This window comes from Astyanax mexicanus, unplaced genomic scaffold (genome assembly GCF_023375975.1).
Source record: "Astyanax mexicanus isolate ESR-SI-001 unplaced genomic scaffold, AstMex3_surface scaffold_31, whole genome shotgun sequence".
NCBI classification, from domain to species: Eukaryota; Metazoa; Chordata; class Actinopteri; order Characiformes; family Acestrorhamphidae; genus Astyanax; species Astyanax mexicanus.
The window spans coordinates 3,921,803-3,993,891 of NW_026040041.1; the positions used below are offsets into that span (position 1 = coordinate 3,921,803).

The following is a 72,089-nucleotide window of genomic DNA, read 5'->3' on the forward strand; positions in this document are numbered from 1 at the left end:
CTTTGTAAAAGATATTGTAGCGTCTGAGAATCTAAAGAATTAAATCAGAGAAAATATATTTGGCGACAGGATATAGGAGGAAATATACACTCTAATTCTATAAATGAAGACTGGCACAGTTCCAGACGACTGTGTGATTTTTCAGAGTTGAGGATATTTTAACACAGACTCGGGTCTCTTTTGCTTGGGGCGTCCGGTTGGTTGTCTGGTGTTCGCTGGTGCGGATCACGGTGGGTGTGGAAGCTATCCTTTAAAAAAATCCTTTAAAATCACACTGGATCATCTGCCTCATATTTTTTGAGCGCAATGGCTTTTAAAATATAATTTTATTAAAGATATTTTTATTATATATTAAATTATGAATTATAAATTCAGTGATTAAAATAAATATTTTACAGTATACAATTAGCTCCGGACAGGATAATGCCAGGTTTTCTTTAAAGTAGGAGGCTAATTCTCTATTTACTCAGGAAATGAATGAATTACACTAGAACAGCAAATTCATGTTGTAGTAAAACTGGAGAAAATAAGTGATGGAAGGTCGTGTATATAAAATTACATTTAATATCATATTGTATATTTACATTTTTAATAAACAGCTGTATCTCCTTCAGTGTTGATCTGTGAGGTGTTTAATATAAACAGCGGGTGTTTGTGAACGCTCCCTTTAGTTCACGGTGGTTCAGTGAAGCGGCAGCTGCGAATATCAAACCAACTTCAGCCGGGGAATACGAGGCTGCGAATATCGAGCCAAACCAATCTGGAGCTGCGAATATCAAACCAACTTCAGCCTCGTGTAAAAAGCGGCGTTTTAGTGTCTCTCTTGACGCCGTAATAAGCGGCGTTTAATAATAAGATAATGAGCTCCACCTTCCAGTTTTGAAAGCCAATACATTTAAACTCTGTTCAGCCAATGCTCTGAGCTCTGAGCTCCTGAGCTCTTCAGACACAGTTTTTTATTACCAATTAACAATACCTTCTTTAGACATTCCCGCTGGTGCTCATGCCTTTTATTAGTCTAATATTTATGCTGTTCAATCTATTTTTTTTAAATAAACTCTAGGTTTAGGTGAAAGCAAAGTGCTGTGCAGCTTTCACACATGAAGAACCCTATTGTTGCAAAAACATCAGGGTTTCAATAAATGAATTTATTAATTTATTAAATTAGTTACAAATTATATTAGCTGATTCTTCTTCTTCTTATTATTATTATTATTATTATCATTATTATTATTATTATTATTATTATTATTATTATTATTATTATTATTATTATTATTATTATTATTATTATTATATGTAAATTATTCTTAATTTACTATGAATATTGTTATTGTTTTGTTGTTGTTTAAGCATAATATTATTAATATTAGTTTTTATGCTTCAGCAGATCCAGTATTTTTTCTATTTCCATAAGGAAACAAGGAATGTCATTTACAGACATAGACTTACAAGTTACATATTTATTATATTTATATTTATTCTTATATTATATTTACTTCAGTCGCTTAGAAGACCTCCATTAAGTTATTTTTTGAAGGGTTTAGGCCATAAACAAGAAGAGCAACATATGCACACCCCCTCTAATGCGCAACATGGGCCAAAAATGGGAATAAATTTTCTACGTAATTTCATGCAAGGCTGAGGGTTTCTATGATATATCTTAGTAATAAATAAAAAAATAATTCAGTCATTCAGTCCCAATTAACTTGTCTTTGATCATCATGATCATAGATTTTTCAGGGCAAATGAAAATAAAAAAAATCTAGGAAGTGAAATCCCATCATTTAGTTATTTATGATCCTGAATCTGGCTCTGAATCTATCCAATATCCAAACTCATTGTCAAGCCCCACGCACATTATGAGTGCTCATAATATTCTATTATTATGTAACATCAATTAGCTGATACACATACAGGCAGTACAATACACTGTATTTAATATAAACACACAAACTGACCAACAGCACCACAGCTAGCCTAACTCACTCCAGTCTAAATGCTGGACAGCCTGGATCATTAGCTTACTAAATAAAAAAAAAGTGCTGTTTAATTTTTCTTGACGCAGCTCAGAGAAAAAGTGAATCAGAACTTTCGCGCTGCGTGGGAAGATTGATTTCGTTCTTAAAATTCTTTAGGATTTGAACATTTTTAACATATTAGAGAGACACTTCTGTCAAAACATCCCTAAAAAGAGGCTATAGCGACGTTCCTGTGTATAGACACCTATTCAGGGTTTGTGGATGTCTTATCAAGTCTTACATTTATTTGACCAAAAAACAAGGCCTTCAAATCTTACTGTAAATCCTACTGTAAATGCTTTTTGCAATTTTCATAATTTTGTCTTTGGTGGTTAAAAATCTTTAATTTGCACCTTCAAACAGGGGCAAAGCAGCCTGGCACTGATTATTTATATATATACTGTATATATATATATATATATATATATATATATATATATATATATATATATATATATATATATTAAATATATTTATTTCCTTTTTTTTTTTTCATTTACCTTATTAATTCTATTTTCTTACTAAATGTTGTCAGTCCCTTTTAAATTGTAAATGCTCGGCTACAGTGGAAATGATGTATTCCCGAGTGAAAATAAAGGTTTATTGATTGAATGATTGATTGATTGGTAAGTTGAGCTATCCAGTGATCAAGAGTGTTCTTCGTGGAGTATAAATTTAGTCGCCATCCTTCTCTCTACCACCACCTCCGTGTCCGTTCCTTGAATATTCAGCTGTCGGGGTGTTTTTTAGTTTTCCCTGTGTTGATCTAGAGACAGTTTCGTTGGCACTAGTCTACAAAGTCCTGTACCAGATCTATGTATTCTCAATCATTCTATTATAGATTGAGGCAGACGACTTCAGCCCATGTTGATTTATCAAGTAAAAGGTAGCTTCTTAGTGCCATCTTGTGGTACAACACTGTATATCTTATAAACATTTAAACGTTTTCTTACATTTTATGATTACTACCAGTCCTGCTATTTAGATCCTTCAAATAATATAAATACTGATACAGTACCTGGCCAAATATTTAAGAGCTAATAAACCAAGAAACTCTTGAAATATAGCAGAATGTCCCTATTCGCTACCATTTACCAAACGTAGCCTAAAAAGAAACACTATTAATTAATAAAATTCATGCACAAGGGGCGTCCCTACTACTATTAATTTTATTTAAAATACATTGAACAGCATAAATATTAGACTAATAAAAGGCATGAGCACCAGCGGGAATGTCTGAAGAAGGTATATTGTAAATTTGTATTTAAAAACTGAAGAGCTCAGGTTCAGGAGCTCGGATCTGCAGTGAATTGCTTTAGACTGAGTCTCTCTGTAAGAGCATTGGCTGAACAGAGTTTAAATGTATTGGCTTTCAAAACTGGAAGGTGGAGCTCATTATCTTATTATTAAACGCCGCTTTTTACGCCGCTTATTACGGCGTCAAGAGAGACACTAAAACGTCGCTTTTTACACCGTCTCATTGCACTGAGACTGCGCTCCGTACGGCGCGCCAAAAGGGTAAAAAAACACCATGGGAAACGGCGTTTTCTGTGCTTTTAGCGGCGTTTTTAACGGCGTTGTGAACTCATACAGCGTATATTACGCCGTTCTTTTCGATACAAGGCGTCTCGTCCAGACGTTTTTTTGGCCCTTTTGGCGTTCCATAGAGCAGTCTAAATCCACCGTAGTACACAGCCGAGTCAGCTCATGAAATAACATTAGCATTAAAGGGGACATGAAACATTTCAGTTTGTACAAGTTTTCTAAGGGATTAAATATAATGAAATTTATTTGGGGGGGAATTTTTTATATAAAATGTTTACACACTAAATTATAATATATTTATGTTTGTTACGTTTGAGCTAGGGCGCCGCCATGTTGCCCGTGCAGCGCTGAAGTTAGAATGCTTACTGGGTACTTAGCTTCATCTAGTTAGTGTTAGCTAGTTAGCTAGCGTTGGCTAGCTATGGTAAGATAGCTAGCTAAGTAGCTAACGCTAGCTATGTTATCTTTAAATTGTCATTTTATCTAGACTTTCGGTAACGGTACCTCTCGCTGCTCTGCTGGGTGAGCGCGTTGTTCTCGTTCCGTGCGGCTACAGCTGCTGCTCTCATAGTAACGTTACCAGTCGGACGGTCTGCACATCTCAGCTGATCAGCTGAGGAAAAATAAAAAATGGAGGAAAAAAGCCTCGGACTGCAGCTTATTTATCCGGCGCTAATGCTCCTGACTCAAACCCCTCTCCTTCACACTGCGGTAAAGTTAGTATTATGTTTGACATTTGTGAGAGATTCGTAATTCCGGACTTCCTCCCGCTTAATCAAAACGGAGATTCATCACTGTAATTGTGTTTTTTTGCTATAATGAGGGAATAAAACAAACTACAACCACAGTTTTTACTGAAGATTGTATATTTTACATCATATTTAACAAAAATACAGCCGCAACGATAGCGCTCTCACCCCGCTTCTCTTCCCAACAGCGTGCTGCTCTCTTAGGGACCGTGGCACAATAACGGACCACAGCAAAAAACGGAAAAAACTATTAAACTGTCTCAAATGTGATTCCTTGATGGCAAAACTAACAGTAGGTTATACAAACATATATTACAAGCCTTAAAAAATAGTCAAATTATTTATTTTTTTATACAACTTTATTAGTCAAATAAATGCATTAAACTCAGTTATCAATAATTGTAATAGTCTCAAATCAACTTTGTCATGTACATATACATCATCCTTACATATTACAAAGCTTATTTTTAATAAGTCTGTTAATTTATTTTAAAATAGAATTTCCTTAAATGTTACAAGGCTTACTTTTTCAATTAATCAGTTCACTTATTTTATGTTAAATGAATGATCAAATAAATGCATTAAACTCAATCATCGTTAAAAGTAATCATTTCAAATCAACTTTATCATGTACAGATATATATTCCTTACATGTTACAAGGCTTATTTTTTTATTTAGTCGGTTTATATATTTTATATTAAATTAATTATCAAATAAATGCATTAAACTCAATCATCGTTAGTAGTAATAATTTCAATTCAACTTTATCATGTACACCTATATATTCCTTACATGTTACAAGACTTATGTTTTTTAATTAGTCGGTTTATATATTTTATATTAAAATAATTATTTAATATATAAATAATTTCGATGATTGAATATTATAATTCAATCATCGTTAAAAGTAATCATTGCAAATCAACTTTATCATGTACAGATATATATTCCTTACATGTTACAAGACTTATTTTTAATTAGTCGGTTTATTTATTTTATATTAAATTAATTATCAAATAAATTCATTAAACTCAATCATCGTTAGAAATAATCATTTCAAACCAACTTTGTCATGTACAGATATACATAAGGGTTGAAAATGAAAAGGTGCTGATGAGGTTACATTAAAATTCTAGCCAGGAGTGGATTTCCTAAGAGATTCTTGGCACCAAGATGATTCTTAGATGGTCAAGCAAGCTTCACACTGAGCAAAAATGAGATTTAGATTGCTTATTATTTAAATTCCGCTTCACTGACAACTGTTAAACTTATCAGATTTGTTAGAGTGAAAATACATCTTGTGAATTATAGTAAATACTTGAAGTGTTTCATGTCCCCTTTAAAACGCGGATCTTCGTTGATGAAAATGTCAGTTAATTTCATCTCGTTTAAATTTTTTTAATGACGGAAATTATTTGTCAACGAAATTAACGCCGTTTCTCAGCACCGTCCCAATTTCAGTAGAGGGTTCTGATTGGACAGTGATCACGTTTAATTTTGGCACGAATTCCGTGCTGCTCCTAGACAAAATGTAATCCTGTTCATTGTGATTTGCTTGTGAACATTTGCAGCACCACACAGTGGAATACAATGCAGATGAGCTGCATTTTTAGTGCAAATCTCACACGAATTCAGAGATTTTCTTTCCATTAAAGAGATCAAGTGCAGTGAAATGTAATCTAATAGTGGTTTTGAATTTCTTTTTGGCACATATTCTGCACATTACTGAGTGTTTGTGTCAACTGAGTTAGTTTTCTTTAGTTTTTTTGCATCTTTGTTTGTTAGACCTTGTTTGTCTTTTGTTTGTTTATACTCTTTGTTTTCGAGTCTTAGAGCCCTATCATACACCCTGCTAAATGCTCATTGTAATGCTTGTTGCTATCTTACACCCCGTCAACAGTCTATTTTCACGCCTTGCACCCTTGCTCCCGCATTATTAAAATACTGTTAGAGTTTAGGAATAAATTAAAGGCTGATGGGTGTGGTGGTCTGGAAGTGATGTTTGTTCAGGAATATTTCTGGCGTGTTTCTATGTTGGTGGTGGGAAACACAGGTGCGCTACTGACTGATTAAAACCCTGTCAACAGTCAACCAGAATTGGGTCACCGTGTGCAAAATACCACATATCATCACTTCTTTACCTTTATCAAAAAACACCTCACCCAGAATCTTCAGCAATCAACTGTAAAATATAATATACTTAAAAATCTACATAGTAGCTATAATGTATTATTAGTTATATTTATTTCTGACATTTATAAGGATTTATATTTATGTTCAGTTCATGGAATTAATAATTTGAACAGATCTATAAATGCTTTCTCATGGTAACAACCTAACAGCTGTTATAGCAATTCTTCTCTGTCCTTCTTTGGGCGGAATAAACTTTTGCAACTTGGGATGTCTGCAAAAGTGATGAAGATGTTCAGGTTTTATCTGAATCTCTGACTCTGTATGAGAAGGCCTCTTCAGCTAAAGTCAATTGGGACAAAACTGAGGCCTTGTGGGTAGGCCAAGACCTGGTGGGACATATGCCAAATTTGCCTGGGACCTTGAGGTGGGGCAGAGAGGGACTGAAAGTTTTGGGGGTTTTCTTAGGGACAGCAGACTTTCAGAGTAAGAATGTCTTCATCAGCTGTTTTATACCTACCATTACAAGAAGGTGGGCAAGGGCTTATAGACATTAAGTCCAGGATTATGGCTTTTCGTCTTCAGGCTGCCCAGAGACTGCTTTTTTTGTGGAGCACCAGCTTGGACTCATACTGCCTGTGCCCTTTTACAGCGGGCTGGAGGGATGGGTTTCGATAAGCATCTTTTCCTCATGTCTACACCGGAAGATGGTTTGGTGGGTCTTACACCTTTTTATAGATCGATGCTGGAGGCCTGGAAAGTGTTCTCTGATTTTAGGACTGCTGATACCCCGGCTGGTGTGTGGCTGCTGGAAGAGCCTTTGTTTTTTAACTCTTTAGATCTGGACGTTTGCTGGAACATCTGCAAGCAGAGGTGCAACGGAAGCTGCCAGCTGAGTACCGGAGTTTATTGGATGACCAGGCTGTCGTTGCTCAGTGGAGAGAGGGCTGCCAGTATGATTTTCCTGAACTGAATGTCAGTCCTGCTGTGGAGAGGGCTGAAGATGAGCAGTGTCTCCTGTCCTTCACCACTCCGGAGTTGAGCTTTTTTTCTTTGATTGGGAAGAAGGCGCTGTATCTGGTGTGTGTTAAGGTGTCTCAGGCACGCTTTCTGGATGGAGTTCGTGCTACTAGGTGGTCTGAGTTTTTTGGTGCCGGCTCCTCCCCTAAAGGCTGCTGGCGGGTCCAGTACAAGCGTCCAATTGATAAACGGACAGCTGACCTCCAGTGGAGGATTGTACATGGAGCAATAGCTACGAACAGACATCGGGTGCACCTCGATCCGAGTGTTAGTGAAGGTTGTCTCTTCTGTCTGTGTTTCACTTGTTCCTGCAGTGTCCGAAATATACTGTCCGTTTGGTGGCTGCATGGCTTAGGATGGAGTTTGCATATTACAGTCTCGTGGGTAGATTGCCAAATTTCATGTGCACATGGGGAATTAATGAAATTCTTTGCACAGTTGATGATGCAGGTCATTTGCAGCTGACCCTGTAATTGTTTTTCTTTTTCTTTTTTATTTATTTATTTTTTTGTTGTTGTTGTTTTTTTGTTTTTTTTTTGCTTTTGGTTTTCCTTATTTTTTATTTTCAGTGTGTTTTGGACACTTGGTGGTGTTTTTGGTGTAATTGTACATTTTTAATTTTGTGAATAAATAGGTGTTTTAAAATTCTCTCTCTTTCTTTCTCTCTCTTTCTCTCTTTCTCTCTCTCTCTCTCTCTCTCTCTCTCTCTCTCTCTTTCGCAGCGTGGAGCTGAATTCAGCGTGAGGCTATAAATAATATAAAACTCAGTTCAGTTAAATAAAAATAAGTAAGGACCTGTTAGTAAATATTGTCAAATATAAAGGATAGGTTCAGGTTTTGATGAGCTGTTTTCATGATTTGAAACTGTAACTTTTATTATTCTGCACACTCTCAGAAAGCCTGTGATTGTTTTAAATGAGTTTTTTTAATGAGTTTATATTTTATATATATATTTTTATTCATTTTAATTATTTTTATTCTTTTATTAATCAAATTATTGAATATATATATATATATATATATATATATATATATATATATATATATTTTTTTTTTTTTTTTCCCCATGATTCCCATGTTCTTAGTTTATTGATATAAAATTGATCATTTTTTATCATTCTTATCATTTTACTTTACTTTCACTACTAATTTTTTTCTTCATAAGATACAAATTCATTATTTATATATATATATACACATTTTTATGATCTTTTTCAAAGTGTCCTATTTTTCCTTTATGTATATATTTTATTCGTCTATAGTAAATGTCAGTTTTTATTTCTATTTTTTTTATATATTTTTAATCCCTTTTAAACTGTAAATGCTCAGCGGCATTGTAAATGAGGATCCCCCTCCAGTGTAAATAATCGATTGCTTGATTAATATTCAGTTTTGCAAACCCAGTTTTTACATAAACAATAAACAGAATAAAGAATAAAATAACTTTACTCTTCCCTTATTTAAACTGCTGGTGTATCTTCACAGAGTGACGCGCAGTCAGTTTATGCGCTCTTAAAATAGGAATGAACAGAAGTCAGCGTGCTCCTGCCTCTTAAAGGGGATGGATACAGACACACTGATTGGTTTATTTCACGTTACGCCCAAAACACACCCATGAATAATTAAGGGAATTAAAACACGCCTTTTTTATGGCGCCCTCACTATATCAAAGACACAGGACACGCCCCTAAATCTAGCTGCGCAAAGCGCAATTACCAAATGCGCTACAGATCACTAAAATAGGGTTTGTTTTGTAGTTTTTTTCTTTGTGGGGTTGTTTTTGTTATGGCTAATAAAACTGATTTGCTTTTGCATCCTGCATCAGAAATGGTACACCTAATCTCTAGTACAGTGATTATAATTGGGTTATTGTGAGATTAATAATCATAATACTAATACTACTACTACTACTACTACTCCTAATAATAATAATAATAATAATAATAATAATAATAATAATAATAATAATAATAATAATAATAATAATTTGGTACTAATTCTGTGATTAAATATGTGTTCATCATTATGTCATAAATGTAATATTACATTTAGTACAAAAAGTAAGTAGTTACTATAGTTTGTGCTTAAATTGTGAACACTGTATCAGAAGAGCTCAGCCCAGTTAGTCATGTTTATTCTGTGTTTTATTAAATACTAAATACTGATATCTGTAATTAAATTGTTTTCTCTCTTCAGCTCCACCTGATGTTCATATATTTGCAAAGAAATCTGTACGAGACTCGAGAAAGCTGATCCTGACCTGCCTGATCACGGGATTCTACCCCAAAGACGTGAAGATGAGTCTGAGGAAGTTCACCACTGAAATTCCTGATCATCTGATCACATCTTCTGGAGTCAGACCCAATGATGATGGAACCTACCAGCTGAGGAAGAGTGTGGAGATCAGTGGTGATGATCCAGGAGATTACAACTGTTACGTGTCTCACAGCTCCCTCACAGAACCAGAGATAAGGAAATGGGGTAATTATAACTGTGATTGGAGACACTTATTGTAGACTGTAACCATGAATTGCACTGCATTAGATTTGTGGCAGTAGTTTCTCAGTAAATGTGAAACACTGAGTTCACACTGGTACACGACGAGTCGCTGGTGTTGCACCACATTACTGCATATGTACAGGACATACAGAAAATTAAAATTACCTTACTCTCCTTCCCAAAAATTACAGAAAAAGTACAGAAAATAGGATTATAAATATAAAAGAATGGGAGAGACTTTATTTACAATTTACAACAGATAGACATATGTGAGACAGAAGACAATAGTGCAGTAGTGATGGGGGGGGGGTGGAGTGTGATTAAGGGGGAGTGACAGAACAAGTATAAACAGAACCCGTATAACAGCAGTGCAAATATAGAGGTATAATAGCTTAGGGCTGGTAAAGTGAATGAGTGTGTAAAGTTCTTAAAGTTCACAGTTTTAGGGGGAATTAAGGTGGGCATGTATCAGCGTCTCAGACCCCCATGTCTGTGATTGGTCTGAAGAATTTGCTCGGCCAATCAGCGTAGAATGGTGCTTTGCTGCTTCATAATTCATTTGCATACAATTGAAAAAATCTCAAATCTGTTGTCATTTGTTGCTTGATTTCATGTTGTGAAGACAAATCACACCCTCCCATAGGAAATGAATGGCAGATGGCACAATATCTACTGAAGTTTTACTCTTAAGTAAAAGTGTAATGGTTTAAAAGTACTGGATTCAAAACTACTTAAAATATAAAAGTAAAAGTTATATAAGGAGAAAAAATAAAGCCATTAAAAACAAAAGCTTAGGCAGTGCAACAGAGTCCCATAGTGCTTTTTTTGGAAAGTAATTTACATGTATTTGCATGCTGGTGAGGTTGAAAATGAAAAAGGAAAGTAGAAAATAAAGTTTTATTTTACCACTTAAAGCGCCGTCCACGCCAAACACTGAATCACAAAATGTCACTTTTCTATTGATTTTTACATTTTTTATTTTAATTTTAATTCTGTCAGACATGCAGCACATTGCAAGGACTGATAAATAAAAACGCTATAATTTCATTTAGATTTTATTTTTTACATTTATTATGCAGATCATCAAATATATATATATTTATTAATCTTTTTTTCTGTATATTCTGGGCGAGTCAATGCAATGGAATTTAGTTCTGCGTACACGTGTGTATTAAGAATGACAATAAAGGAAGTCTAAGCCTAATATATGAACCATGCTCAAATGCACAATTGAAATAAAAGTGATTTCATTTTGTTTTTAATCTTGTCATAATATTTTCACGTTTGGAAAAAGAAAGTGAAAAAGAGTTTTTGCATTTTCATTTTAGTGTTTAGTGTTATTTTTATTTTTGGCAGGATTTACCTTCCATACGTTTCTGAGTTTATGAAAATATATTTATGGGTGTATAGCACCACCCACTGCGTGTGTTGGGTTATGCTTGTTTATGTACATCAGCAGATGAATCAGGATCAGTAAATCAGTAGCTCTGTTCTACTGTGTGTTTCTGCAGAAATATAACTCTGTGATTGATGTTAGGATCTGTTCTCTTTACAGAAAAATCCAATAACGGCTCTGGACCAGCACTGATTGGAGGAGCAGCTGGAGGGGTGATTGTGATCTTGCTGATTGTGCTGGGTGTACTCTTTGTTCTGAAAAAGAAGGGTAAGAATGGTGAGTAAAAGTGTTTCAGTACAGATTCTGTTTAAAGAAGAAATATAAGAGTTAATATTAAAAACTGATCACCTCACTTACTTCTAGTTAAAGGATCCCATTGGAGGTTTATTTACCTTACAAAGAAGATGATCATGTTTGTTCCTTTTTTTAGCATCAGGGTTCAGAACCACATTCATCATCTCCTCAAACACTGTTTCATCACCAGAGCTTTTTTTTACATGATATAAATGGATCGGTTAGACATTTCAGAAATTATTTATTTGTTAAGATCACAGTCATTATTTTAATAACAGATTCAGTTTAAATGCATATAATGAATTAATTAATTTAAATATATTTATTTTATTTGTATTTCAGGTGGTGCAGAACGTAAGCAGAATGTCTTTACAATTTCTCAGGATGTCAAAGCACAGGGTAAGTGTCATTGTGGTTTTATTATTTTAATCTATCTGTTGTATGTAAAGCATGAAAGCATAAATATCTAAAGCATGTTAATAGATAAAAGCAGTGGTAAAGTAACATTTTCTGGAGGAAAAGATTAAGCAAAATTTCCTATTGGGTTATAACTTAGAATCAGTTAGGGTGAGCTCTGAGCAGTGCTAGCCTTACGACATCTTTTAGCTCAGGTAACAGGTAACAGGATTAGTGTTACTAATGTTCTCCTCTGAGCATGTTGAGCTCCAGAGATGCTGTATTAGTGACAATTTCAGTTTCTTCACCATTTTCAGAAAAAGACTAATAACCTTCACCAAGACGAGAAAATTAGATTGTATGATTTTTTTCAAAATATATGATTGAAACACATCCTTTGTACAGAAATGCTTGAAGCCAACAATCCACTGCTGCGTAATGGACATGCGAATGGTGAGTATAGTAATCTAATGTACTGAGAAAATAACAATTTCTTCATCACTGTCAAACAGCGTTTCTAATGAAGTGATCTGAGAGTTGAATATGAGGTAGATGCAGTGTTGGGAAGTAACGGATTACATGTAACGGCGTTACGTAATCAGATTACAAATTATGAGTAACTGTAATCCGTTACAGTTACTGCTTCAGTAAGTGGTAATCAGATTACAGTTACTCTGCTAAAATAAAAGGGTTACATTGCGGTACTTTCCTATTTTTGCTCTTCCAATCCAACACTGACAAAACGCAAATAACATTTTGCGGTGAAATCGCTCTGATATGACAGGGAACTGTCTGCCCTTCCTCCCGTCTCGCTGCACACACACACACACAGAGGAGGGGCAGACAGCGGCTCCGCACACACAACAAGACGGAATTAACTGACATTTTGGTCAACGAATAAAAACGAGACGAAAATGTTTGGCAGGGACGAAATCCAATCAGAACTGATTTAGTTCTGTGAAAGGTAGGGACCAGTTAGGAAGAGATCCAATCACTGCTACTTTAGCGAAGGTGGCGCCGCGCACTCAGTTACAAACCCGGGAATTAACCTGTCGTTACGGAGCTCGACTGGAAGTTAACTCGACAGTGTTCAGCAGGAAGAGAGAGAGGAGAGGTGATATATTTCTCCTTTGACGTCGCGAAAAACAAGATAACGTGTAAACCGCGTGGAGCGACTCCATCTCCGGTAAAAACACCACTAATATTTCAGCTTCTGCAGAGCAGAGTCACACAGATCTTCATGCAGAGATCCACGTTTTAATACTGATGTTATTTCATGAGCTGATGTGTTTAACTCAGCAGTGCACTAAAACACAGAACTGATACAGAACTCACTCATTAAGATCAGATCATCTGTTTAGTCTCACAGTGGGAAAGATATAGCTAGTGTTAAAGCAGGAACAGGTCAGAAAGAAACTCAATAATATATCCAAAATAAAACAATAAAATAAGTCAATCTATGAACCCAAAAGTCTGTGTAAAGTTCCTTACAGCACTTTCTCATAAGTTTCTCACTTTAACTCATGAAGTCTCTCAGTACATCCTGAGAGCATCTCTACAGCACAGTGTGTGAAGGTGTGTTTTTGATCTCATTTATAGACTGTAGCTCCAGTAGATGTGCTGGAGATAAAACTAGATCCTTTAAAAGATGTTTTTGCATCTACAGCTCTGTTTAAACTATAATTTAACTATTCAGATGTTTTATGACCTGATTTCTAGAGCAAAATTTTAAATGTAACATATGTATAGTCACACACCTACAATAATAATAATAATAATAATAATAATAATAATAATAATAATAATAATAATAATAATATACATTAAATCATATATAAATATATTTCACATTCAAACATTAACAATATTACTCAATTGGTTATTAAACGTTTAATTTCGTATACGTGTAGAGTTAATAATTCAAGGGAACTGATGAAAAATGCATTTACATTTACACCCTTTACATTTTAGTTGACTAAATTTACTGTAATTTTAGTTGACTATATTCTTATGACATTAAGTCGACTAAAACTAAAAACATTTCAGATGACTAAATTGTGACTAAAACTAAATACTATTTTCGTCACAAGACTATGACTAAGACTAAATCACAATTTGTTGTCAAAATTAACACTGGTGGCAAACCTGCAAATAGATAGCTTACAGTTGTTGTTACGTTGTTTGGTTTTAAATGGTTTTATCATCAATTTATAGAAGTGTTTCATAAAATTGTTTGATGAAATGGTTTCATAAGTATTTTATAGAGTGATTGAAAAGGCTGTTTTATTTGTTTATCTATTTGTTAACTGGAAAGAAAAATAAAATAATATGCAATATGTGGTTGCTACATTCATTCAGGCTTAAAAAAATGACAATATTTAAAGTAATCCAAAGTAATCAGATTACGTTACTCACTTGAAGTAATGTAACTGATTACGTTACAAATTACATTTTGAGTGATGTAATCAGTAATCTGTAAGGGATTACATTTTAAAAGTAACCTTCCCAACACTGGGTAGATGTTTGTAATAAAGTGATGTGAGAGTTGAATATGAGGTAGATGTGTGTAATAAAGTGATCTGAGAGTTGAATATGAGGTAGATGTTTGTAATAAAGTGATCTGAGAGTTGAATATGAGGTAGATGTTTGTAATAAAGTGATCTGAGAGTTGAATATGAGGTAGATGTTTATAATAAAGTGATGTGAGAGTTGAATATGAGGTAGATGTTTGTAATAAAGTGATCTGAGAGTTGAATATGAGGTAGATGTGTGTAATAAAGTGATCTGAGAGTTGAATATGAGGTAGATGTGTGTAATAAAGTGATGTGAGAGTTGAATATGAGGTAGATGTGTTTAATAAAGTGATCTGAGAGTTGAATATGAGGTAGATGTTTATAATAAAGTGATGTGAGAGTTGAATATGAGGTAGATGTGTGTAATAAAGTGATGTGAGAGTTGAATATGAGGTAGATGTGTTTAATAAAGTGATCTGAGAGTTGAATATGAGGTAGATGTTTGTAATAAAGTGATGTGAGAGTTGAATGTGAGGTAGATGTTTGTAATAAAGTGATCTGAGAGTTGAATATGAGGTAGATGTTTGTAATAAAGTGATCTGAGAGTTGAATATGAGGTAGATGTGTGTAATAAAGTGATGTGAGAGTTGAATATGAGGTAGATGTGTGTAATAAAGTGATGTGAGAGTTGAATATGAGGTAGATGTGTGTAATAAAGTGATCTGAGAGTTGAGTATGAGGTAGATGTGTGTAATAAAGTGATCTGAGAGTTGAATATGAGGTAGATGTTTGTAATAAAGTGATCTGAGAGTTGAATATGAGGTAGATGATTGTAATAAAGTGATCTGAGAGTTGAATATGAGGTAGATGTGTGTAATAAAGTGATCTGAGAGTTGAATATGAGGTAGATGTGTGTAATAAAGTGATCTGAGAGTTGAATATGAGGTAGATGTTTGTAATAAAGTGATCTGAGAGTTGAATATGAGGTAGATGTTTGTAATAAAGTGATCTGAGAGTTGAATATGAGGTAGATGTGTGTAATAAAGTGATCTGAGAGTTGAATATGAGGTAGATGTTTGTAATAAAGTGATCTGAGAGTTGAATATGAGGTAGATGTGTGTAATAAAGTGATGTGAGAGTTGAATATGAGGTAGATGTTTGTAATAAAGTGATCTGAGAGTTGAATATGAGGTAGATGTGTGTAATAAAGTGATCTGAGAGTTGAATATGAGGTAGATGTTTGTAATAAAGTGATCTGAGAGTTGAATATGAGGTAGATGTTTGTAATAAAGTGATCTGAGAGTTGAATATGAGGTAGATGTGTGTAATAAAGTGATGTGAGAGTTGAATATGAGGTAGATGTTTGTAATAAAGTGATCTGAGAGTTGAATATGAGGTAGATGTGTGTAATAAAGTGATCTGAGAGTTGAATATGAGGTAGATGTGTGTAATAAAGTGATCTGAGAGTTGAATATGAGGTAGATGTTTGTAATAAAGTGATGAGTTGAATATGAGGTAGATGTTTGTAATAAAGTAATAAATGATGTGAGAGTTGAATATGAGGTAGATGTGTGTAATAAAGTGATCTGAGAGTTGAATATGAGGTAGATGTTTGTAATAAAGTGATGTGAGAGTTGAATATGAGGTAGATGTGTGTAATAAAGTGATCTGAGAGTTGAATATGAGGTAGATGTTTGTAATAAAGTGATCTGAGAGTTGAATATGAGGTAGATGTGTGTAATAAAGTGATCTGAGAGTTGAATATGAGGTAGATGTGTGTAATAAAGTGATCTGAGAGTTGAATATGAGGTAGATGTTTGTAATAAAGTGATGAGTTGAATATGAGGTAGATGTTTGTAATAAAGTAATAAATGATGTGAGAGTTGAATATGAGGTAGATGTGTGTAATAAAGTGATCTGAGAGTTGAATATGAGGTAGATGTTTGTAATAAAGTGATCTGAGAGTTGAATATGAGGTAGATGTTTGTAATGAAGTGATCTGAGAGTTGAATATGAGGTAGATGTGTGTAATAAAGTGATCTGAGAGTTGAATATGAGGTAGATGTTTGTAATAAAGTGATCTGAGAGTTGAATATGAGGTAGATGTTTGTAATAAAGTGATCTGAGAGTTGAATATGAGGTAGATGTGTGTAATAAAGTGATGTGAGAGTTGAATATGAGGTAGATGTTTGTAATAAAGTGATGAGTTGAATATGAGGTAGATGTTTGTAATAAAGTGATCTGAGAGTTGAATATGATGTAGATGTTTGTAATAAAGTGATCTGAGAGTTGAATGAGGTAGATGTTTGTAATAAAGTGATCTGAGAGTTGAATATGAGGTAGATGTGTGTAATAAAGTGATCTGAGAGTTGAATATGAGGTAGATGTTTGTAATAAAGTGATGTGAGAGTTGAATATGAGGTAGATGTGTGTAATAAAGTGATGTGAGAGTTGAATATGAGGTAGATGTGTGTAATAAAGTGATGTGAGAGTTGAATATGAGGTAGATGTTTGTAATAAAGTGATCTGAGAGTTGAATATGAGGTAGATGTTTGTAATAAAGTGATGTGAGAGTTGAATATGAGGTAGATGTGTGTAATAAAGTGATGTGAGAGTTGAATATGAGGTAGATGTGTGTAATAAAGTGATGTGAGAGTTGAATATGAGGTAGATGTTTGTAATAAAGTGATCTGAGAGTTGAATATGAGGTAGATGTTTGTAATAAAGTAATAAATGATCTGAGGGTTGAATATGAGGTAGATGTATGTAATAAAGTGATGTGAGAGTTGAATATGAGGTAGATGTGTGTAATAAAGTGATCTGAGAGTTGAATATGAGGTAGATGTGTGTAATAAAGTGATCTGAGAGTTGAATATGAGGTAGATGTTTGTAATAAAGTAATAAATGATCTGAGGGTTGAATATGAGGTAGATGTGTGTAATAAAGTGATCTGAGAGTTGAATATGAGGTAGATGTGTGTAATAAAGTGATGTGAGAGTTGAATATGAGGTAGATGTGTGTAATAAAGTGATCTGAGAGTTGAATATGAGGTAGATGTGTGTAATAAAGTGATGTGAGAGTTGAATGTGAGGTAGATGTTTGTAATAAAGTGATCTGAGAGTTGAATATGAGGTAGATGTGTGTAATAAAGTGATGTGAGAGTTGAATATGAGGTAGATGTGTGTAATAAAGTGATGTGAGAGTTGAATATGAGGTAGATGTGTGTAATAAAGTGATGTGAGAGTTGAATATGAGGTAGATGTGTGTAATAAAGTGATGTGAGAGTTGAATATGAGGTAGATGTTTGTAATAAAGTGATCTGAGAGTTGAATATGAGGTAGATGTTTGTAATAAAGTAATAAATGATCTGAGGGTTGAATATGAGGTAGATGTATGTAATAAAGTGATGTGAGAGTTGAATATGAGGTAGATGTGTGTAATAAAGTGATCTGAGAGTTGAATATGAGGTAGATGTGTGTAATAAAGTGATCTGAGAGTTGAATATGAGGTAGATGTTTGTAATAAAGTAATAAATGATCTGAGGGTTGAATATGAGGTAGATGTGTGTAATAAAGTGATCTGAGAGTTGAATATGAGGTAGATGTGTGTAATAAAGTGATGTGAGAGTTGAATATGAGGTAGATGTGTGTAATAAAGTGATCTGAGAGTTGAATATGAGGTAGATGTTTGTAATAAAGTGATGTGAGAGTTGAATGTGAGGTAGATGTTTGTAATAAAGTGATCTGAGAGTTGAATATGAGGTAGATGTGTGTAATAAAGTGATGTGAGAGTTGAATATGAGGTAGATGTGTGTAATAAAGTGATGTGAGAGTTGAATATGAGGTAGATGTGTGTAATAAAGTGATGTGAGAGTTGAATATGAGGTAGATGTTTGTAATAAAGTGATGTGAGAGTTGAATATGAGGTAGATGTGTGTAATAAAGTGATGTGAGAGTTGAATATGAGGTAGATGTGTTTAATAAAGTGATCTAAGAGTTGAATATGAGGTAGATGTTTGTAATAAAGTGATCTGAGAGTTGAATACGAGGTAGATGTGTTTAATAAAGTGATCTGAGAGTTGAATATGAGGTAGATGTTTGTAATAAAGTGATGTGAGAGTTGAATGTGAGGTAGATGTTTGTAATAAAGTGATCTGAGAGTTGAATATGAGGTAGATGTTTGTAATAAAGTGATCTGAGAGTTGAATACGAGGTAGATGTGTTTAATAAAGTGATCTGAGAGTTGAATATGAGGTAGATGTTTGTAATAAAGTGATGTGAGAGTTGAATGTGAGGTAGATGTTTGTAATAAAGTGATCTGAGAGTTGAATATGAGGTAGATGTTTGTAATAAAGTGATCTGAGAGTTGAATATGAGGTAGATGTTTGTAATAAAGTGATCTGAGAGTTGAATATGAGGTAGATGTTTGTAATAAAGTGATCTGAGAGTTGAATATGAGGTAGATGTTTGTAATAAAGTGATCTGAGAGTTGAATATGAGGTAGATGTTTGTAATAAAGTGATGTGAGAGTTGAATGTGAGGTAGATGTTTGTAATAAAGTGATCTGAGAGTTGAATATGAGGTAGATGTTTGTAATAAAGTGATCTGAGAGTTGAATATGAGGTAGATGTGTGTAATAAAGTGATGTGAGAGTTGAATATGAGGTAGATGTGTGTAATAAAGTGATGTGAGAGTTGAATGTGAGGTAGATGTTTGTAATAAAGTGATGTGAGAGTTGAATATGAGGTAGATGTGTGTAATAAAGTGATCTGAGAGTTGAATATGAGGTAGATGTTTGTAATAAAGTGATCTGAGAGTTGAATATGAGGTAGATGTGTGTAATAAAGTGATGTGAGAGTTGAATATGAGGTAGATGTTTGTAATAAAGTGATGAGTTGAATATGAGGTAGATGTTTGTAATAAAGTGATCTGAGAGTTGAATATGAGGTAGATGTGTGTAATAAAGTGATGTGAGAGTTGAATATGAGGTAGATGTTTGTAATAAAGTGATCTGAGAGTTGAATATGAGGTAGATGTGTGTAATAAAGTGATGTGAGAGTTGAATATGAGGTAGATGTTTGTAATAAAGTGATCTGAGAGTTGAATATGAGGTAGATGTGTGTAATAAAGTGATGTGAGAGTTGAATATGAGGTAGATGTGTGTAATAAAGTGATCTGAGAGTTGAATATGAGGTAGATGTTTGTAATAAAGTGATCTGAGAGTTGAATATGAGGTAGATGTGTGTAATAAAGTGATGAGTTGAATATGAGGTAGATGTTTGTAATAAAGTGATCTGAGAGTTGAATATGAGGTAGATGTGTGTAATAAAGTGATCTGAGAGTTGAATATGAGGTAGATGTTTGTAATAAAGTGATGTGAGAGTTGAATATGAGGTAGATGTTTGTAATAAAGTGATGTGAGAGTTGAATATGAGGTAGATGTGTGTAATAAAGTGATCTGAGAGTTGAATATGAGGTAGATGTGTGTAATAAAGTGATGAGAGTTGAATATGAAGTAGATGTTTTTAATAAATGCCTGCCATTGTTAACGAAAGGCAAGGTGGTGAAACTGTTCTAGTATGATTTGTTCTTCAGACTCAGCTGTGTATAAATTTGGAATTTCTGAACAGTGTGAATTAATTCTCTCTTCAGGAGTGAATGTTTCTGTTGAGACTCTTTTTTTAAAGAATCTTTTCATAATGTATTTAACTTTGTACTGAATTCTGTTCCAGGGCCTAAGACCAGGGCTTCTGACTCTGACTCTGGTAATAAAATTTATTTGGATTTTATATTTTGGCTTTAAGAATATCTGTTTACTGTATCTTAGTTTTTAATGTTGCCTTACTGATTTATTTTTCAGGAAGAGGAAGTTTTTCATCCTGTGGCAGCGAAGGGATCATCCTGAAGAAATATGAGGGTAATTATTCTTTTTTTTTTTTCCTTTTTTCCTGATATTTAATGTTTTACACTGTATATATATATATATTTTTTTTTTTTTTTTTTTTTTGTTCAATTTATTAAAATTAAACAAATGGTGCACAAATTCTGCAAAATTGCTGTTGGTGACCTAAAAATAGTATCATGAGCTTTTACTAAAAGGATAAAATATATTCCATCATAGAATCCATTCCTAAATAAAGTATGCAAAACATCAACAATAGATTTCATGTAGCAATGTAATAATGTAAACAATTAACTTGTTTATAAATTGTTCTTTTACATTTTATGACACACTAAAACAAATAATTGAAAGGAATATGCATTAGTATTAGTCCTAGGGGGCCTACACTATTAATACTCTTTAAAAATTACTCGTATATCCTGAATGCAAAGTCTTGCTTCTCTTAATCTGTTCTTTCTTTTGATCAGTTCAGTTTATAATTTCAGTTCTCTCCACATTTCCTCTCTCTCTCTCTCTCTCTCTCTCTCTCCAGCTCCACCATCTCTTCTACCCCTTTATATAATAAATTACACCTCAGTACCTGAGATTTTAACAAACTCTAACAAACCTTAACCCTGAACTATTAAAATAAGTTAATTTTACAGCAATCACAACTCACCTATTAAAATAAACTACCTTTTGTTGCAACTTTTTCTTTCTCTTTATATTACCTTTCTCAAACTTGCTTAAACATTTGAACACTATTGAATATGTTGCTGTATAGTTGCTTAAAATATATACAATTACAGTGAAAAAAACAAATAAAAAAATTTGGATTTGCCTGGAATTCTCTATTTTCTCAGGACATGTGGTCTTACTATAAACTACAAATAAACATAAGTCAGGTTAAATCAGTGTTTCTCAACCCTGTTCTGCATATTCTACTGCATATTCCCACTGTTCTCCATATTCTAGAGCTGTTCTCATGCTGATTGGCTGTTTCTCCTGAAAGGAACTTGCCTCATGATTGGCGTTAAGAAATTTCCCATTCAAACCCAGTCAGTGGCCTGTCTCCCCATTAATAGTACCACTGAGCTGAGTAAAACGATTCAGGGCTACTGGATAATCATTCGGCACTAAAGCCCCGGAAGCCCAGGCCAGGCGACTTCCCAGAACAGACCTCAAACAGACCTGAAATATACATGAAATATATCTAAAACAGATGTGAAACATACCTGAATTATACCTGAAGTATACCTGAAACATCCCTGATATATTCTTGAAAACATTTTAAATGCATTTATCCTTTCTTGCATTACACGGCTGCAGACCTCACAAGCTGGGGTTACAACAATAAACAAATATAAATACTGCACTAGAGCAATGTTTTTAAGTTTTTAATTTAAAATAAACTGAAATAATTTATATATTAATGAGGAACTACAGCAGCATCACACCATCCATCTCAGAGCTCTCACCCGTCTGATGGAGGTACGGCAGCAGTAGAGGGACACATTCTGCAGTAACGTCAGATAATGGGGCCATTTTGGTGAAACTCAGTATTTATTAACTGATTAATTAATGTAAAATTACATTGTTTATGACTAGAACTGCATGTCTCATTATGTTAAATTAATATGCATTGTGTATTTATTTATATAGCACCTTTCATACAGAACGTTCATTGAAATTGCTTTACAAAAAAGAAAATACAGAGTCACATAAACATATGAGAATAATGATTATAATGGAAAAAAAATAATAAAGCATGAATAAAACAATATTAATTCAAACATGATTAAAACAATATATTTTAATTCAAATAAAGAACTGTTAGAGCTAGAAGGACATTTCAAACAGAATCTAAAATAAAAAATAAATAAATATAAGAAATGCATTTAAGACATGATACAGAACAATATAAAAAAATACAAGACATTACAATTAAAATAATGTGTAAGTAATGAAAATTAAGAACAAAAAAAATACAAGAAAACAATAACTAACAAAGCTTTGTTAATCAGTGAGGAAAGTGCAGGTAAACAGATGTGTTTTCAGCTTTTTTTAAGAGGTTACAGTTTAATATGATAGTTTATATTTAAAGAGGGAATCTGAAATAAATACAGTGTTGATGTGTAGAAGTGTGTGTTGGGAATGTTAATGTAAGTCACTGTAAATACTGTAATATTGTCTGTTTGTATTTTGTATAATTTTTTTATTCTTCAAATCATTTAAAGTGATTGTTGGGGGGCAAGGGGGGGGGGGTGCACTCCTGGTCCAGATCAGGACGGGGTGATTTGCACCAGTGGCTGCACTCCTCTTGTGCAAGCTAAACTACCCGTAACTCATGATCATCCATATCATAGGTTTATTTAAGTGGGGGTAAGATAATGATGAGAGAAGTAGATGCAGGGGTGCAGATTCTGGGCATCATTTTGGAAGTTAACCAAACAATAAAGTGCAGACAATTGAACTCATTAAGTTAAAGTGCTGAATGTGTTTCTTTACAGGCAAAAACAGCTGTGATGAGGAGTTTCCAGACAATACACACGGTCAGTTATTTTAAAGTAATATTTACCACAGCCAGATACCACCACAACCCATAACGATACCCCAGCAACCCACACAGATACCACATCAACCCATAAAGATACCCCAGCAACCCATACAGATACCACAGCATCCCACACAGATACCACATCAACCCATAGAGATACCACATCAACCCATAGAGATACCACATCAACCCATAGAGATACCACATCAACCCACACAGATACCACATCAACCCATAGAGATACCACATCAACCCACACAGATACCACATCAACCCATACAGATACCACATCAACCCATAACGATATCCCAGCAACCCATACAGATACCACATCAACCCACACAGATACCACATCAACCCATACAGATACCACATCAACCCACACAGATACCACAGCAACCCATACAGATACCACATCAACCCACACAGATACCACATCAACCCACACAGATACCACATCAACCCATAAAGATACCCCAGCAACCCATACAGATACCACAGCATCCCACACAGATACCACAGCATCCCACACAGATACCACAGCAACCCATACAGATACCACAGCAACCCATACAGATACCACATCAACCCATAACAATATCCCAGCAACCCATACAGATACCACATTAACCCATACAGATACCACAGCAACACACACAGATACCACATCAACCTATAGAGATACCACATCAACCCACAAAGATACCACATCAACCCATAACGATATCCCAGCAACCCATACAGATACCACATCAACCCATAACAATATCCCAGCAACCCATACAGATACCACATTAACCCATACCGATACCACATCAACCCACACAGATACCACATCAACCCACACAGATACCACATCAACCCACACAGATACCACATCAACCCATACAGATACCACATCAACCCATACAGATACCACATCAACCCATAACGATATCCCAGCAACCCATACAGATACCACATCAACCCATAACAATATCCCAGCAACCCATACAGATACCACATTAACCCATACAGATACCACAGCAACACACACAGATACCACATCAACCCATACAGATACCACATCAACCCATACAGATACCACATCAACCCATACAGATACCACAGCATCCCACATAGATACCACATCAACCCATACAGAAACCACATCAACCCATACAGAAACCACATCAACCCATACAGATACCACAGCATCCCACACAGATAACACAGCAACCCATACAGATACCACAGCATTCCACACAGATACCACGGCATCTTACACAGCTACCACAGAAACCCATACAGAATAAATACGCAACTCATACAGATACCACAGCAACCCATACAGATACTACAACAGCCCAAACGAATAAAATGGCATGTCACAGCAACCCCATACAAATACCACAGCAACCCACACAGATACCACAGCAACCCGCACAATTACCCAGTAACCTAGACAAATAACACAACAACCCACACAGATACCACAACAACCCACACAGATACCACAACAACCCACACAGATACCACAACAAGCCACACAGATACCACAGCAACCCACACAGATACCACAGCATCCCACACAGATACCACAGCAACCCACACAGAGACCACATCAACCCATACAGATACCACATCAACCCATACAGATACCAAATCAACCCACACAGATACCACAACAACCCACACAGATACCACAACAACCCACACAGATACCACAACAACCCACACAGATACCACCTCAACCCACACAGATACCACCTCAACCCACACAGATACCAACTCAACCCACACAGATACCACAGTAACCCACACAGATACCACCTCAACCCACACAGATACCAACTCAACCCACACAGATATCACATCAACCCACACAGATAGCACAGTAACCCACACAGATACCACATCAACCCACACAGATACCATAGCAACACACACAGATACCACAACAACCCACACAGATACCACAACAACCCACACAGATATCACATCAACCCATACAGGTACCACAGCATCCCACACAGATACCACATCAACCCACACAGGTACCACAGCAACCCGCACAGGTACCACAGCAACCCGCACAGGTACCACAGCATCCCACACAGATACCACAGCAACCCACACAGGTACCACAACAACCCACACAGATACCACAGCATCCCACACAGATACCCCAGCAACCCACACACATACCACCGCAACCCACACAGATACCACATCAACCCACACAGATACCGCATCAACCCCTACAGATACCGCATCAACCCCACACAGATACCACATCAGCCCCACACAGATACCACATCAACCCCACACAGATACCACATCAACCCATACAGATACCACATCAACCCATACAGATACCACATCAACCCATACAGATACCACACCAACCCATACAGAATAAACACGCAACCCATACAGATACCACATCAATCCATACAGATACCGCATCAACCCCTACAGATACCGCATCAACCCCACACAGATACCACAGCATCCCACACAGATACCACAGCAACCCACACAGATACCACATCAACCCATACAGGTACCACATCAACCCATACAGAATAAACATGCAACCCACACAGATACCACATCAACCCACACAGATACCACATCAACCCACACAGATACCACATCAACCCACACATATACCACAGCAACCCATACAGATACCACATTAACCCACACAGATACCACAGCGGTCCACCCAGATACCACATCAACCCACACAGATACCACAGCAACCCACACAGATACCAAAACAACCCACACAGGTACCACAGCATCCCACACAGATACCACATCAACCCACACAGGTACCACAGCAACCCACACAGGTACCACAACAACCCACACAGATACCACAGCATCCCACACAGATACCACATCAACCCACACAGATACCACATCAACCCACACAGATACCACATCAACCCACACAGATACCACATCAACCCACACAGATACCACATCAACCCACACAGATACCACATCAACCCACACAGATACCACAACAACCCACACAGATACCACATCAACCCACACAGATACCACATCAACCCACACAGATACCACATCAACCCACACAGATACCACATCAACCCACACAGATACCACATCAACCCACACAGATACCACAGCAAACCACACAGATACCACAGCAACCCACACAGATACCACATCAACCCACACTGATACCACATCAACCCACACAGATACCACATCAACCCACACAGATACCACAGCAAACCACACAGATACCACAGCAACCCACACAGATACCACATCAACCCACACAGATACCACATCAACCCACACAGATACCACATCAACCCACACAGATACCACATCAACCCACACAGATACCACTTCAACCCACACAGATACCACATCAACCCACACAGATACACGCGCTGCTCTTAACGCTACAACCTAAGGTAAAACCACACACTTGTAGGGGAGGCGACAACAGGCCTATGCCTTGTCCTCCTAATGCGTATTCCGTGTTTCCGGTACTTTAGATAAGACTTAGGTGAGATACTAAAATAAACTAATCTGACTCCATTTGATAAATACCAACTAGGTAAATTACCAGTTAACTATTATCAGTACAAACTTACTTGAGAAGTAAAATCAGTCTAATAAAACCAGGTCTGGTTAAATAGTTCAGTGATAGGAGATATGGGCATAAAAGCAAGACAACAATACTACATAACACGTGAGAACAGCCTGGTACTTGGGTTGAGATGTTCAGCGGTCCAGAACTTAGTCTATACTAGCGGTTACAGAACATAACACTCAATCTTATCTGTTTCCCTCAGAGGTTAAAATGTGGCATAGCCAACAAAACTACATAACATGTGAAAACGGCCCGGTACCTATAATATATAATGTATTTTTATTATGAGCAGCAGAAGAAGAAGATATACAATACAGCTACTCAAAAAGGAGTGGGAAGAAGAAAACTTATTTAAACCCACCCCTTTCTTCAAAATTAACATAACTTACATAGCTTACATAGCCACTTCCCATCGACTTACATTAGATGAAACTTAACAACAGAGAAAATTAAATTTACAAATACTTAGAATCCTCTAACCTACATACCAACAGCGATAGTAAAGAAAGTTCTAATACTATACTCAAGCAGCCCTTATACCAACAGTGGTAAGAGGGCTACCATACTAGTTACGGTAACAAAGAGAAAAAAAAAAAAAAAGAACAAAACAAACATACAAGCACATACCAACAGTGATAGGTTGAGATGTTCAACGGTTCAACTTAATCTAAATTAATAGTTACAGAACATAACACTCAAACTTCAGCAGTTAAGAGCTTGGTATAGCACCCAGTGAAACTCACTATATAACTATGAAAGTCTAGAAACTTAAAGAATCTCAGACTACAGGCCTCTTTGGCTCCTAGGCTTACTAGGAAAAAGACTCAACAAAGTAATTGACATATGTAACAATATAACAATATTCCTAAAGTAATCTAAAGACAGATCTAAAGATAACAGTTAAGAATAGTGCACAGTACATTTGAAAAACAATGTTGTATGGTATATTTGAAGTGGTGGTTACATGCAGAGCATGGGAGGTCTCATACTACCAGAAAAACTCAGAGAGTATGTCTTTGTGCTTTCCTTAAATATCCAACCAGAACAATACACTTCATTTTCACATGGGAATTAGAATTTGGGACTGTTTACCGACTATCACCACCATTTGTTCATCAGGGTCTTTGATCATCTTGGGGCAATCCTAAACCCATCAGGAGCAGGAAGGGGAGTGTCTCTTCAGAATAGACCCATTTCTCCCAAAGTTCAGAGATGTTTTATTAAGGTTATCTTTAACATTTCTTCACTGAGACCATTGTACTTCTCGCACTGAGACCATTAAAATGATACCAAACATGAAGACATTCACAATTCATATTAACAAGATACATTTCAGATCCAGCATTTAGAAGATTCTTCACCTCAGTAGACGTCTTCGAGCAAGAGGTGTCAACCGCCTTTTGGCCAGGCTTCAGACTTAATTTGATTAACAATTGATTAATGGTACTTTCAACACAATGCCCAAGGTGAGGAGCGGAGGTGTGCAAAGACAATTAGGGTACCCCATGGAATAGCCTTACACACTGCTCTTAGCGCTACAACCACACGCCTCTTTTAGCGCTACAACCACTCGCTGCTCTAAGAGCTACAACCACGCGCTGCTCTAAGAGCTACAACCACGCGCTGCTCTTAGAACTACAACCACGCGCTGCTCTTAGAGCTACAACCACACGCTGCTCTTAGAGCTACAACCACGCGCTGCTCTTAGAGCTACAACCACACGCTGCTCTTAGAGCTACAACCACGCGCTGCTCTTAGAGCTACAACCACGCTCTGCTCTTAGAGCTACAACCACGCGCTGCTCTTAGAGCTACAACCACACGCTGCTCTTAGAGCTACAACCACGCGCTGCTCTTAGAGCTACAACCACTCGCTGCTCTAAGAGCTACAACCACTCGCTGCTCTTAGAGCTACAACCACACGCTGCTCTTAGAGCTACAACCACGCTCTGCTCTTAGAGCTACAACCACGCGCTGCTCTTAGAGCTACAACCACTCGCTGCTCTAAGAGCTACAACCACGCGCTGCTCTTAGAGCTACAACCACATGCTGCTCTTAGAGCTACAACCACGCGCTGCTCTTAGAGCTACAACCACGCGCTGCTCTTAGAGCTACAACCACGCTCTGCTCTTAGAGCTACAACCACGCGCTGCTCTTAGAGCTACAACCACACGCTGCTCTTAGAGCTACAACCACACGCTGCTCTAAGAGCTACAACCACGCGCTGCTCTTAGAGCTACAACCACGCGCTGCTCTAAGAGCTACAACCACTCGCTGCTCTAAGAGCTACAACCACGCGCTGCTCTTAGAGCTACAACCACATGCTGCTCTTAGAGCTACAACCACGCGCTGCTCTTAGAGCTACAACCACGCGCTGCTCTTAGAGCTACAACCACGCTCTGCTCTTAGAGCTACAACCACGCGCTGCTCTTAGAGCTACAACCACGCTCTGCTCTTAGCGCTACAACCACGCGCTGCTCTAAGAGCTACAACCACGCGCTGCTCTTAGAGCTACAACCACGCGCTGCTCTTAGAGCTACAACCACACGCTGCTCTTAGAGCTACAACCACGCGCTGCTCTAAGAGCTACAACCACGCGCTGCTCTTAGAGCTACAACCACGCGCTGCTCTTAGAGCTACAACCACGCGCTGCTCTTAGAGCTACAACCACGCGCTGCTCTTAGAGCTACAACCACGCGCTGCTCTTAGAGCTACAACCACGCGCTGCTCTAAGAGCTACAACCACTCGCTGCTCTAAGAGCTACAACCACGCGCTGCTCTAAGAGCTACAACCACGCGCTGCTCTTAGAGCTACAACCACGCGCTGCTCTTAGAGCTACAACCACACGCTGCTCTTAGAGCTACTACCACGCGCTGCTCTTAGAGCTACAACCACGCGCTGCTCTTAGAGCTACAACCACTCGCTGCTCTAAGAGCTACAACCACTCGCTGCTCTAAGAGCTACAACCACGCGCTGCTCTTAGAGCTACAACCACGCGCTGCTCTTAGAGCTACAACCACGCGCTGCTCTTAGAGCTACAACCACTCGCTGCTCTTAGAGCTACAACCACGCGCTGCTCTTAGAGCTACAACCACTCGCTGCTCTTAGAGCTACAACCACGCGCTGCTCTTAGAGCTACAACCACGCGCTGCTCTTAGAGCTACAACCACGCTCTGCTCTTAGAGCTACAACCACGCGCTGCTCTTAGAGCTACAACCACGCGCTGCTCTTAGAGCTACAACCACGCGCTGCTCTTAGAGCTACAACCACACGCTGCTCTTAGAGCTACAACCACTCGCTGCTCTTAGAGCTACAACCACGCTCTGCTCTTAGAGCTACAACCACGCTCTGCTCTTAGAGCTACAACCACGCGCTGCTCTTAGAGCTACAACCACGCGCTGCTCTTAGAGCTACAACCACGCGCTGCTCTTAGAGCTACAACCACACGCTGCTCTTAGAGCTACAACCACACGCTGCTCTTAGAGCTACAACCACGCGCTGCTCTTAGAGCTACAACCACTCGCTGCTCTTAGAGCTACAACCACTCGCTGCTCTTAGAGCTACAACCACATGCTGCTCTTAGAGCTACAACCACGCGCTGCTCTTAGAGCTACAACCACGCGCTGCTCTTAGAGCTGCTCTTAGAGCTGCTCTTAGCGGTACAACCACTCGCTGCTCTTAGAGCTACAACCACACGCTGCTCTTAGAGCTACAACCACGCGCTGCTCTTAGAGCTACAACCACACGCTGCTCTTAGAGCTACAACCACACGCTGCTCTTAGAGCTACAACCACGCGCTGCTCTTAGAGCTGCTGTTAGAGCTGCTCTTAGCGGTACAACCACGCGCTACTCTTAGAGCTACAACCACACGCTGCTCTTAGAGCTACAACCACGCGCTGCTCTTAGAGCTACAACCACACGCTGCTCTTAGAGCTACAACCACGCGCTGCTCTTAGAGCTACAACCACACGCTGCTCTTAGAGCTACAACCACGCGCTGCTCTTAGAGCTACAACCACTCGCTGCTCTTAGAGCTACAACCACACGCTGCTCTTAGAGCTACAACCACTCGCTGCTCTTAGAGCTACAACCACGTGCTGCTCTTAGAGCTACAACCACGCGCTGCTCTTAGAGCTACAACCACGCGCTGCTCTTAGAGCTACAACCACACGCTGCTCTTAGAGCTGCTCTTAGAGCTGCTCTTAGCGGTACAACCACTCGCTGCTCTTAGAGCTACAACCACACGCTGCTCTTAGAGCTACAACCACGCGCTGCTCTTAGAGCTACAACCACGCGCTGCTCTTAGAGCTGCTCTTAGAGCTGCTCTTAGCGGTACAACCACTCGCTGCTCTTAGAGCTACAACCACACGCTGCTCTTAGAGCTACAACCACGCGCTGCTCTTAGAGCTACAACCACTCGCTGCTCTAAGAGCTACAACCACGCTCTGCTCTTAGAGCTACAACCACGCGCTGCTCTTAGAGCTACAACCACGCGCTGCTCTTAGAGCTACAACCACGCGCTGCTCTTAGAGCTGCTCTTAGAGCTGCTCTTAGCGGTACAACCACGCGCTACTCTTAGAGCTACAACCACACGCTGCTCTTAGAGCTACAACCACGCGCTGCTCTTAGAGCTACAACCACACGCTGCTCTTAGAGCTACAACCACGCGCTGCTCTTAGAGCTACAACCACGCGCTACTCTTAGAGCTACAACCACACACTGCTCTTAGAGCTACAACCACGCACTGCTCTTAGAGCTACAACCACGCGCTACTCTTAGAGCTACAACCACACGCTGCTCTTAGAGCTACAACCACGCACTGCTCTTAGAGCTACAACCACGCGCTACTCTTAGAGCTACAACCACGCGCTGCTCTTAGAGCTACAACCACGCGCTGCTCTTAGAGCTACAACCACGCGCTGCTCTTAGAGCTACAACCACGCGCTGCTCTTAGAGCTACAACCACGCGCTGCTCTTAGAGCTACAACCACACGCTGCTCTTAGAGCTACAACCACGCGCTGCTCTTAGAGCTACAACCACGCGCTGCTCTTAGAGCTACAACCACGCGCTGCTCTTAGCGCTACAACCAGGCGCTGCTCTTAGAGCTACAACCACGCTCTGCTCTTAGAGCTACAACCACGCGCTGCTCTTAGAGCTACAAACACGCGCTGCTCTTAGAGCTACAACCACGCGCTGCTCTTAGCGCTACAACCAGGCGCTGCTCTTAGAGCTACAACCACGCGCTGCTCTTAGAGCTACAACCACGCGCTGCTCTTAGAGCTACAACCACGCGCTGCTCTTAGAGCTACAACCACGCGCTGCTCTTAGAGCTACAACCACGCGCTGCTCTTAGCGCTACAACCAGGCGCTGCTCTTAGAGCTACAACCACGCGCTGCTCTTAGAGCTACAACCACACGCTGCTCTTAGAGCTACAACCACGCGCTGCTCTTAGAGCTACAACCACATGCTGCTCTTAGAGCTACAACCACGCGCTGCTCTTAGAGCTACAACCACGCGCTGCTCTTAGAGCTACAACCACGCGCTACTCTTAGCGCTACAACCACACGCTACTCTTAGAGCTACAACCACACGCTGCTCTTAGAGCTACAACCACGCTCTGCTCTTAGAGCTACAACCACGCGCTGCTCTTAGAGCTACAACCACACGCTGCTCTTAGAGCTACAACCACACGCTGCTCTTAGAGCTACAACCACGCTCTGCTCTTAGAGCTACAACCACGCGCTGCTCTTAGAGCTACAACCACGCGCTGCTCTTAGAGCTACAACCACGCGCTACTCTTAGAGCTACAACCACGCGCTGCTCTTAGAGCTACAACCACGCGCTGCTCATAGAGCTACAACCACGCGCTACTCTTAGAGCTACAACCACACTCTGCTCTTAGAGCTACAACCACGCGCTGCTCTTAGAGCTACAACCACGCGCTACTCTTAGAGCTACAACCACACTCTGCTCTTAGAGCTACAACCACGCTCTGCTCTTAGCGCTACAACCACGCGCTGCTCTTAGAGCTACAACCACGCGCTGCTCTTAGAGCTACAACCACGCGCTGCTCTTAGAGCTACAACCACGCGCTGCTCTTAGAGCTACAACCACGCGCTGCTCTTAGCGCTACAACCAGGCTCTGCTCTTAGAGCTACAACCACACGCTGCTCTTAGAGCTACAACCACGCGCTGCTCTTAGAGCTACAACCACGCGCTACTCTTAGAGCTACAACCACACTCTGCTCTTAGAGCTACAACCACGCTCTGCTCTTAGCGCTACAACCACGCGCTACTCTTAGAGCTACAACCACACTCTGCTCTTAGAGCTACAACCACACGCTGCTCTTAGAGCTACAACCACTCGCTGCTCTTAGAGCTACAACCACGCGCTGCTCTTAGAGCTACAACCACGCGCTGCTCTTAGAGCTACAACCACGCTCTGCTCTTAGAGCTACAACCACGCGCTGCTCTTAGAGCTACAACCACGCGCTGCTCTTAGAGCTACAACCACGCGCTGCTCTTAGAGCTACAACCACACGCTGCTCTTAGAGCTACAACCACTCGCTGCTCTTAGAGCTACAACCACGCTCTGCTCTTAGAGCTACAACCACGCTCTGCTCTTAGAGCTACAACCACGCGCTGCTCTTAGAGCTACAACCACGCGCTGCTCTTAGAGCTACAACCACGCGCTGCTCTTAGAGCTACAACCACACGCTGCTCTTAGAGCTACAACCACACGCTGCTCTTAGAGCTACAACCACGCGCTGCTCTTAGAGCTACAACCACTCGCTGCTCTTAGAGCTACAACCACTCGCTGCTCTTAGAGCTACAACCACATGCTGCTCTTAGAGCTACAACCACGCGCTGCTCTTAGAGCTACAACCACGCGCTGCTCTTAGAGCTGCTCTTAGAGCTGCTCTTAGCGGTACAACCACTCGCTGCTCTTAGAGCTACAACCACACGCTGCTCTTAGAGCTACAACCACGCGCTGCTCTTAGAGCTACAACCACACGCTGCTCTTAGAGCTACAACCACACGCTGCTCTTAGAGCTACAACCACGCGCTGCTCTTAGAGCTGCTGTTAGAGCTGCTCTTAGCGGTACAACCACGCGCTACTCTTAGAGCTACAACCACACGCTGCTCTTAGAGCTACAACCACGCGCTGCTCTTAGAGCTACAACCACACGCTGCTCTTAGAGCTACAACCACGCGCTGCTCTTAGAGCTACAACCACACGCTGCTCTTAGAGCTACAACCACGCGCTGCTCTTAGAGCTACAACCACTCGCTGCTCTTAGAGCTACAACCACACGCTGCTCTTAGAGCTACAACCACTCGCTGCTCTTAGAGCTACAACCACGTGCTGCTCTTAGAGCTACAACCACGCGCTGCTCTTAGAGCTACAACCACGCGCTGCTCTTAGAGCTACAACCACACGCTGCTCTTAGAGCTGCTCTTAGAGCTGCTCTTAGCGGTACAACCACTCGCTGCTCTTAGAGCTACAACCACACGCTGCTCTTAGAGCTACAACCACGCGCTGCTCTTAGAGCTACAACCACGCGCTGCTCTTAGAGCTGCTCTTAGAGCTGCTCTTAGCGGTACAACCACTCGCTGCTCTTAGAGCTACAACCACACGCTGCTCTTAGAGCTACAACCACGCGCTGCTCTTAGAGCTACAACCACTCGCTGCTCTAAGAGCTACAACCACGCTCTGCTCTTAGAGCTACAACCACGCGCTGCTCTTAGAGCTACAACCACGCGCTGCTCTTAGAGCTACAACCACGCGCTGCTCTTAGAGCTGCTCTTAGAGCTGCTCTTAGCGGTACAACCACGCGCTACTCTTAGAGCTACAACCACACGCTGCTCTTAGAGCTACAACCACGCGCTGCTCTTAGAGCTACAACCACACGCTGCTCTTAGAGCTACAACCACGCGCTGCTCTTAGAGCTACAACCACGCGCTACTCTTAGAGCTACAACCACACACTGCTCTTAGAGCTACAACCACGCACTGCTCTTAGAGCTACAACCACGCGCTACTCTTAGAGCTACAACCACACGCTGCTCTTAGAGCTACAACCACGCACTGCTCTTAGAGCTACAACCACGCGCTACTCTTAGAGCTACAACCACGCGCTGCTCTTAGAGCTACAACCACGCGCTGCTCTTAGAGCTACAACCACGCGCTGCTCTTAGAGCTACAACCACGCGCTGCTCTTAGAGCTACAACCACGCGCTGCTCTTAGAGCTACAACCACACGCTGCTCTTAGAGCTACAACCACGCGCTGCTCTTAGAGCTACAACCACGCGCTGCTCTTAGAGCTACAACCACGCGCTGCTCTTAGCGCTACAACCAGGCGCTGCTCTTAGAGCTACAACCACGCTCTGCTCTTAGAGCTACAACCACGCGCTGCTCTTAGAGCTACAAACACGCGCTGCTCTTAGAGCTACAACCACGCGCTGCTCTTAGCGCTACAACCAGGCGCTGCTCTTAGAGCTACAACCACGCGCTGCTCTTAGAGCTACAACCACGCGCTGCTCTTAGAGCTACAACCACGCGCTGCTCTTAGAGCTACAACCACGCGCTGCTCTTAGAGCTACAACCACGCGCTGCTCTTAGCGCTACAACCAGGCGCTGCTCTTAGAGCTACAACCACGCGCTGCTCTTAGAGCTACAACCACACGCTGCTCTTAGAGCTACAACCACGCGCTGCTCTTAGAGCTACAACCACATGCTGCTCTTAGAGCTACAACCACGCGCTGCTCTTAGAGCTACAACCACGCGCTGCTCTTAGAGCTACAACCACGCGCTACTCTTAGCGCTACAACCACACGCTACTCTTAGAGCTACAACCACACGCTGCTCTTAGAGCTACAACCACGCTCTGCTCTTAGAGCTACAACCACGCGCTGCTCTTAGAGCTACAACCACACGCTGCTCTTAGAGCTACAACCACACGCTGCTCTTAGAGCTACAACCACGCTCTGCTCTTAGAGCTACAACCACGCGCTGCTCTTAGAGCTACAACCACGCGCTGCTCTTAGAGCTACAACCACGCGCTACTCTTAGAGCTACAACCACGCGCTGCTCTTAGAGCTACAACCACGCGCTGCTCATAGAGCTACAACCACGCGCTACTCTTAGAGCTACAACCACACTCTGCTCTTAGAGCTACAACCACGCGCTGCTCTTAGAGCTACAACCACGCGCTACTCTTAGAGCTACAACCACACTCTGCTCTTAGAGCTACAACCACGCTCTGCTCTTAGCGCTACAACCACGCGCTGCTCTTAGAGCTACAACCACGCGCTGCTCTTAGAGCTACAACCACGCGCTGCTCTTAGAGCTACAACCACGCGCTGCTCTTAGAGCTACAACCACGCGCTGCTCTTAGCGCTACAACCAGGCTCTGCTCTTAGAGCTACAACCACACGCTGCTCTTAGAGCTACAACCACGCGCTGCTCTTAGAGCTACAACCACGCGCTACTCTTAGAGCTACAACCACACTCTGCTCTTAGAGCTACAACCACGCTCTGCTCTTAGCGCTACAACCACGCGCTACTCTTAGAGCTACAACCACACTCTGCTCTTAGAGCTACAACCACGCGCTACTCTTAGAGCTACAACCACACTCTGCTCTTAGAGCTACAACCACGCTCTGCTCTTAGCGCTACAACCACGCGCTGCTCTTAGAGCTACAACCACGCGCTGCTCTTAGAGCTACAACCACGCGCTGCTCTTAGAGCTACAACCACGCGCTGCTCTTAGCGCTACAACCAGGCGCTGCTCTTAGAGCTACAACCACGCGCTGCTCTTAGAGCTACAACCACACGCTGCTCTTAGAGCTACAACCACACGCTGCTCTTAGAGCTACAACCACGCGCTGCTCTTAGAGCTACAACCACACGCTGCTCTTAGAGCTACAACCACGCGCTGCTCTTAGAGCTACAACCACTCGCTGCTCTTAGAGCTACAACCACGCGCTGCTCTTAGAGCTACAACCACACGCTGCTCTTAGAGCTACAACCACGCGCTGCTCTTAGCGCTACAACCACACGCTGCTCTTAGCGCTACAACCACGCGCTGCTCTTAGAGCTACAACCACACGCTGCTCTTAGAGCTACAACCACGCTCTGCTCTTAGAGCTACAACCACGCGCCGCTCTTAGCGCTACAACCACACGCTGCTCTTAGAGCTACAACCACGCGCTGCTCTTAGAGCTACAACCACACACTGCTCTTAGAGCTACAACCACACGCTGCTCTTAGAGCTACAACCACGCGCTGCTCTTAGAGCTACAACCACGCGCTGCTCTTAGAGCTACAACCACGCGCTGCTCTTAGAGCTACAACCACACTCTGCTCTTAGAGCTACAACCACGCGCTGCTCTTAGCGGTACATCTAGATGTACTGTGTTTATTGGATTATGGTCAGGATCACACTCTATTGTCCAGTATGAACTGAATCTTTACACTGCGTTCCAAATTATTAAATCAAATTATACCTGTTAGAGTATAAATCGAGTTTTGTTGAACAGACCTCCCGATGATAACAGTATATATCTTCAAAAATAAAAAACTGGTTAGAGGTGGCTGAATAGTAGCTTTATGCACCACTGCAAGTCTTTGAAGGATCCTCCAGAGGCACCAGCAGCTTTAAATACCTGTTTGCTGGTTTGTAATGACATTTTTGCAGCTGCTCTCTTAATCTGATGAACTTGCCTTGCAGAAACCTTCCTCATTTTGCCTTAATCTGCACAAACCCGTCTGAAAATATACCTAAAACAAACCTGAAATATACCTGAAACATTCCTGCAACAGATCTGAAATATTCCTAAAACATACCCAGAATATACCTTAAATATACCCGGAACAGACCTAAAAAATTCCTAAAATAAACCTGAAATATACCTGAAACATTCCTGAAACAGATCTGAAATATTCTTAAAACATACATGAAATATACCTTAAATATACCCGGAACAGACCTAAAAAATTCCTCAAACAAACCTGAAATATACCTGAAACGTTCTTGAAACAGAAATATTCCTAAAACATACCTGAAATATACCGTAAATATACCCGGAACAGACCTAACATGTTCCTAAAACAAACCTGAAACATACCTGAAACATTCTTGAAACAGATCTGTAATATTCCTAAAACATACCTGAAATATTTCTGAAATGTACCTGAAATATTCCTGAAACATTGCTGAAATATACCATAAATATACCTGAAATATACCTGAAACATTCTTAAAATATTCCTGAAACATTGCTGAAATATACCATAAATATACCTGAAATATACCTGAAACATTCTTAAAATATTCCTGAAACATTTCTGAAATATACCATAAATATACCTGAAATATACCTGAAACATGCTTGAAATATTCCTGAAACATTTCTGAAATATACCACAAATATACCTGAAGTTTTCCTTAAACATACCTAATATATACCAGAAATATTCCTAAAATATACCAGGAACATGCCTGAACTGTACTGGAGCAATGTTTTAAAGTTTTTAATTTAAAATAAACTGACATATATTATATATTAATGAGGAACTACAGCAGCATCACACCATCCATCTCAGAGCTCTCAGTCATCTGATGGAGGTACGGCAGCAGCAGAGGGACAAAATGTTTTAAATAAAAACTTTAACTTGTTACATGTTTGTAATAATGGAGCTATTTTTGGTAAATCTGTTTATTATAAGCTCTGTTGTATATATTTAATCTTAACAGTTTTTATACAGTGCCTTGCGAAAGTGTTTACCCCCCTTTACATTTTTCACATTTTGTTACCTCACAACCTGGAATTCAGGTTGTATATTCAGGGAATATTTGAGGGTCTGCATCATTTAATTTACAGACCATGCATACAACTTTCAACATTTAACATTTTTTTTTTTTTATTGTAAAGCAAACAACAAATAGGACAAAATAACTGAAAACATCAGTGTGCATAACTATTCACCCCCGTTAGTCAGTACTTTGTAGCAATTACAGCTGCAAGTCGCTTTGGATAAGTCTCTATGAGCTTGCCACATCTTGCCACTGGAATTTGCCCATTCCTCATGGCAAAACTGCTCCAGCTCCTTCAAGTTAGATGGTTTCCGTTGGTGAACAAGCAATCTTCAAGTCTGACCACAGATTCTCAATTGGATTAAGGTCTGGGCTTTGACTAGGCCATTCCAATATGTTTACACGTTTCCTCTCGAACCACTCAAGTGTTGCTTTAGCAGTATGCTTTGGGTCATTGTCCTGTTGGAAGGTAAATCTCCGCCCTAGTCTCAAATCACTGACAGACGTAAACAGGTTTTGCTCAAGAATATCCCTGTATTTAGCACCATCCATCTTCCCCTCGACTCGGACCAGTTTTCCAGTCCCTGCTGCTGGAAAACATCCCCACAGCATGATGCTTCCACCACCATGTTTCACTGTGGGGATGGTGTTCTTGGGGTGATGAGATGTGTTGGGTTTGCGCCAGACATAGCGTTTTCCTTGGTGGCCAAAAAGTTCAATTTTGGTCTCATCTGACCACAGTAGCTTCCTCCATACAGTTTGGGAGTCTCCCACATGCCTTTTTGCAAACTCGAAACGAGCCTTCCGATTTTTGCCTGTAAGTAAAGTTTTTTTCTGGCCACTCTTCCATAAAGCCCAACTCTATGGAGTGTACGGCTTATTGTGGTCGTATGAACAGATACTCCAGTCTCTGCTTGGGAACTCTGCAGCTCCTTCAGGGTTACCTTTGGTCTCTGTGCTGCCTCTCTGATTAATGCTCTCCTTGACCGGGCTGAGAGTTTTGGTGGGCGGCCCTCTCTTGGCAGGTTTGTTGTGGTACCATGTTCTTTCCATTTGATGATGATGGATTTGATGGAGCTCCGGGGGACCATCAGAGCTTTGGATATTTTTTTATAACCCAACCCTGACTTATACTTCTCTACAACTTTATCCCTGACTTGCTTGGAGAGCTCCTTGGTCTTCATGGTGTTGTTTGGTTAGCTTAATGGTGTTGCAGCCTCTGGGGCCTTTCAGAAAAGGTGTGTATATACTGACAGATCATGTGACACTTAGATTGCACACAGGTGGCCTTCATTTCACTAAGCATGTGACTTCTGAAGGTAATTGGTTGCACCAGAACTTTTTAGGGGCTTCATAACAAAGGGGGTGAATACATATGCACATGCCAATTTTCAGTTTTTTATTTTCATATTTTCTTTATATACATATATATTTTTTCTCATTTCTCTTCTAAAATGTAGACTATTTTGTGCAGATGCATCACATTCAATTCAGATAAAAAAAAATACATACAGGTTGTAATGTAGTAAAATAGGGAAATAATCCAAGGGGGTGAATACTTTTGCAAGGCACTGTATGTTAATTCTTTAAGCGACTTACACATTATTAAACATTAATAAAAAAAATGAACATTTATGTCTCATTATGATAAATTAATGAGCATTGAGTATTTATTTATTGAATTGTTTATAAGTGTGTGTTATTTAGAACAGTATATATGATGAATTTAGGCAGTGCTTTTATATACTTTAGATACAACAGATAGGTGAAGTCTTTGTGTGTGTTTTTCATTTAATCACATTTGATATAAAATGAACATTTTATGCATAATCAGTAAGCAGGACTTTTATGATGCAAAATGCAGAGAGATGGAGGAGTTACCCAATGCACTAACCACAAGCCAGCACACCAATCACTATATAATATACTACAGTTTATTTTTACAGAGGGAACCTGAAATAAATACACTGTGATGATGTGTAGAAGTGTTAGGAACATGAATGTTAATATTTATGTATAAACTGTAATATTGTGTGGGTTTAACAGATCCTGATGGACGCATTATATTCAGCAGTGCATATCCAGGTAGGTGGAATTGCATTTGAATTTCATTTAATTAATTATGAATTTTAGGAAAGGACTGAGTATTTGTTTTTTGTGTATTTTTATCAAATTATTTGAAGTAATTAGGTAAGTGATTATAAAAGGGTTGGGGGTGTTAGGAACATGAATGTAAATATTTATGTATAAACTGTAATATTGTGTGGGTTTAACAGATCTTGATGTATACACTCCAGTCAGCAGTGCATTTTGTATTTATAAGTTAATTATATTTTTTAGGGAAATACTGTGTATTAGTTTTTTGTGGGGGCGGATTTGCTCAAACCACAAAGCTTTTCAATATAAAACTGCACAACGATCAAAAACAGATTTATTTACATTGAGCACATATAGCAGCTTAACATGCTTTAAATAACCTTAAATATATCTGAAATAGACTTGGAATAGACCTGATATATACCTGAAATATTTCTGAAAACATTGCATTTATCTTTTATTGCATTAGACGACTGCAGACTTCACAAGCTGGAGTTAGAAAAATAAACAAATATAAATATACTGTACCAGAGTAATGTTTTAAAGTTTTTAATTTCAAATAAACAGAAATAATTTATATATTAATGAGTAACAACTGCAGCATCACACCATCCATCTCAGAGCTCTTACTCGTCTAATGGAGCTACAGCAGCTGCAGAGGGACACAGTCTGCAGGAACATATGAGAATAACAATTAAAATAAAAACATAAGAATAAAGCATGAATAAAACATGGTTCATACATGATTAAAATATATATTTAAAAGAAGGAAAATAACAAAATTAATAAAAATAAAAAGAACTGTTACAGCTAGAAAGACATTTCAAATAGAATCTAAAATTCTAAAAATTGAAATATAAGAAATGCATTTAAGACATGATACAGAACAATATTAAAATAAAAAAAAATATTAAAATATTAAAATTACAAGACATTACAATTAGAAGAATGTGTAGGTAATTAAAATAAAAAATACAAGAAAACAATTACTAACAATGTGCAAAGCTGAGCAAGTTAATCAGGGAGGAAAGTGCAGGTAAACAGATGTGTTTTCAGCTTTTTAAGAGAGGTCACAGTTTAATATGATAGTTTATATTTAAAGAGGGAATCTGAAATAAATACAGTGTTGATGTGTAGAAGTGTGTGTTGGGAATGTTAATGTAAGTCACTGTAAATACTGTAATTTTGTCTGTTTGTTTTTTGTATTTTTTTATTCTTCAAATCATTTGAAGTGATTGTTGGGGGGCAGGGGGGGGGGGTGTACACTCCTGGTCCAGATCAGGACGGGGTGATTTGCACCAGTGGCTGCACTCCTCTTGTGCAAGCTAAACTACCCGTAACTCATGATCATCCATATCATAGGTTTATTTAAGTGGGGGTAAGATAATGATGAGAGAAGTAGATGCAGGGGTGCAGATTCTGGGCATGATCTTGGAAGTTAACCAAACAATAAAGTGCAGACAATTAAACTCATTAAGTTAAAGTGCTGAATGTGTTTCTTTACAGGCGAAGACATCTGTGAAGAGACAGAGGAGGACAATACACCAGGTCAGTTATTTTAAAGTAATATTTACCACAGCCAGATACCACAGCAACCCACACAGATACCACATCAACCCACTCAGATACCACATCAACCCACACAGATACCACATCAACCCACACAGATACCACATCAACCCACACAGATACCACAGCAACCCACACAGATACCACATCAACCCACTCAGATACCACATCAACCCACACAGATACCCCATCAACCCACTCAGATACCACTTCAACCCACACAGATACCACAGCATCCCACACAGGTACCACATCAACCCACACAGATATCACATCAACCCATACAGATACCACAGCAACCCATACAGATACCACAGCAACCCATACAGATACCACAGCAACCCATACAGATACCACATCACCCACACAGATACCACATCAATCCATACAGATACCACATCAACCCACACAGGTACCACATCAACCCACACAGATATCACAGCAACCCACACAGGTACCACATCAACCCACACAGATATCACAGCAACCCATACAGATACCACAGCAACCCATACAGATACCACAGCAACCCATACAGATACCACAGCAACCCGTACAGATACCACATCAACCCACATAGATACCACATCAACCCACACAGATACCACATCAACCCATACAGATACCACAGCAACCCACACAGATACCACAGCAACCCACACAGATACCACATCAACCCATACAGATACCACAGCAACCCACACAGATACCACATCAACCCATACAGATATGTTTGTGATGTCCAAACAGTCAAATGTGATCTGATAAGTTCCGAATAACATTGCAGATCAGATCTGATGAACTAATCTGATTTTCCAGCAGTGTGAACATAGTTTAAGTGTATTGAGTGGTTCCTGAAACAATCAGGAATATTAGAGAGGAGGAGGAGTGTAAACACTTCATTACTGTAAAGCTTTATACAGGTCATTTCTGCTGGACTTCAGTTACTGTTTAACTCCTAATGTAATCTACTCTTTTGCTTTTCTAGTGTAAGAGATGAAGATAAAGAAACATAAGCTGGTTTGAGAAACCTATAAACTATGAACGAGGTCATCAGAGTTTCTCCTGATTCCTGGAACAAGGATGTATAAACCCAGTTCTGCTGAAGTTCAGCATGCTGCCGGTGACTTCACTTTACTTGATGCAAATTTAATTTTGCCACAGAGACCTGAAACTCTTTATGAAGGTAACAATTCAGATTTCACTGATTCAGTTATTTTAACAGTTTGCTCTGAAATAAAAGCTTCCAGATTAGGTGGCCTTCTACTAACATACTGTGTGTATATGATAATCTAAATCATTAACTAGTTTTTGCTTTCAGTAGAGCTTGAAATACTGATTTGGTTAAATCTTTACATGATACTTAAATAAATAAATCTGCATTTGATGCAGATCTGACTCTGTAAGTTAAGGTATTCCATAGTCTGGTGTCACCCACTGAATATGCATGGTTACCCTTATTCTTTAATAAAAAAAATAATCCTGTAAGAACCAAATATACATTAAGTTTCATTTTAAAAATATTATTATATTCTGTTACTGAGTTTTTATTCTTTTCCATTACATGAGTTTGTTTATGGATACAAGGCGACATTTGAGTTGCTATTAGTTTCAAAAAGAGAAAAAAGAAATTGAAGATGGTCGTCATGCATATAGATAAAACTAAATATTTTGACCATCAGTGTTTTGTAAATAAGATAAGCTGTCTAGAATAGCGAGTGTTTCCTTAGTGGTTTATTTCTTGTATTGTTTTTAGTCCTTTGATTTTATTACCTTTTTATTCCTTTAATTACAATGTCTTTCTAACTTTCTTTCAATATTGTTCTGTATTATGTTCTAAAATGTTCTTTTTCTTTATTTTGGCTTTTTTATTTTATATAAACTCTCTTTTAAACTTGTTTTGCATTGAATGTTATCTCTCTTTTATCTGTAAAACACTTTAAATTGCCACCAAATTAAATTGAAAGGTGTTGTACAGATGAACTTGCCTTGCCTGTGTAAGAGGAGCAAAATGGAGTCAGATCCTAGTTAGCTGTGCACTTCTGCAAATGACCAGTTAAAAGTTATCAAAAGAATAAAAACTCGGCCACTACAAATCCTACACCTGAAAGAAAAGCTGTGTAGAGATTTTATAACCAGTATCTCTCATTCCTGTACCATTAATAAGGTGCAGATTGAACAGAGAGTGCTTAAATTTGGTGAAAATCAGCAAACACATCTAAATTCACTTATTTGTGCACAGAAACAGAAGACATGTTTGATTTAATGTTTAAATTTACCTTAAATATCTATATTCTCGAGTATGTTCAAAAAGATGAAGACTGTAATTATTTAATGTCCAGGTATCTAATCAGAGCTGCACTCCTCCTCTTATGATTTCTGACCATAAATCTTTAAATCTTCTCACATACGGCTAAAAAAAGTTTAAAAGAGGTTAAATATTTGAGGACTAATCTTCTAAACAGTAAAACTCTGAATTCTGATCACATCAACACAGCTCCATTATTATGCTGTTTTTATTCAGAAAGGTCACACTGTTCTTATTGTAAGTTGTAATATGTTATTGTTATTAATGTGTAATCTGTATGTATTTTATTGTATGTGATATATTTTTTTAAATAAAAATAATTGTGTGCACAGAGGTGAGAATGTATTATTTTTAATGCACTTGTATCAAAGTATAAAAACATGTTTTAAATGTTTTAAAGTGGTTGTAAAATGCAGAAAAAAAAAATCACTGATGGTTTTGTACAGGGGGGTGAGGAGAGAAGCTGCTGGATCTCAGCACAAATCAGGATTAAAATGAGTAAAAATAAAGGTTTTAAACAGTATTTGCACTCAGTCCAGACCAGAAAATGAGTTTAGCTGAGAATAGCTACGTTAGCTGGCAGGCTAACCACTAGCATGTAATAAATCACATTGCAGTTTTACATTGGCATCAGATTTGCTAAACAAAATGTGAAAAACTTCATATTGTGTGTTTTACAGTTTTTCCACATTTTTACACACAAAATGTGGAACTCTGCACACAAATCCAAAATCATGAAGCTCATGTGTAACATTGTGACTCCAAACTGCTAAACTCTAAACACAATTCCACATGTTCTCACTCTAATATCATTCTAAATCACAGCTTTATAAATCACTAAACACAAACTGCATCATTTAGTACAGCTTCATCACCTAATAATCACATCACTGACCTTCAGATACATAAATAATAAATATATATTTTTTACCTCTTTGTATGTGAACTGATTTTTCTCCTCATGTTTCTCATTGTATTTACATAAGTGAAAATTACAGTTTTGCAACAAACTACATACAGTAAAAATAGTTTATATTTGTGCTGCATATACATGTAGTACTGTATACTACATGTATATGCAGTACATAGGATCAGAATCAATAAACTCTCAGCACAATTGGACTAGAGTGCAACAAAGGATCTACACAGGATCAGAATGAACAAACTCACAGCACAACTGTTCAACAGGACTACCTCAACATTAACTGGGCAGCAAACACACTCACTCAGATGCACACACTCTTAAACCGCTCTCACGCTCCATGCTGCTGCGTGCCCTGCGGCTCCTCTCAGGCTCCTCTTACACTGTAAGGCCCGCCTCTTCCTGTCTCAGCGCAGAGTGTGATTGGCAGCTGCAGCCAAGCTGGAGGAGGATCTTCATTGGTGCTCAGCCAATCACCTCTCTCCATTAACGTAACCTTACAGAGAGACAGAGAGAGAGCGAGAGAGAGACACAGGGGAGGGAGCAAATAGAAAAAAAAACACACGTGCACTCGTTGCACGTAACACTGAGAATACTTTACTGAGAATACTTTATTGAGAATTCTTTATTGAGAATACTTTACTGAGAATACTTTATTGAGAATACTTTACTGAGAATACTTTACTGAGAATTCTTTACTGAGAATACTTTATTGAGAATACTTTACTGAGAATACTTTATTGAGAATTCTTTACTGAGAATACTTTACTGAGAATACTTTACTGAGAATACTTTACTGAGAATTCTTTACTGAGAATACTTTACTGAGAATACTTTATTGAGAATACTTTACTGAGAATACTTTACTGAGAATTCTTTACTGAGAATTCTTTATTGAGAATACTTTACTGAGAATACTTTATTGAGAATACTTTATTGAGAATACTTTACTGAGAATACTTTACTGAGAATTCTTTACTGAGAATACTTTATTGAGAATACTTTACTGAGAATACTTTACTGAGAATTCTTTACTGAGAATACTTTACTGAGAATTCTTTACTGAGAATTCTTTACTGAGAATACTTTATTGAGAATACTTTACTGAGAATACTTTATTGAGAATTCTTTATTGAGAATACTTTATTGAGAATACTTTATTGAGAATTCTTTACTGAGAATACTTTACTGAGAATACTTTACTGAGAATACTTTATTGAGAATTCTTTACTGAGAATTCTTTACTGAGAATACTTTACTGAGAATACTTTACTGAGAATACTTTACTGAGAATTCTTTACTGAGAATACTTTATTGAGAATACTTTACTGAGAATACTTTACTGAGAATACTTTACTGAGAATTCTTTACTGAGAATACTTTACTGAGAATACTTTATTGAGAATACTTTACTGAGAATACTTTATTGAGAATACTTTATTGAGAATACTTTACTGAGAATACTTTACTGAGAATACTTTATTGAGAATACTTTATTGAGAATACTTTATTGAGAATACTTTACTGAGAATACTTTACTGAGAATTCTTTACTGAGAATACTTTACTGAGAATTCTTTACTGAGAATACTTTACTGAGAATTCTTTACTGAGAATTCTTTACTGAGAATACTTTATTGAGAATACTTTACTGAGAATACTTTATTGAGAATACTTTACTGAGAATACTTTACTGAGAATACTTTACTGAGAATTCTTTATTGAGAATACTTTACTGAGAATACTTTACTGAGAATTCTTTACTGAGAATACTTTACTGAGAATACTTTACTGAGAATTCTTTACTGAGAATTCTTTACTGAGAATACTTTATTGAGAATACTTTATTGAGAATACTTTACTGAGAATACTTTACTGAGAATACTTTATTGAGAATTCTTTACTGAGAATACTTTACTGAGAATTCTTTACTGAGAATTCTTTACTGAGAATACTTTATTGAGAATACTTTACTGAGAATACTTTACTGAGAATACTTTACTGAGAATTCTTTATTGAGAATACTTTACTGAGAATACTTTACTGAGAATTCTTTACTGAGAATTCTTTACTGAGAATACTTTATTGAGAATACTTTAATGAGAATACTTTATTGAGAATACTTTACTGAGAATACTTTATTGAGAATACTTTATTGAGAATACTTTATTGAGAATACTTTACTGAGAATACTTTACTGAGAATTCTTTACTGAGAATTCTTTACTGAGAATTCTTTACTGAGAATACTTTATTGAGAATTCTTTACTGAGAATTCTTTACTGAGAATACTTTACTGAGAATTCTTTACTGAGAATTCTTTACTGAGAATACTTTATTGAGAATTCTTTACTGAGAATTCTTTACTGAGAATACTTTACTGAGAATTCTTTACTGAGAATACTTTACTGAGAATACTTTACTGAGAATACTTTACTGAGAATTCTTTACTGAGAATTCTTTACTGAGAATACTTTACTGAGAATTCTTTACTGAGAATTCTTTACTGAGAATTCTTTATTGAGAATACTTTACTGAGAATTCTTTACTGAGAATACTTTATTGAGAATACTTTACTGAGAATTCTTTACTGAGAATACTTTATTTAGAATTCTTTACTGAGAATACTTTACTGAGAATTCTTTACTGAGAATTCTTTACTGAGAATACTTTACTGAGAATTCTTTACTGAGAATTCTTTACTGAGAATTCTTTACTGAGAATTCTTTATTGAGAATACTTTACTGAGAATTCTTTACTGAGAATACTTTATTTAGAATTCTTTACTGAGAATACTTTACTGAGAATTCTTTACTGAGAATTCTTTACTGAGAATACTTTACTGAGAATTCTTTACTGAGAATTCTTTACTGAGAATACTTTATTGAGAATACTTTACTGAGAATACTTTATTGAGAATTCTTTACTGAGAATACTTTATTGAGAATACTTTACTGAGAATTCTTTACTGACAATACTTTATTGAGAATTCTTTACTGAGAATACTTTATTGAGAATACTTTACTGAGAATTCTTTACTGAGAATTCTTTACTGAGAATTCTTTACTGAGAATACTTTATTGAGAATTCTTTACTGAGAATACTTTATTGAGAATTCTTTACTGAGAATACTTTATTGAGAATACTTTATTGAGAATACTTTATTGAGAATACTTTACTGAGAATACTTTACTGAGAATACTTTACTGAGAATACTTTATTGAGAATACTTTACTGAGAATTCTTTACTGAGAATTCTTTACTGAGAATACTTTACTGAGAATTCTTTACTGAGAATACTTTACTGAGAATTCTTTACTGAGAATTCTTTACTGAGAATACTTTACTGAGAATTCTTTACTGAGAATTCTTTACTGAGAATACTTTATTGAGAATTCTTTACTGAGAATTCTTTACTGAGAATACTTTACTGAGAATTCTTTACTGAGAATTCTTTACTGAGAATACTTTACTGAGAATTCTTTACTGAGAATACTTTACTGAGAATACTTTATTGAGAATACTTTACTGAGAATACTTTACTGAGAATTCTTTACTGAGAATACTTTACTGAGAATTCTTTACTGAGAATACTTTACTGAGAATTCTTTACTGAGAATTCTTTACTGAGAATACTTTACTGAGAATTCTTTACTGAGAATTCTTTACTGAGAATACTTTATTGAGAATTCTTTACTGAGAATTCTTTACTGACAATACTTTATTGAGAATTCTTTACTGAGAATACTTTATTGAGAATTCTTTACTGAGAATTCTTTACTGAGAATTCTTTACTGAGAATTCTTTACTGAGAATACTTTACTGAGAATACTTTACTGAGAATACTTTATTGAGAATACTTTACTGAGAATTCTTTACTGAGAATTCTTTATTGAGAATACTTTACTGAGAATACTTTATTGAGAATACTTTACTGAGAATACTTTACTGAGAATACTTTACTGAGAATTCTTTACTGAGAATACTTTACTGAGAATACTTTATTGAGAATACTTTACTGAGAATTCTTTACTGAGAATTCTTTACTGAGAATTCTTTATTGAGAATACTTTACTGAGAATACTTTATTGAGAATACTTTATTAAGAATACTTTATTGAGAATACTTTACTGAGAATACTTTACTGAGAATACTTTATTGAGAATACTTTATTGAGAATACTTTGAGAATACTTTACTGAGAATACTTTATTGAGAATACTTTACTGAGAATTCTTTACTGAGAATTCTTTACTGAGAATTCTTTACTGAGAATACTTTATTGAGAATACTTTACTGAGAATACTTTATTGAGAATACTTTATTGAGAATACTTTGAGAATACTTTATTGAGAATACTTTACTGAGAATACTTTATTGAGAATACTTTATTGAGAATACTTTACTGAGAATTCTTTACTGAGAATACTTTATTGAGAATACTTTATTGAGAATACTTTACTGAGAATACTTTACTGAGAATACTTTATTGAGAATTCTTTACTGAGAATACTTTACTGAGAATACTTTACTGAGAATTCTTTACTGAGAATTCTTTACTGAGAATTCTTTACTGAGAATACTTTATTGAGAATTCTTTACTGAGAATTCTTTACTGAGAATACTTTACTGAGAATTCTTTACTGAGAATACTTTACTGAGAATACTTTACTGAGAATACTTTATTGAGAATTCTTTACTGAGAATTCTTTACTGAGAATACTTTACTGAGAATACTTTACTGAGAATACTTTACTGAGAATTCTTTACTGAGAATTCTTTACTGAGAATTCTTTACTGAGAATACTTTACTGAGAATTCTTTACTGAGAATACTTTACTGAGAATTCTTTACTGAGAATTCTTTACTGAGAATACTTTACTGAGAATACTTTACTGAGAATACTTTACTGAGAATTCTTTACTGAGAATTCTTTACTGAGAATTCTTTACTGAGAATACTTTACTGAGAATTCTTTACTGAGAATACTTTACTGAGAATTCTTTACTGAGAATTCTTTACTGAGAATACTTTACTGAGAATTCTTTACTGAGAATTCTTTACTGAGAATTCTTTACTGAGAATTCTTTACTGAGAATTCTTTACTGAGAATTCTTTACTGAGAATTCTTTATTGAGAATACTTTACTGAGAATACTTTACTGAGAATTCTTTACTGAGAATTCTTTACTGAGAATACTTTACTGAGAATTCTTTACTGAGAATACTTTACTGAGAATACTTTATTGAGAATACTTTATTGAGAATACTTTACTGAGAATTCTTTACTGAGAATACTTTACTGAGAATACTTTACTGAGAATACTTTACTGAGAATACTTTACTGAGAATACTTTATTGAGAATACTTTACTGAGAATACTTTACTGAGAATACTTTACTGAGAATACTTTATTGAGAATACTTTACTGAGAATTCTTTACTGAGAATACTTTACTGAGAATTCTTTACTGAGAATACTTTACTGAGAATACTTTACTGAGAATACTTTACTGAGAATACTTTACTGAGAATTCTTTACTGAGAATTCTTTACTGAGAATACTTTACTGAGAATACTTTACTGAGAATACTTTACTGAGAATTCTTTACTGAGAATACTTTACTGAGAATTCTTTACTGAGAATACTTTACTGAGAATACTTTACTGAGAATACTTTACTGAGAATACTTTACTGAGAATTCTTTACTGAGAATACTTTACTGAGAATTCTTTACTGAGAATACTTTACTGAGAATTCTTTACTGAGAATACTTTACTGAGAATACTTTACTGAGAATTCTTTACTGAGAATACTTTACTGAGAATACTTTACTGAGAATACTTTACTGAGAATTCTTTACTGAGAATACTTTACTGAGAATACTTTACTGAGAATACTTTACTGAGAATTCTTTACTGAGAATACTTTACTGAGAATACTTTACTGAGAATTCTTTACTGAGAATACTTTACTGAGAATACTTTACTGAGAATACTTTATTGAGAATACTTTACTGAGAATACTTTACTGAGAATACTTTACTGAGAATTCTTTACTGAGAATACTTATCTGAGAATTCTTTACTGAGAATACTTTACTGAGAATACTTTACTGAGAATTCTTTACTGAGAATACTTTAATGAGAATTCTTTACTGAGAATACTTTACTGAGAATACTTTACTGAGAATACTTTACTGAGAATTCTTTACTGAGAATACTTTACTGAGAATACTTTACTGAGAATACTTTATTGAGAATACTTTACTGAGAATACTTTACTGAGAATACTTTACTGAGAATACTTTAATGAGAATTCTTTACTGAGAATACTTTACTGAGAATACTTTACTGAGAATACTTTACTGAGAATTCTTTACTGAGAATACTTTACTGAGAATACTTTACTGAGAATACTTTACTGAGAATTCTTTACTGAGAATACTTTATTGAGAATACTTTACTGAGAATACTTTACTGAGAATACTTTACTGAGAATTCTTTACTGAGAATACTTTACTGAGAATACTTTACTGAGAATACTTTACTGAGAATTCTTTACTGAGAATACTTTATTGAGAATACTTTATTGAGAATACTTTACTGAGAATACTTTACTGAGAATACTTTATTGAGAATACTTTACTGAGAATACTTTACTGAGAATACTTTACTGAGAATACTTTATTGAGAATACTTTACTGAGAATACTTTACTGAGAATACTTTATTGAGAATACTTTATTGAGAATACTTTACTGAGAATACTTTATTGAGAATACTTTACTGAGAATACTTTATTGAGAATACTTTACTGAGAATACTTTATTGAGAATACTTTATTGAGAATACTTTACTGAGAATACTTTATTGAGAATACTTTACTGAGAATACTTTATTGAGAATACTTTATTGAGAATACTTTACTGAGAATTCTTTACTGAGAATACTTTACTGAGAATACTTTACTGAGAATACTTTATTGAGAATACTTTACTGAGAATACTTTACTGAGAATACTTTACTGAGAATACTTTGTTGAGAATACTTTACTGAGAATACTTTACTGAGAATACTTTATTGAGAATACTTTATTGAGAATACTTTACTGAGAATACTATATTGAGAATACTTTATTGAGAATACTTTACTGAGAATACTTTATTGAGACTACTTTGAGAATACTTTATTGAGAATACTTTATTGAGAATACTTTACTGAGAATACTTTATTGAGAATACTTTACTGAGAATTCTTTACTGAGAATACTTTACTGAGAATACTTTACTGAGAATACTTTATTGAGAATACTTTGAGAATACTTTACTGAGAATACTTTATTGAGAATACTTTATTGAGAATACTTTACTGAGAATACTTTATTGAGAATTCTTTACTGAGAATACTTTACTGAGAATTCTTTACTGAGAATACTTTACTGAGAATACTTTATTGAGAATACTTTGAGAATACTTTACTGAGAATACTTTATTGAGAATACTTTATTGAGAATACTTTACTGAGAATACTTTACTGAGAATACTTTATTGAGAATACTTTACTGAGAATACTTTACTGAGAATTCTTTACTGAGAATACTTTACTGAGAATACTTTATTGAGAATACTTTGAGAATACTTTACTGAGAATACTTTATTGAGAATACTTTATTGAGAATACTTTACTGAGAATTCTTTACTGAGAATACTTTACTGAGAATTCTTTACTGAGAATACTTTACTGAGAATACTTTACTGAGAATTCTTTACTGAGAATACTTTACTGAGAATTCTTTACTGAGAATACTTTACTGAGAAGAATACTTTACTGAGAATACTTTACTGAGAATACTTTATTGAGAATACTTTACTGAGAATTCTTTACTGAGAATACTTTACTGAGAATTCTTTACTGAGAATACTTTACTGAGAATACTTTACTGAGAATTCTTTACTGAGAATACTTTACTGAGAATTCTTTACTGAGAATACTTTACTGAGAATACTTATCTGAGAATTCTTTACTGAGAATACTTTACTGAGAATACTTTACTGAGAATACTTATCTGAGAATTCTTTACTGAGAATACTTTACTGAGAATTCTTTACTGAGAATACTTTACTGAGAATACTTTATTGAGAATACTTTACTGAGAATTCTTTACTGAGAATACTTTACTGAGAATACTTTATTGAGAATACTTTACTGAGAATTCTTTACTGAGAATACTTTACTGAGAATACTTTATTGAGAATACTTTACTGAGAATACTTTACTGAGAATACTTTACTGAGAATTCTTTACTGAGAATACTTTACTGAGAATTCTTTACTGAGAATACTTTACTGAGAATACTTTACTGAGAATACTTTATTGAGAATACTTTACTGAGAATTCTTTACTGAGAATACTTTACTGAGAATACTTTACTGAGTATACTTTATTGAGAATACTTTACTGAGAATTCTTTACTGAGAATTCTTTACTGAGAATACTTTACTGAGAATTCTTTACTGAGAATACTTTATTGAGAATACTTTACTGAGAATACTTTACTGAGAATACTTTATTGAGAATACTTTATTGAGAATACTTTACTGAGAATACTTTACTGAGAATACTTTATTGAGAATACTTTACTGAGAATTCTTTACTGAGAATACTTTACTGAGAATACTTTATTGAGAATACTTTATTGAGAATACTTTACTGAGAATTCTTTACTGAGAATACTTTATTGAGAATACTTTACTGAGAATTCTTTACTGAGAATTCTTTACTGAGAATACTTTACTGAGAATACTTTACTGAGAATACTTTATTGAGAATACTTTACTGAGAATTCTTTACTGAGAATACTTTACTGAGAATATTTTACTGAGAATACTTTACTGAGAATTCTTTACTGAGAATTCTTTACTGAGAATACTTTACTGAGAATTCTTTACTGAGAATACTTTACTGAGAATACTTTACTGAGAATACTTTACTGAGAATTCTTTACTGAGAATACTTTACTGAGAATTCTTTACTGAGAATACTTTACTGAGAATACTTTACTGAGAATTCTTTACTGAGAATACTTTACTGAGAATACTTTATTGAGAATACTTTACTGAGAATTCTTTACTGAGAATACTTTACTGAGAATACTTTACTGAGAATTCTTTACTGAGAATACTTTACTGAGAATACTTTACTGAGAATACTTTATTGAGAATACTTTACTGAGAATACTTTATTGAGAATACTTTATTGAGAATACTTTACTGAGAATTCTTTACTGAGAATACTTTACTGAGAATACTTTACTGAGAATACTTTACTGAGAATTCTTTACTGAGAATACTTTACTGAGAATACTTTATTGAGAATACTTTACTGAGAATACTTTACTGAGAATTCTTTACTGAGAATACTTTACTGAGAATACTTTACTGAGAATTCTTTACTGAGAATACTTTACTGAGAATACTTTATTGAGAATACTTTACTGAGAATTCTTTACTGAGAATACTTTACTGAGAATACTTTACTGAGAATTCTTTACTGAGAATACTTTACTGAGAATACTTTATTGAGAATACTTTATTGAGAATACTTTGAGAATACTTTACTGAGAATACTTTATTGAGAATACTTTACTGAGAATTCTTTACTGAGAATTCTTTACTGAGAATTCTTTACTGAGAATACTTTATTGAGAATACTTTACTGAGAATACTTTATTGAGAATACTTTATTGAGAATACTTTGAGAATACTTTATTGAGAATACTTTACTGAGAATACTTTATTGAGAATACTTTATTGAGAATACTTTACTGAGAATTCTTTACTGAGAATACTTTATTGAGAATACTTTATTGAGAATACTTTACTGAGAATACTTTACTGAGAATACTTTATTGAGAATTCTTTACTGAGAATACTTTACTGAGAATACTTTACTGAGAATTCTTTACTGAGAATTCTTTACTGAGAATTCTTTACTGAGAATACTTTATTGAGAATTCTTTACTGAGAATTCTTTACTGAGAATACTTTACTGAGAATTCTTTACTGAGAATACTTTACTGAGAATACTTTACTGAGAATACTTTATTGAGAATTCTTTACTGAGAATTCTTTACTGAGAATACTTTACTGAGAATACTTTACTGAGAATTCTTTACTGAGAATTCTTTACTGAGAATTCTTTACTGAGAATACTTTACTGAGAATTCTTTACTGAGAATACTTTACTGAGAATTCTTTACTGAGAATTCTTTACTGAGAATACTTTACTGAGAATACTTTACTGAGAATACTTTACTGAGAATTCTTTACTGAGAATTCTTTACTGAGAATTCTTTACTGAGAATACTTTACTGAGAATTCTTTACTGAGAATACTTTACTGAGAATTCTTTACTGAGAATTCTTTACTGAGAATACTTTACTGAGAATTCTTTACTGAGAATTCTTTACTGAGAATTCTTTACTGAGAATTCTTTACTGAGAATACTTTACTGAGAATTCTTTACTGAGAATACTTTACTGAGAATTCTTTACTGAGAATTCTTTATTGAGAATACTTTACTGAGAATACTTTACTGAGAATTCTTTACTGAGAATTCTTTACTGAGAATACTTTACTGAGAATTCTTTACTGAGAATACTTTACTGAGAATACTTTATTGAGAATACTTTATTGAGAATACTTTACTGAGAATTCTTTACTGAGAATACTTTACTGAGAATACTTTACTGAGAATACTTTACTGAGAATACTTTACTGAGAATACTTTATTGAGAATACTTTACTGAGAATACTTTACTGAGAATACTTTACTGAGAATACTTTATTGAGAATACTTTACTGAGAATTCTTTACTGAGAATACTTTACTGAGAATTCTTTACTGAGAATACTTTACTGAGAATACTTTACTGAGAATTCTTTACTGAGAATACTTTACTGAGAATACTTTACTGAGAATACTTTACTGAGAATTCTTTACTGAGAATACTTTACTGAGAATTCTTTACTGAGAATACTTTACTGAGAATACTTTACTGAGAATACTTTACTGAGAATACTTTACTGAGAATACTTTACTGAGAATTCTTTACTGAGAATACTTTACTGAGAATTCTTTACTGAGAATACTTTACTGAGAATTCTTTACTGAGAATACTTTACTGAGAATACTTTACTGAGAATTCTTTACTGAGAATACTTTACTGAGAATACTTTACTGAGAATACTTTACTGAGAATTCTTTACTGAGAATACTTTACTGAGAATACTTTACTGAGAATACTTTACTGAGAATTCTTTACTGAGAATACTTTACTGAGAATACTTTACTGAGAATTCTTTACTGAGAATACTTTACTGAGAATACTTTACTGAGAATACTTTATTGAGAATACTTTACTGAGAATACTTTACTGAGAATACTTTACTGAGAATTCTTTACTGAGAATACTTATCTGAGAATTCTTTACTGAGAATACTTTACTGAGAATACTTTACTGAGAATTCTTTACTGAGAATACTTTAATGAGAATTCTTTACTGAGAATACTTTACTGAGAATACTTTACTGAGAATACTTTACTGAGAATTCTTTACTGAGAATACTTTACTGAGAATACTTTACTGAGAATACTTTATTGAGAATACTTTACTGAGAATACTTTACTGAGAATTCTTTACTGAGAATACTTTACTGAGAATACTTTACTGAGAATACTTTATTGAGAATACTTTACTGAGAATACTTTACTGAGAATACTTTACTGAGAATACTTTGTTGAGAATACTTTACTGAGAATACTTTACTGAGAATACTTTATTGAGAATACTTTATTGAGAATACTTTACTGAGAATACTATATTGAGAATACTTTATTGAGAATACTTTACTGAGAATACTTTATTGAGACTACTTTGAGAATACTTTATTGAGAATACTTTATTGAGAATACTTTACTGAGAATACTTTATTGAGAATACTTTACTGAGAATTCTTTACTGAGAATACTTTACTGAGAATACTTTACTGAGAATACTTTATTGAGAATACTTTGAGAATACTTTACTGAGAATACTTTATTGAGAATACTTTATTGAGAATACTTTACTGAGAATACTTTATTGAGAATTCTTTACTGAGAATACTTTACTGAGAATTCTTTACTGAGAATACTTTACTGAGAATACTTTATTGAGAATACTTTGAGAATACTTTACTGAGAATACTTTATTGAGAATACTTTATTGAGAATACTTTACTGAGAATACTTTACTGAGAATACTTTATTGAGAATACTTTGAGAATACTTTATTGAGAATTCTTTACTGAGAATACTTTACTGAGAATTCTTTACTGAGAATACTTTACTGAGAATACTTTATTGAGAATACTTTGAGAATACTTTACTGAGAATACTTTATTGAGAATACTTTATTGAGAATACTTTACTGAGAATTCTTTACTGAGAATACTTTACTGAGAATTCTTTACTGAGAATACTTTACTGAGAATACTTTACTGAGAATTCTTTACTGAGAATACTTTACTGAGAATTCTTTACTGAGAATACTTTACTGAGAAGAATACTTTACTGAGAATACTTTACTGAGAATACTTTATTGAGAATACTTTACTGAGAATTCTTTACTGAGAATACTTTACTGAGAATTCTTTACTGAGAATACTTTACTGAGAATACTTTACTGAGAATTCTTTACTGAGAATACTTTACTGAGAATTCTTTACTGAGAATACTTTACTGAGAATACTTATCTGAGAATTCTTTACTGAGAATACTTTACTGAGAATACTTTACTGAGAATACTTATCTGAGAATTCTTTACTGAGAATACTTTACTGAGAATTCTTTACTGAGAATACTTTACTGAGAATACTTTATTGAGAATACTTTACTGAGAATTCTTTACTGAGAATACTTTACTGAGAATACTTTATTGAGAATACTTTACTGAGAATTCTTTACTGAGAATACTTTACTGAGAATACTTTATTGAGAATACTTTACTGAGAATACTTTACTGAGAATACTTTACTGAGAATTCTTTACTGAGAATACTTTACTGAGAATTCTTTACTGAGAATACTTTACTGAGAATACTTTACTGAGAATACTTTATTGAGAATACTTTACTGAGAATTCTTTACTGAGAATACTTTACTGAGAATACTTTACTGAGTATACTTTACTGAGAATTCTTTACTGAGAATACTTTACTGAGAATTCTTTACTGAGAATACTTTACTGAGAATACTTTATTGAGAATACTTTATTGAGAATACTTTACTGAGAATACTTTACTGAGAATACTTTATTGAGAATACTTTACTGAGAATTCTTTACTGAGAATACTTTACTGAGAATACTTTATTGAGAATACTTTATTGAGAATACTTTACTGAGAATTCTTTACTGAGAATACTTTATTGAGAATACTTTACTGAGAATTCTTTACTGAGAATTCTTTACTGAGAATACTTTACTGAGAATACTTTACTGAGAATACTTTATTGAGAATACTTTACTGAGAATTCTTTACTGAGAATACTTTACTGAGAATATTTTACTGAGAATACTTTACTGAGAATTCTTTACTGAGAATTCTTTACTGAGAATACTTTACTGAGAATTCTTTACTGAGAATACTTTACTGAGAATACTTTACTGAGAATACTTTACTGAGAATTCTTTACTGAGAATACTTTACTGAGAATTCTTTACTGAGAATACTTTACTGAGAATACTTTACTGAGAATTCTTTACTGAGAATACTTTACTGAGAATACTTTATTGAGAATACTTTACTGAGAATTCTTTACTGAGAATACTTTACTGAGAATACTTTACTGAGAATTCTTTACTGAGAATACTTTACTGAGAATACTTTACTGAGAATACTTTACTGAGAATACTTTACTGAGAATACTTTATTGAGAATACTTTATTGAGAATACTTTACTGAGAATTCTTTACTGAGAATACTTTACTGAGAATACTTTACTGAGAATACTTTACTGAGAATTCTTTACTGAGAATACTTTACTGAGAATACTTTATTGAGAATACTTTACTGAGAATACTTTACTGAGAATTCTTTACTGAGAATACTTTACTGAGAATACTTTACTGAGAATTCTTTACTGAGAATACTTTACTGAGAATACTTTATTGAGAATACTTTACTGAGAATTCTTTACTGAGAATACTTTACTGAGAATACTTTACTGAGAATTCTTTACTGAGAATACTTTACTGAGAATACTTTATTGAGAATACTTTACTGAGAATACTTTACTGAGAATTCTTTACTGAGAATACTTTACTGAGAATTCTTTACTGAGAATACTTTATTGAGAATACTTTATTGAGAATACTTTACTGAGAATACTTTATTGAGAATACTTTATTGAGAATACTTTACTGAGAATACTTTATTGAGAATACTTTACTGAGAATACTTTGAGAATACTTTATTGAGAATACTTTACTGAGAATACTTTGAGAATACTTTACTGAGAATACTTTATTGAGAATACTTTACTGAGAATACTTTGAGAATACTTTATTGAGAATACTTTATTGAGAACACTTTACTGAGAATACTTTATTGAGAACACTTTACTGAGAATACTTTATTATACTTATACGAAAAATACGGAAATCCATATTATTATGGATCTCTGATTCCACCTATTTATTATCCTACTTTCACCCTTTTCTTTAATACTCAGGACCCCACAGGATGGACATGGTGGTGGTGGTGTATGAGGTGTTAGTGTGTGTTGTGCTGGTACAGTGAGTGGATCAGATACAGCAGTGCTGCTGGAGTTTTTAAACACCTCAGAGTCACTGCTGCACTGTCCAATATAATCAGTGGAGCTAATAAAATAATGATTATAATTATAATATAGGACAGTGTACTAAAGGGGTTATTTTGCCCCATGTCTGGCCTTTTTATCCCACATTTTATTATATAAAATGACTATATATTTTTATTCCTTAAAAATAAGCTGCATTTTTTTCCCCTCCTAAACTCCAGTGAGTGCAGTGCTCCACTTTACTTTTCTAATATTTATCGCTTTTATTTAATATCACTATTGAATCAGTCTGATCATCAAGCCGTCTCAGAACTTAAAGATCCAGGTAAAATTGGGACACAAGTTAAACTGAAAAAGACATTGGGTTTGTGTACTAAAAGTATATTTTATCAAAAGAAAAGTGGATGAGGGGGTTGGGGATTATCCTGGGCAGATTCTAACCTTGTTTTTGTGATGTGTTCTGATCCTCTTCTGCTCTGCTGTTTTACAGATGATGACATCAAGAACGGTGATCTTAGTATCAGCCAGAGCAGCATTAAATAAGAACTGGTATTTCCAGCTCCTGAGCTACCTCTACAATTTGCACTTTGACTCATCTATGAAGAACAGGCTTTACACATGCTGAGAAATGCAGAACCAGCACTTTAAGTGGGAGGAGCATTTTGTTGCTAATAGACATGCTGACCGTGGTTTTGTATCTGACCGCGCTGCTGCAAAAGAGACCGGTAATTTAAACACATTAAAAAACACATTAAAAAACATACATTTAAACACATTAAAAAACACATTAAAAAACATACATTTAAACACAACACTCTAAACAAAATCGTTTTAACAGATCAAAATATTGAACAAACCCTGGACACTGTGTGTTTTATACATTCCCTCTAACCCAACACAGACTGTATTGCACAACCCTAGACCTTGATTATATTGCACATTCTCTCGAACGCTACCATAAGCTATACTACATATACCCTATACTTTATTATTTAAGAGCTTTATAGAAACTGGCACAAACGAGTTCTTATATCTATTGAGCTGGCATCTTGGCATCCTATACCTTCTACCTGAGGGGAGGAGTTGGTATTCCTGGTAAAGCACATGAGATGGATCCGCCACTATTTTCTGAGCTCCTCTGAGCACGGACTGTTCATAGATAGCCTGGAGCGGGTTATATTCTTTTTTCCCTATAACCTTCATAGCGGTCTTGACCACATAAGTGAGCTGAGATTTTAACTTCACTGAAAGATTACCATACCATGACTGTATCCCATAACTGATCACACTTTCTAGAACTGCCTGATAAAACAGTAACATTATTTTCTGACCCAGCCCGTACAGTCTAAGCCTTCGAAGAAAATATAATCTTTGCTGCTACTTGGAACATACTTTCATCATTTCTAGTTTTCCAGGTAAATGTGTTGTCAAAATGGACACCCAGGTATTTGTAAGAGCAAGTTGCAAATGTGGTCCCTGCCAAACATTTTTGTCTCTTTTTTGTTAGTTTTTTTATGCTGTTTTTTATGTAGTTATCATCTTGTTTTTGTCTTGAAAAATGTTCGTTGATGAAGAATATAACGAAAATGATATGTCAACAAAATTAACACTGGTTGAGAGTGTGCTGACTTATGGGATGTATATATTGAGCATGCACCTGAATTTCATTGTATGTAAACTTTTTGGTGTGCCTTAGAAAATTGATTTAGAGCAGAATATGGTGCTGATGTGTCCCACAGGGAGACTTTCAGGGTCCTATCTTACACGCTGTACAGGATGCGTTGCGATGATCATTGTTATCTTACACCCCGACAACAGTCTATTTTCACAACTTTCTGCTCTGCTGAGAAGCGTTTGATGCATCCAGCTACCTGCCCCGTTAAAATAGCAATAAGCCAAAGTCAGAGCTCACCTCACCTCACCAGTAGCACTGGATAACGTATATATATATATATATATATTTATTATTGTTATTATTATTATTTTTTTTTTTATTATTATTATTATTATTATTATGTAGGTTGTATGTATAGTATGTATAGGTTTTTTTATGAAGAGATCACTTCAGTTTCTGAATCAGTTTCTCTGATTTTGCTATTTATAGGTTTATATTTGAGTAAAATGAACATTGTTGTTTTATTCTATAAACTACAGACAACATTTCTCCCAAATTCCAAATAAAACTATTCTCATTTAGAGCATTTATTTACAGAAAATGAGAAATGGCTGAAATAACAAAAAAGATGCAGAGCTTTCAGACCTTAAATAATGCAAAGAAAACAAGTTCATATTCATAAAGTTTTAAGAGTTCAGAAATAATCAATATTTGGTGGAATAATCCTGGGTTTTAATCACAGTTTTCTGCATCTTGGCATCATGTTCTCCTCCACCAGTCTTACACACTGCTTTTGGATAACTTTATGCTGCTTTACTCCTGGAGCAAAAATTCAAGCAGTTCAGTTTGGTGGTTTGATGGTTTGTGATCATCCATCTTCCTCTTGATTATATTCCAGAGGTTTTCAATTTCAACTTGGTAAAATCAAAGAAACTCATCATTTTTAAGTGCTCTCTTATTTTTTTTTTCCAAAGCTGTATATTTATGTATTTGTTTACCTTTCTGTTTACAGGAAATACACCATATCCATACATGTATGTATCTGTTTGGTGTGTATAGAAAATGTGCCTTAGAGCAGTACACTGTGTTGAATTAAAAAAAGGTGAAATGTGAGATTCTGTCAACACACTGTGCTCTCTCTCTCTCTCTCTCTCTCTGTTTTTAACTGTCTCTTGTAGAATGTACTTTTGCACTTTCGCTAATCAGCTGTCAAGGTGCTGCGTCACCTAACCCCCTTTCACTGATCACCTTGCAGCTCTCAACCACCTGAAGATCTATCTATCTATCTATCTATCTATCTATCTATCTATCTATCTATCTATCTATCTATCTATCTATCTATCTATCTATCTATCTATCTATCTATCTATCTATCTATCTATCTATCTATCTTATTTACTTCTCAAACTATTAAACATATTAGTAGACTGCCCTGCAATTTTAACCATCAGAAAAAAAAAACTTTTATATATAGGGTTACAAATATGAAAGAAGTTTGAAAATATTCCACCAGCTAAAATACTTAATTTTCTAGAAGGCCTTCATATGAAGAAACTGATTTACACAGTAGAGGAACGCTGATTCCCCATGTTTAGTCATCTTAAAAAGTACCAACTTATACCTATTAATCAGATAATGCTGCTTAATTTATATTGGTGCACAAGTCTAAATGTGAAAAGTATCTCCATTCATTACTCTGTAGGTAGAAGTATAGATTCTCGTGTTTAACTTCTACAGAAGTATTTTAAAGTATCAGTTCAAGCTTTTTTTTTACTCTTTTAAGTTTATTAACAAAGATTAATTTACAGGAGGAGTAACTTCTCTGTAGTAGGTAGTATGAAGAGGCAGAAAGTAAAATAATCCACTTTAAATACGCTTGCACAACTATTTTAATCGCACCCTACTGTCTGTAGAAAATGGCAAAATCATGTATTTTTAATGGATGGAACACATGAGGCACAATGTTTATATATTTGTTAAACTTTACAGTTAAAGTGATCTTTGTGTCATTCATCATTTTATTACTGTAAATTGATGTAATTCCTTTTGTATTTTATATCTTTAACTTTTTGTCTCTAAATTATTTGTAGAACTGTAGCTTTGTTGTTATAAAAGGGGAAGACAGTAAATTTTTGGCTCTTGATTTTTACTCACATTATGTATGATTCAGGGAAAGATGTTCTCTTTTTTTATTTGATTTATTTGATCGTAGTATCGGGCATGCTCAGAATTAACCTGTTTTCAACACAATTGCTCATGCCTATGCTCATACATACGGCCGGTGTTCTGTCGAGTTATGCTACCCATGGATATGTGCTACCTAAAGGTACATTTTTTAATTATTTCTCGTGTTTTTTTTATATAATAAATTTGTTTTTGTTTTTTTAGGTGCATTAAACAACATTGATTGTCACTGCACAAAAGTGTAAATGGAACATAATAATTAATTATTATTATACTCATTGCTATAACTTCGCCATGATACAGTAATTTATGCTATCCAAATACACAAACCTACATCTACTGGGATATCTACAAGGTAAATGCCCTATTATAGTGCTTCTTTTGTATTTTTACGGTTAAAAATACACTCGGGCAGCACGGTTTGACAGGTACCACAATTTGACAGAACGCCGGAACTCACCTGACTTCAGGTGTGCAGCGGGAGGCTTCACCTGCCCTCTCCTGAACACGGCAGCACAAACAGCTCCTGCTCTGAGTCTCGGTGCAGAAATGTAAGCGCGAGGAGGAGATGATGACTCCTGTTAAAGGATTCATTTTATTTCTGATGATTGGTTTTCTCCGGGCTGTTTTTGGAGGTGAGTTTATAGATATTTTATCAGGCTTTTGTTTGGTGAGTTACTTTCACTTTTAGCCACGAACACGGAAGGCCTGTAGATTATTATATTATATTTAATTTTTTGATTTGGTTTATTATAATAATGTGTATTAATAGGAGTATTATATTATTATTAATGGTGTTCTGTGGTGATTTTAGTAGAATCTGAAACAGAGTTTTGTCTATAGTATAAATCACTCCTGAAACAGAATAAATATTAAATCTGATTAAAATGTGATCAGAAGCGCTGCTGTAGAGACTCGGTGTGTGTGTGAGATATATCTGAGTGCTTTATAGTAAATATAATACTGGAGTAAATATAGATATACACACATTAGTGACTCACGGGCGAAACTTCAGCACTTTAAATGTGTATGCGCGTTTGTTGATATTATTACGGTAAAATACCGCAGCCAGGGCCGGTGTTCAAATTGTCCTACCTTGTCGAACCGTGCTGCCCTAATGTATATTTAAGTGTAAAAATACAAAAGAAGCTCTATTTTAGGGCATGTACCCAGTAAAATTCCAGTAGATGTACGTTATTAGATTTGGATTGCATAAATCATTGTATCCTGGCAAAGTTATGGCAAATAAAGCTCATTATAAACTGCTTTTATATTTATTTATGATAATAATTGCAATTATAGTTAACACTTACGCTTGTGTGCAATGACAGTGCGTCCAGGTTGTTTAATGCACATAAACTCCCTAAAACAGAATAAATATAAATAAAAAACACGATAAATAATTAGATTGTGTGTCAGCGCAAGCGCAGTACCTTTGGGAAGCATGTATCGATGGGTAGGACAATTCGACAGAACACCGGTTCTTTTATTTGAGTTATTTTGCTAGAACCGTCACGCTGCCGCTGCTCCTTCTCTTCTGCCGGTGGTCGCGCTTCATAACGCCGGTGCTATGTCAAATTATGCTACCTTGTCAAACCGAGCTACCCTAGTGTATATTTAATTGTAAAAATACAAAAGAAGCAACATTTTAGAGCATGTGTTTTGGTATTGTGAGTTGAAAAGAATTATTATTGATCATATTGATGGTGAATTTTCTTTTCTTTATTCGGGTATTCGAATATTCGTTCGTTGAGTAGGTATTCGGTTTTTAATTTTGGTATTCGGATATTCGTTTTTTTTCTCCTTTCCAGAGTTCCACCTCACTCTAACCACCTTCTGTTCTCGCGGGTCCCGTCAGAATATCTTGCGCGCGGGACAGAACTGAACTGTTATTGGCTGGAGCGGGAGTTTAATCCAGACGATGCGGGAGCAAATTAATAAATAGTTAAGAAAACTGTAATAATTGTAAAAAAAAAAAAAAAACCTAAAGAAAACTCTCAACGCGCAGGATGGACCGACACACACACGCACACACCGATGGTGTTTGGACTGGGGTAAGGAACGGGACCACACTATTCAGCGCTGCTGTTTTAATAAATATATAAGTAAATTTGAAGCATTAAATGTAGTTTATTTAATTTATATTAGGAACGTGGGGCGGGAGCGGCAGAAATGTGTATGTGGCGGGCGGGCGCGGGATTAAAAGAAGCTATTTTTTTGCGGCGCGGTAACGAGACAGAAACGCGGGAGCGTGGAAGAGTGGGTTTAAAAATCAGTCTCGCGCAGACCTCTATTATACATGATAAAAAAAAATGCAGGCTCTTCGAAACTGATTTATATAATAAAAAGTAAGGGGTAATGTGGCAACAGTAGAGGCTAAATCGGTTACAAAAGCCTGGCCTACAAAAATGATGTCTGAACGAATTTCCTCTTATCTAATATAATTTAAAATGGTTTAAAAATATAAAATAATTTCTAAACAAACGAAATATTTAATAATGAGCTTATAGCCCAAGTGCAAAAATACAAAATCAGTAATACGGCTATGCCCTGCACAATCCTTAAACCCAAATAGACCAAGTACAATAACGTCATTAACAATGACTTTCCTCTACTCTAATATAATTTAACATGGTTTAAAAATATAAAATAATTTCTAAACAAACGAAATATTTAATATTGAGCTTATAGCCCAAGTGCAAAAATACAAAATCAGTAATACGGCTATGCCCTGCACAATCCTTAAACCGAAATAGACCAAGTACAGTTTACAATGACTGTCCTCTAATATAATCAACAATGTTTAAGAATATAAAATACTTCCTGAACAAACGTTTTTTTTTGTTTGTTTTTTTTAAGCAAATAGCCTAAGTGTGAAAACACAAACAGCAATTTACTGGGCTGGCTTGTGCAGCGGAGAAACCGTGCAGCAGCAGCGCTCCTAGCCTGCTTACGCAGCAATGTGGGGCAGCAGAAATTCCGGGATGAAAACACAAAGAAATCTGGGCTAAAAACACAGAAAAAATATGGGGTGAAATCACAAAAATCCGGGATAAAAACACCAAAAATCCGGGGTGAATATGTCTCGTCGGTCAGAGCAAATTTTTCAGTGGATTAAGGGGGCCGTGATTTTTTATTTTTTTTTTTTTACCTCTTTTTTTAAAAACGAATATTCGCTTTGAATCAGTGCCGAATATCCGGAGCTCAAAAAACGCTATTCGGGCCAGCCCTAGTGAGAGGTCATTACAAACTGCTTTAATTTTCTTTAATATTTAACGTTAATATTGTTTTAATTATTTTACATTTTAATTTACACTTTTTTGCAATGACAGTCAGCCCCGGTTGTAATAGATTTATAAAAAACACGAGAAATAAATAAAAAGTGTAGGTGAGCGCATGCGCAGTGCCTTTAGGAAGCACATATGGATGAGTAGCATAACTCGACAGAACACCGGTATGTCTTTTAAAAGAACTCCGTGCAGAGTATAGTGGTGGTATAATGGTGTGTAATTGTACTGTACTTTCTATAGTGGACACACCGAGTTCTGTTTAAAGGAAATGAACATCCCTCTATCTGTACTTCCCTCCCTGGTGCTAATGTTTTAAGTTATTATAGAATTTGGTTATTACTTTTTCCGTCTTTTAAAGAGGAGGTCTTATTTGCCTTGGCGTGTAGACCTTATTTGCATCAGTATGGTGATGCTGAGCAGTGTAGACTGTGTTAGAGCTTTAAAATGCAGATAATAAGAGAAAGCAAGCTTTAGATTCTCAGTGGCTAAGTTCAGGAATAGTTTTTATTTACAGTCATTCGTTTATACTAATTACAGCACACGTGATTCAAATAAACAACTAACTAATCAACTAACTATCTGCCCTCGGTGAGACGAGCTGTGTGATACAGCAGGAAAACTAGCAGGACAATTTTACTCCAGAACTACAGAGCTAACCCAGCTAACTGAAGAACCATAGAGTCTAAAATACTTAATGTAAAACGGCTTAATGTGATTTTATATAGTTTATATATTCTACTACATATTAACACTGTTCTGCATATTCTACTGCATATTAACACTGTTCTACATATTCTACTGCATATTAACACTGTTCTACATATTCTACTGTATATTAACACTGTTCTGCATATTCTACTGCATATTAACACTGTTCTACATATTCTACTGCATATTAACACTGTTCTACATATTCTACTGCATATTAACACTGTTCTGCATATTCTACTGCATATTAACACTGTTCTACATATTCTACTGCATATTAACACTGTTCTACATATTCTACTGCATATTAACACTGTTCTACATATTCTACTGCATATTAACACTGTTCTCCATATTCTACTGCATATTAACACTGTTCTCCATATTCTACTGCATATTAACACTGTTCTACATATTCTACTGCATATTAACACTGTTCTACATATTCTACTGCATATTAACCCTGTTCTGCATATTCTACTGCATATTAACACTGTTCTACATATTCTACTGCATATTAACACTGTTCTACATATTCTACTGCATATTAACACTGTTCTACATATTCTACTGCATATTAACACTGTTCTACATATTCTACTGCATATTAACACTGTTCTACATATTCTACTGCATATTAACACTGTTCTCCATATTCTACTGCATATTAACACTGTTCTACATATTCTACTGCATATTAACACTGTTCTACATATTCTACTGCATATTAACACTGTTCTACATATTCTACTGCATATTAACACTGTTCTCCATATTCTACTGCATATTAACACTGTTCTACATATTCTACTGCATATTAACACTGTTCTACATATTCTACTGCATATTAACACTGTTCTACATATTCTACTGCATATTAACACTGTTCTGTATATTCTACTGCATATTAACACTGTTCTACATATTCTACTGCATATTAACACTGTTCTACATATTCTACTGCATATTAACACTGTTCTACATATTCTACTGCATATTAACACTGTTCTACATATTCTACTACATATTAACACTGTTCTACATATTCTACTGCATATTAACACTGTTCTACATATTCTACTGCATATTAACACTGTTCTACATATTCTACTGCATATTAACACTGTTCTCCATATTCTACTGCATATTAACACTGTTCTACATATTCTACTGCATATTAACACTGTTCTACATATTCTACTGCATATTAACACTGTTCTCCATATTCTACTGCATATTAACACTGTTCTCCATATTCTACTGCATATTAACACTGTTCTACATATTCTACTGCATATTAACACTGTTCTACATATTCTACTGCATATTAACACTGTTCTACATATTCTACTGCATATTAACACTGTTCTACATATTCTACTGCATATTAACACTGTTCTACATATTCTACTGCATATTAACACTGTTCTACATATTCTACTGCATATTAACACTGTTCTCCATATTCTACTGCATATTAACACTGTTCTACATATTCTACTGCATATCAACACTGTTCTACATATTCTACTGCATATTAACACTGTTCTGTATATTCTACTGTATATTAACACTGTTCTACATATTCTACTGCATATTAACACTGTTCTACATATTCTACTGCATATTCCCACTGTTCTACATATTCTACTGCATATTAACACTGTTCTACATATTCTATGCATATTAACACTGTTCTCCATATTCTACTGCATATTAACACTGTTCTACATATTCTACTGCATATTAACACTGTTCTACATATTCTACTGCATATTAACACTGTTCTACATATTCTACTGCATATTAACACTGTTCTACATATTCTACTGTATATTTTCACTGTTCTCCATATTCTACTGTATATTAACACTGTTCTACATATTCTACTGTATATTAACACTGTTCTACATATTCTACTGCATATTAACACTGTTCTACATATTCTACTGCATATTAACACTGTTCTACATATTCTACTGCATATTAACACTGTTCTACATATTCTACTGCATATTAACACTGTTCTCCATATTCTACTGCATATTAACACTGTTCTCCATATTCTACTGCATATTAACACTGTTCTCCATATTCTACTGCATATTAACACTGTTCTACATATTCTACTGCATATTAACACTGTTCTACATATTCTATGCATATTAACACTGTTCTCCATATTCTACTGCATATTAACACTGTTCTACATATTCTACTGCATATTAACACTGTTCTACATATTCTACTGCATATTAACACTGTTCTGTATATTCTACTGCATATTAACACTGTTCTACATATTCTACTGCATATTAACACTGTTCTACATATTCTACTGCATATTAACACTGTTCTACATATTCTACTGCATATTAACACTGTTCTCCATATTCTACTGCATATTAACACTGTTCTACATATTCTACTGCATATTAACACTGTTCTACATATTCTACTGCATATTAACACTGTTCTACATATTCTACTGCATATTAACACTGTTCTACATATTCTACTGCATATTAACACTGTTCTACATATTCTACTGCATATTAACACTGTTCTACATATTCTACTGCATATTAACACTGTTCTCCATATTCTACTGCATATTAACACTGTTCTACATATTCTACTGCATATTAACACTGTTCTGCATATTCTACTGCATATTAACACTGTTCTACATATTCTACTGCATATTAACACTGTTCTACATATTCTACTGCATATTAACACTGTTCTACATATTCTACTGCATATTAACACTGTTCTACATATTCTACTGCATATTAACACTGTTCTACATATTCTACTGCATATTAACACTGTTCTACATATTCTTCTGCATATTAACACTGTTCTACATATTCTACTGCATATTAACACTGTTCTACATATTCTACTGCATATTAACACTGTTCTACATATTCTACTGCATATTAACACTGTTCTGCATATTCTACTGCATATTAACACTGTTCTACATATTCTACTGCTTATTAACACTGTTCTACATATTCTACTGCATATTAACACTGTTCTACATATTCTACTGCATATTAACACTGTTCTACATATTCTACTGCATATTAACACTGTTCTACATATTCTTCTGCATATTAACACTGTTCTACATATTCTACTGCATATTAACACTGTTCTACATATTCTACTGCATATTAACACTGTTCTCCATATTCTACTGCATATTAACACTGTTCTGCATATTCTACTGCATATTAACACTGTTCTCCATATTCTACTGCATATTAACACTGTTCTCCATATTCTACTGCATATTAACACTGTTCTCCATATTCTACTGCATATTAACACTGTTCTACATATTCTACTGCATATTAACACTGTTCTACATATTCTACTGCATATTAACACTGTTCTACATATTCTACTGCATATTAACACTGTTCTACATATTCTACTGCATATTAACACTGTTCTACATATTCTACTGCATATTAACACTGTTCTACATATTCTACTGCATATTAACACTGTTCTACATATTCTACTGCATATTAACACTGTTCTACATATTCTACTGCATATTAACACTGTTCTGTATATTCTACTGCATGTTAACACTGTTCTACATATTCTACTGCATATTAACACTGTTCTCCATATTCTACTGCATATTAACACTGTTCTACATATTCTACTGCATATTAACACTGTTCTCCATATTCTACTGCATATTAACACTGTTCTACATATTCTACTGCATATTAACACTGTTCTACATATTCTACTGCATATTAACACTGTTCTACATATTCTACTGCATATTAACACTGTTCTCCATATTCTACTGCATATTAACACTGTTCTACATATTCTACTGCATATTAACACTGTTCTACATATTCTACTGCATATTAACACTGTTCTACATATTCTACTGCATATTAACACTGTTCTACATATTCTACTGCATATTAACACTGTTCTACATATTCTACTGCATATTAACACTGTTCTACATATTCTATGCATATTAACACTGTTCTACATATTCTACTGCATATTAACACTGTTCTACATATTCTACTGCATATTAACACTGTTCTACAT

The 72,089-nt window shown here is 35.9% G+C and overlaps 1 long non-coding RNA gene across 1 annotated transcript; it reads left to right on the forward strand.

Moving 5' to 3' along the window:
- The first annotated feature begins 20,294 nt into the window (after positions 1–20,294).
- Positions 20,295–44,678, forward strand: LOC103023964 (uncharacterized). Its single transcript, XR_007429868.1, has 6 exons — positions 20,295–20,328; positions 20,424–20,480; positions 22,955–22,996; positions 40,489–40,527; positions 42,046–42,087; positions 43,097–44,678. It is a non-coding gene; the product is annotated as an uncharacterized LOC103023964 (long non-coding RNA).
- Positions 44,679–72,089: the final 27,411 nt, after the last annotated feature.